The 57,997-nt window shown below is 35.5% G+C and overlaps 1 protein-coding gene across 2 annotated transcripts; it reads left to right on the top strand.

Moving 5' to 3' along the window:
- The first annotated feature begins 5,447 nt into the window (after positions 1–5,447).
- LOC121406840 (putative methyltransferase NSUN7) lies at positions 5,448–44,807 on the top strand. 2 transcript variants are annotated; one of them, XM_041597721.1, is made up of 12 exons: positions 5,448–5,683; positions 10,716–11,464; positions 22,755–22,813; positions 23,509–23,792; positions 25,343–25,529; positions 28,745–28,955; positions 29,318–29,461; positions 31,464–31,565; positions 32,913–33,160; positions 34,665–34,872; positions 37,710–37,877; positions 42,027–44,807. In XM_041597721.1, the coding sequence occupies exons 2-11, from the start codon at positions 11,083–11,085 to the stop codon at positions 37,832–37,834; spliced, it is 1,950 nt and encodes a 649-aa protein (XP_041453655.1). In that variant the 5' UTR covers positions 5,448–5,683; positions 10,716–11,082; the 3' UTR covers positions 37,835–37,877; positions 42,027–44,807. The 2 variants fall into 2 exon arrangements, with proteins under 2 accessions (XP_041453655.1, XP_041453647.1); XM_041597713.1 differs by having other exon boundaries at positions 5,448–5,753.
- Positions 44,808–57,997: the final 13,190 nt, after the last annotated feature.

Raw genomic sequence — 57,997 nt, 5'->3', positions numbered from 1 at the left:
GGGCCCAGATGTGTCATATTTATTTTAGGTTTCTGAATCCATGAGTTTTTTAGGAACTTCACTGGAATATTGATAGGATATTTCTTTTCTACTTCTATGTATGCATTTTTTTTGCTGTGTGCTGGTTGAGGATCCATGATCTAGTTTGGAAATGTACTCGTTTGAAATACAAGTTCATTTTAACATCTTGCCCTTTTATTGTAAATATATTGTTATAGCAATAGATTGAGAGGTCGTATAAGACCCCCTTTACATGCACTCTTCCTAATATTTTCTTTTCCCCCTTTTTGTTATTTTTCTCTTACTTTTTTCATTTTTGCTTGCCTTATAATCTGGGGAGATTCCCCCCCCCCAGTTTACTAAACTTTTCTGTATTATTTCCATTTTACATAATTCAGAGTGTGTGTTTTCCTAACTTAAATTCCTTGATATCAAAAGTTAATTTAACCCAGATTGATGGCATATGACATTTAGTGACAATAGTTCTTTTTTAAAGTAATCATTGGATTTCTCTTTTAGAGTTTTTGCAATCATGATAATGAAAGGCTAATTCCATGAATGGTCCTGCTTTTCCCCTTTTTATGAATGTAAGGGTCTGCAAAATAATATTTAATTAATATTAGTCAGTAAGGCAACAAAAGTTGTGAAATAAGCAAGCAAACATTGCAAATCTTCAAGACGTAAGTCCCAATCTTTGCAGTTAAAATTATGAACATTACTGCCAAACCCAAATCTTGTGATATACCTAGGTATTCTGGAGATGGATCCACTGCACTACAACACATGATTGCATAAATCAGAGATAAACAAGTTTAGTCTAATTTATCCAGACTTATTTATTTTATTTTGCTTGGAGCTGATTGGAGACTGCTTCCCATTCTGTTACATGTGTGTTTATACCTTGAAATATGGTCCAAGTGCTTAATATTTATAACTACAATATTGTGCCTGTTGTGTTGATATGAACTGAAAAATATTAAAGACAGCTCATTGAATCTTTTTAGACACATGTATATGATATTGAAAATTGATATTGTGATTTGTTGAGTGTCCAGTTTCATATATATTAATCTTGGCTATGGAATAGGGACAGAGAGAAGGGGAAGTAGAGATGAGGAAAGAGAGAGAGAGATGGAGAGATTGAGGCAGACAAATAGTAAAAGAGATAGACAGAGAGCAAGGTGGGCAGTAAGAGAGAGAGAGGGGGGGGGGGGGGACACAGAGAGGGAGGGATGGAGAGAGAGAAGGGGGGGAGAGAGAGAGAAAAAAAAGAGAATTGAGTAGTTGAAAAGCAAAGCAACATGTCATTTCAGTACAATCCGACCTGCAATATGCACCATGGAAATAAATAAACCGAATTGAAGAAGAGAAAACAAATCTATATTACTTCTCTCTGTCAGTTTTTATCACATGTTCTACTTGTCCCAATATTTCTCTGTGAATATGCTCTTCTTTTGATTGCCTTCTCCCTGTCTCATTCTGACCTGACAACCGCCTCCTTCATCCTCTTCTCTTTATATTTGATATATATCATCCTTGTAATGCATAATATGTTATTTAGTTATTCATTCTTGAATTTGAAACACGCATATAGTAATCATTTATATATTTATTTATTTATATTATTTCCAGGCAAGATGATAGATTACAAGAGAAATTATAAGAGAAATATAAAATCAAGCACCAGCCAATGCCTGGGGATCTGACCTAAGAGAATTGGAAATATTCTCAAGATGTTCTCCACATAAGTCCTTCGAATAACATAATATAGAAATGAATTTAAACATATCATAATTCTAAATAAATACATTATACCTTAATTGTAATATGAAAAGAGAAATAAAAACATGGCTATCGAATTAAAACAAGAAAGAATACAGATTGGGTCAAATTATAAATCATTTATCAAATTAGAAAACAAAGATGGTAGGTCAATTGGTTGAATTTTTATTATTGATTCCATGTTCACTTTTACTTCAGCAATATCTCAATCATTAAATAGGCATGTTATGAAGAGCGCCACCAGACTCCCCAGCTTTTTAAGATATTTTTGTGCCCTTTCTTAAAATCCTAATACCAACTTCTGGTAAAATGAATAGAAAAGTATTTTACATAGTTATATTGAAAGAAAAATTAAAAGACAACTCTGTAGACGGTGGGGGGGGGGGGGTATGTGTGATTGCATGTGGTTACCAGAAAAAAAAACCCGGGAGGGAACCGTGTACATGGTGCAAAAGGGTGTAGTTATGCTGGTCTACAAAATGCGTGTGATATCGAAAATATCCGACAGAAAATGATATAGGGCCTATTTTAAGTCGGAAGCCCGAAAAAAGTCTTGGGAGGGGGGAACATACCCTAAACACATTGGGCTTGTCTTAAAAAGAAGCTTTGGAAAAAAACATACCCTAAATACGTTTGACCCTGCGATTGACCACTGACCAGTCTTTCAAAACTACCTCGCGATTTTTTTTCTGGTCACGCGTGTGTATATACAGCAATGTATTTGACTGCCCCCCCCCCTTCCCGCGGGGGAACATATAAGGTCAGTATAATCAGACAGGTGAAATGTTCATTAAAATCGGATAAGAACTAATAAAGATATGCCTTTGTTGTCCATTGATTCGGTGAAATAGTTCTATATGTATTTCTTCATGAATATGTAATAAGCAACCTGCTGAAGATACCATATCCCCACTTGTTTTTTTCTTATCACATGAAACCAACCAATAAGCTAATTTTAGATTGGCATCCCATTTGCAATTGCAAAGTGCCATTTCCCACTGGTTGATATCATATTGGCAATCTTCATGAAAGTTAAGTACTTAAAATGGAATATTTAATCATTTGTGTATAGAAGAAAATTGAGGAGTTGTTGTCTAACTTACATCACAATGGCACAGGGCCCTGAGAACGATTTTTTTATTGGGGGTGCTGAAAAGCCCCCCCCCCAAAAAAAAGGGGGGTGTTCACTTCAAACTGGAGATCAAATTCGGGTCCCGAGAAATTCGAAAAGCAAAAGATGGAGGGAGACCAGTGAATAAAATAAGGTCAGGGGAAGTCTTAAAATGATTTTTTTTAATATTTAATGTCACTATATTAAATTTTCGCTCGCGCTTCGCGCTCGCATTGCATGTTCGATGAGATACATACACTTTTTTGCTCAATAGGCTGATATAAAGCTTAAAATATCAAGTTTTGAAGTCAATGCACAAAGCATATTTCAGCTTCGACATCGAACTTTCATTATTTTGTTTGATTTACAAATTGAATTTTTTTTAAGTGCTCTGTAAAATGTCCGTTTTATGTTGTGACTATCATTTGCAGCTTTTTGCGCTGTGCGCTTGCATTATTTCATTTGCCAAGTAGGCCTAAATTATTGTCTTTGTTTAATCATAAGATTCTTTATACATTAATTACAAAACAAACTAGTTAAGATCCCCTTTTATGACAGTTTATCAACAATTTCGTCTATCGATTTGCGCTCGCATTAATTTTTACAAATATATCAACTCATGAATCCTATTCATGATTACAAAAGTGCTTAAAATATCCAGTTTTAAGGCCTCAATGTCAACGAATTTCACTCACTCATTAGGCTTATTACATTTATAAATATGATGATAAATTTTTCATGAATTCCTAATAACTAAATTGTCCCTTTTTCAGAAAGGAATATCGACAAGTTTCATATCGCGCTTAGGAAAAGGAATAGGAAGATAGTCATCATTTTCATATGATTACAAAATGTCCTTAGTCCTATAATGTCCAATTCCTTGGTCAAAATAATAATAAAAATATCAGCTCACGCTTCGCACTCGCATCATTTATTAGGTGCTATCCACGTCCACTTCATAATTCCCCTACACAGTGCTAAGATAGTGCTTAAATTCACCCTTTTCATACCGGATCAAATATTTTCCGCTCGCGTTTCGCGCTTGCATTATTTTCATGATAAAAAATTGAAATGTATTCAAAATGTCCAGATTCTTTCTAATTCTAAAACACACGCACACATGTTTATTGAATACGTAGCATGATCTTTATTCAAAACGTGCTAAAGTTATCCAGTTTCAGATCAGAACATTAACGGAATGTCAAAAATTTTCAGCTTGCGCTTCGCGCTCGCATTATTTAATAGTTAAAATATGCATCGTGTTCAGGTTTATAAACATTGCCCAGAATATTCAATTTTCAGGACAAAAGCAAATGAAACTCAAAAAATGTTTAACTCACATTACGCGCTCGCACTATCTAAATAGGGCTTATGAGATTACCACACTCTCATGTTGCTTTATAAGAATAAAGCTAAGAAACGACTGTTATAGGACATGGGCGTTTTGCCCCCCCCCCCTCGATTTTCCACGGCCAAGAAAATAAAAGGAAAGGCATAACATAGGCCTATTTATTTCCAAGTGTTATGTAAAAATCTATCACAAACTTTGATTTTTGTGATGATGTCAAAATTTTTGCCCGCTCACTTCGCTCGTTAGCAACTTCTAATTATAATTTTGCGCAGTACGCCGTATCGAGCCCTCCCCTCCAAATTGTTTAGTTCCAAGTTTCGCCACTGGGACAACCCCTTCAAAGAAACAAACAAAAATCAAATATGTGCGGCCGATCGGGGAAAGTATGGGTGAAAAAAAAATTCGGGCCCCCTCATTGGCGGGAGCTGGATTCGCCCCTGTGTGTGTGTATATATGAAACTCCAAAAATGTTTAACTCACGTTACGCGCTCGCACTATCTAAATAGGGCTTATGAGATCGTTTTTATTTGAAACATGGCATATAGTAATCATGTTTTATTTATTTATTCATTTGTTTGTTTAAAACTGCTTTCCAAAGGCGACCTGCAGTTTAACAAATAGAGCAATTCAATGTAAGTAAAATGATAATAAAGTAAAAACAGAATAATGTATCATGGAACCATTACATCGTGATTATACATTTGTGCTATGATTATTACCTAAGTCTTTGAACAGCCGCGAGTCCATGATCTACTTGGAAAGGGGTGGTCCAATTTCTCTTCCATGTTTTGTGCAAGCCAATAAAATGATAACAATGATAACAATAAAATGAAATCATAGGGAGACCCACCCCCCTTTCCCCACCGACCCCCTATAGCTGCGTCTGACCAACTTTTGCACAAATATAGGAAGACAAAACACAAGATTGACCTGGAAACTTGTCTGCAGTAGCAACTGTATTTTTTCCACTAGATCCGGTATAAAGGTATTAAAAAAAGGAAGAAAAGGGGAGGATCCCGGCAGGATATAAGAAATGATATCGATATGATGATTATTCCATACATCGATCGTACTCGTTTTAGATGATAGAGTACGAGATATGACGTCATGAAACTTTGTGGAAGGTTGTGTTAGGCCTACTGACTGTTACTTGTTAGAAGTAGAACGTAACTTGAGTTTAGTTTAGCAGATTGTCATAATGTTTGTGAACTAACTAACGTCTTGAACAATGGGACCAACCATGACCTGAAATAATACAGAAGTGATAAACTGATTTGCTGAACGATAGCCCAGGAATTTTAACAACAGCCTTCACTTCAGCAGGCAGCAGCTCGCTTCTTTCAGTTTCACTCCAGCTCCGCCCAGCGCATCTGCCACATCTTCCTCGCGGGAACGCATCGGGGATATGACTGCGTCTACGCCGGGTACCGTACCGTATAGTGAGTGTTCCTTCGTATAAAAAAAACCCCGAGGCATTTTTAGACTGAGACTAAATAAATGTACTATTTGGTGAGTATAATACGACTAATGTTACACTACGGTAAATGATAATTGTTTGCAACTTAACCATGCATTGTTTGTGCTTTTTACTATTTTTAATCTTGATTCTTGTTTTGTGATGAGAAGAGAGTAAAAAAAAAATAACCAGCCATGACAATGAATTGCAGTACCGGTATCAATATCTTGAGAAAAAGATGGGAAATGCCATTCGCCAAATTAACTGCTGATGCCCACAATGAACTCTTCATAATCTTTTACCTTATTATGTAAATAATCTGATGGCAGCATAGACCATAGTTCTCTACATCAAGGAAACTTCGAAGAAAATTCAGCTCTGTGACAGTTCTGGGACTAGGCCCTAGCCTAGGTAAAAAATGAAATAAGAATAAAAAAATGTAAAAAAAATCAATTGATTATACATTTTTTGTTTGTTAGATACCCTCTGCTTGATTTGTTGATTTGACCGAGCTTTAAAGAAACCCGTTTTCTTGTTAATGACTTGATTGAGGATTTCCCTTCAAATCAGAATAAAAAATATTAACTCCAAATTTACCAATCTACTCTCTATTCAATCTTTCACCTGAACTCTTCCCATCACCGAACTCTACTCCACATGGTGGGGATTTTAGACATACAGACACAGTATCATCCTTGTATTTCTTGCCATACGATTTCCTCCCTTGTAACTCAGGCACTCGGCAATATCGATTTTTCACCATATGTCAGTTGAATTTATTACTAGTAACATACTAGGGCTCTTCATAATTTTGAATAATAAATTTTCAATTGTAACTGATCTGCTTTTTATTTCATGTCAGGGATGCTCCTACCATGAAATATAATTTCTTCCTAATGCATTCATGGTATTGAGCTGTTGGTCACTATCTAAAGTAATAAAACTGTCATCACAAACCACACTGACCACAATCAACAGTTTCCCCTGTGGACTTTAAGGGTGAATGACCAATGGCAGTCCCTAGTTGAAGTATTAACCATCTCATCATGTACAGTACCTGTGTAACAATTAAAAAAAAATGAAACTCAGATCTGATTTATAATCAATATTGATTTGCTTCTGGACCATGAAATACATAAGTCACTGCAGATAATTAATATACATGTAGGTATTGTCCCTGACAGGAACAAGGAATGGCTGAATATGGTTTATATGAAATGAGCCCCTAAAAAATAACCCAGTCATGAATACATGGACCCTTGGATAATGATTAATTAACACAAGTCTTAACCAAGTTTTACGTCATCAGAATCATGTCATAAGCTTCATTTTGTTTTTAAGTTGGAATCAATGACTTAGAGAATGCACCTGACCTTCCATGTATCAATTCAACATCCAGACAGGTTTTTGTCCAATTGAGTGTCTGTCAATACCAACTCAGCTGCCACTTCAATAACTGTGAAAGCAACTGCAGCCGATTGTTGCTCCTCAAGAACAAGTATTGATTTTCTTTTGTGGTGTTGTTAACACCCAAAATGGGATGGTACAATGGACGAGTCTGAGAAGTAGGTAAACCAAAAGCCTCAGAGAAGTGTACTCATGTTTATTTGGATTGATTGAGATATTGGCAATTGCAGCATGTTCCTGACAAATTTGTTTGTACATGTATGTGGAATCATAGGGCAAATTTGTATAGCATTTTTTTTTCAGACTACATACTTTGGGCCTATGTTTATTTATACAATCCTGTCTATCTTGATACTTTCTGGTCAGGGTAGGCCTACATTTTGCTATATTGCCACCAAGCAGACTACATGTATATGCTTTGAACAAATTATTGTTTGATGCTACATGTATAGTATTTGTCTCAATTGTGTGTCCTTTGGTGCTTTAACATCAGCCGATCATAATTTCTCCTAATTTTGAAGAATACCTTTTAACTTCCAGGTATGCATTTGGGATAAAATATTCAGCAGTCTGCTCAAAACTCACTTGCCAATTGCCAAATATTGGTACAGGTATACCTGATATTTTCTGTGATCAATGTATATCAGAGCACATTGTAACCTAAAGGTTGTCCCTTTCACCTCTAAATTGTTTTGAGAGTTTGTCCTTTGCATTAACATCCAAATCCTAATTGTGCACAACTAGTCAAAAGATTACATTATGGAAGATACTGTAATCTCTCTCTCTCTCTTGCTTGTATGGTCTTGCCCTGTTTTAATACACTATTGAATAAAATGACACTAAATAGTACATTTGTACAGGTAGTTTGTCAGGGATGAGGGAAAAAGCAAGTCATTTTTTAACTATAATGTAGGCCACATTTCAAAATGGACATTGCAGACCTGAATGATAGTCAGCAGTGAAAGAGTGTTGCATTCTAATTGCATTTTATTGTATGATGTTGTGGAAGAATGACGTTAGTGACATACCACTGCTAATGGGAATTCTTAGAAGCTTAATTGTTAATATCTTGTGAAAGATGTGTAATGTAAACAAATTAACTTTACTGTACCTTTTTTTTTCATTAAAGAACGTTTGGAGTTTTTTATTTTTCAATATCCCGACCCTGCACTTCTCAGTTGTAAGTACATGTACTGCTTTCTCGCTTAAAATCAAGTGATTACAGTCTTTGTTTTTGATGGTCTCTTTTTTATCACGTTCTGTTGAGATACGTGTGTTTTTTGTACTGAGCAGTGAGCACTGTGTATATTTTCATAACCCTTAATTGCTGAGGGAATCATTAGTGTTTGACTAGCCCTAATATTGTCTAGCTAATGAGCTAATCATTAATTGGGTCATTTTGGTGATTATGAATTCTTTTCTTGAACAACTGCATCCATTTTTTTTCATTGCTGCTATAAATGTAGAGAACACAATATATCATTCTATTTACTGCATATACGAAGCTCTTGATTCCAAAAGGGGTTTATAAATGCACCATGTCGAATTTGAAAAAAAAAAAGAAGGTTGGAAGACCTTCATTTTTGAGGAGTGTGATCGCGCCGACGCTCCTACCGAGCTCCAAAAAAAAAAGGAGAGCAAAAAATTGCGCTCCTAAAAAAATTGCTAAAATTATAAAAAAAATGCAAATTTTAAATCTTTAAATCCATGAAATGACCATCTATTTTCTAATTCCTTGAAATTATTTTCATATAGTTGAAAACTGTCAGAAAAATGAAGAATATTCATCTCTTTCCCGACTTTCCCGATTCTGAGGAGCTCAATTGAGCACTCAAAATAGTAAGCAGAGCGATTTATTGAGCTCCACGAAATTGTAAACCTCAAGGACTGGGTTGGCAAATTAGATTTTTATTCCAAAAGTAGGTAAATGATCTAAAACAATCTTATTCCAAGAGGAGTTAAATCCACTTTAAGGTAATTCAAAATTGGTCTATGACTTTACATGAACTTAATATGCATTCAAATGCGTTTTTAATTTTATGGATACAAATTCACACCATCAGTGCAGATTTTGATAAAAATGACAGAAAATGTAGTATTTTTATGAGTAAAGTGTCCTAACTTTTGAGCTAAATTAGTGACCCATTCGCCCATAATCTGAAGTCGGGTTTAATTTAAACTCAGGTTTAAAGTTGTGGTTTAAGTATGGATAGCCAGTTGTTACATAAATCACTAACAATAGAGCTATCATATTTCAGCTCATTTGCCTTTCAAATCATTCACAATTTTCTAGGGAGTATATAGATGATTGTCTTCACCATCAATGAATCAGAAAGGAGCACAGTAAACATTAGAAACATACAACTTAATGAAAAGTTTGACTCTTTTGGCTTCCCATAATTTTAGCACAGAGTTAGACCATGGTCTAAGTTAAACCTAACTTCAGAATACAGACCCCTGAGTCTAATCCTCTTTTGTCACCTTTTCATGATACATGATGGTATTGTGCTTCAATAGACTTGTTAATTTTTATTATGATCCCCGTTTTGTCCAAATTATCATGGTACAGATCTAGGGGGCCCCATTCCATTACCATGGTAATGCTGATCAAAAGCCAATCAGAATCAAGGGGAATTCCCTGCAAGTTACCATTAGATGGCAAAATAAATTACCTTATTTGGTAACTTTTATGCAATGGGGCCCGCCGCCTGGGTATGGTAGTGAACATTCTTCTGTTATAATTAGGGTCTTCCAATCAAATTTATCATTTCAAAGCTGAAAATGTCTGCTTTCAGTGGGGATATTAAACTGAAAATTCATTTCTTCTGACATTTTGTGGGTTTTGCCATGCCTGGTCAAAATTTGTTATATTTTTGTGAGATTTGAAATATAAGGCATGTCGAATAACCAAACTATTAAGATGGACTTTAATAGAATTTTAGCTGCAAAACATCATGATAGAAAAATAAGAAAAGAATAGAAGAAATACATTGACTATGTAGTGAGAATGAGATGATAGATATTGATCTACTTATACTATGAGAGAAAATATTAAGAAAAAAATGAATGAATAGATGCAATCGTATGTGACACTGAGCTGTGGTCTATATACTTTCCAACACAGAAAAAGACTAAGTATGCTAACAATGAAATAATTAACCATCTGTAAAATACTGATAACAATCTGTCAAATAAACCAATCAGAGAGAAATCAAATTTCATTATCTCCCAAAGAAAAACTTTTGGAGATGACAGTTTAATCAATAAGCCATTTTATTCTTCTATTCATCGGGCTGATTGTTTTTGTTTGTATTCTCACAATACCAATAAACCTCCATCAGGTAAAGGCTGATGTGGTGGTGAATTGGACATCAAAAGTGACTAACATTCAGGGCCAATTTCATTGTGGAAAATTGATTTTCCCCCAACTTTTCAAGAAATTTGAACTGTTTGGTTTAAAGTAAAACCATACACTTCACATCAAGATTACCAGCGTTAATAAAGTCATCAGCGTCATACATCTTTGTTAATGATGATCTCACAACTGGTTCCTTTCAATTCTATTTATTTTATGCTTTTCAAACTATTTGTTCTCTTTTCCTTTACAGGTGGAAATCCTAGCCAGACCTGTTATACGAGCATCACGTTGCCCTTGGCAACCAACCAAGCTGTGACTCCTGATATTGTGCGCCCTGGGTTCTGCGTACAGGCTTGAGCACAAACACTGGATAAAATCCACAGTGATATCTCCAATACTGTCAGTGATCAGTGTACTTTGCGATGGCAATACCAACATGTTTGCTCACCCTGCATATCTGATTCTCCCTGATGCAAACTAAGAGTAAATGTCCTTGGCAGGCACACAGAGCCCCAACCACTCAACACTGCAATGCTAATTTTGGCCTTCCGCGCCAGGATCTTAGATAGCGAAATCAAACATTGACTTGGTAAACATTTTCCTGTCCAATAGCAATCATGGCCCTGTGGAGTCCTCGGCTGGGCCAGAAAGGCAGCTCGTTTGGGAATATACCATCCCCTACACACAACCGGCGGCAGTTCTCGCCACAGAAGGTGTCCAGGTCCTGGCACAGCTCTGGTGTCGACATGGAGAGCAACGGGAACCTCCTTGATGGAACAATCTTGGCTAGTCTGGAGTCTTTAGAAAACAATAACATCACAAGTCATCTCATTTACCACTATGCCAGTCAGGTGTTTAATGGATTGTCTCCTGGACCCAAATCAGACAAAATTTCCTACGAGAAGGATGTTGAGGAGACAAAAACTATTCCAGTAATCAGCGTCAAAGACGCTAGAATTAAGAGGAAAATCTATGATCTTGCCTTTGAAACTTTGAAATGTAAGTACATTTGTAAACATTTTTCATCTTACACGTTTTTTTTTTACTCTTTGTTTTTCTTTTAGAGTTCTAGTGCAATTCTGGTTTCTTTCTCTTCCTACAGTTTATAGAGGTACATTCCATTCCATTTCTCTTCCTCCATTTCTCTTCCTACAGTTTATAGAGGTACATTCCTTTTACATGTATAATTTGTTTTGTTGATCAAATCTAGGAGAGATAGAATTGAAGAAAAGTATAATAGGAAGTGTTGGGGAAAAGGATGATGGACGGGGAGGGGTAGAGGAATGGTACAGAGAAATATCCATTTGATTTTTAAATTTTTTTTGGATAGAGGGGGAATACGAAAGGGAACTAGAAGGGAAGCAGAGATCATTATATTAAAGTGGGTCACATGTACTCTGATATTCAACAATAAATGAATTGGCCAATATAAACATGTGTACCTGTAATACTGGAGTTTAATACTTTTATCTATTTTTATTGCACAATGTACCATTTATTATGATAAGCATGGTAATAACAAATTATTTAAAAAATTGAGAAATACAATTTTAAGGAATTTCAGCAATATAAAATAAATTCAGGTGTAGTCTAGGACATGAACTCATCCCAAGCCGGGGGGGGGGGGCAGTCAAATATATTGCTTTACACATGTGTGACCCCAAAAACATGTTTAAAAGGGCTTTTTGCAGTTTTGGATGCGGGCCGCGCATTCACTCGTTAAGGGTATCAAAAACACTGATTTAAAAGGGTGGTTTATGGTCAATCGCTGGCTCAAATGTATAGGATTTTTTTTTCAAAGCTTTTTTTTAAAGACTCTAGCCAACCGTGATTAGGGTACATGTACATGTATGTTTTTCCCCCTAAGCTTTCCACCCTGAGTCATATTCTGGCAACAACTTGTTTAGGGGCCAAAATGTGTAAATAAAGCTCACAAAAAACTTGTTTAGGGGGTTATTTTGCACATGTGCAGAGAAATAACTTGTTTAGGGGGTGTTTGGAAATAATTTGGTAGTTACGCATGTGTTCAGCAATACATTTGACTGCCCCCCCCCCCCCCCCCCCCCCCCCCGGGAACTCATATAATGTGTATCTTGAATGGTACTACATGTATCATGAGAATGATAGCTAATAGTGAACCTATGATCAAGTAGGGATATCTCCCTTTTGTAGACAAATTCAGTGCAAATTTGTTTTTGCTTGATCTTCAGCAGATATTAAAGTGCATTTATGTAGTGCTAATTAGTGCAGATAACTTAACGCATGTGTTTAATGTTCAGATACTGAACAATTAAATTAAGCATGAACTTCTAGATTACGAGCAATCATTTCACAGACAATCAGATATTTTATCTGACAACATCTATCAAAGATTAATGACAAATTGGACCATTTAGTGCTCCAATTATAAAGGTACCCAGGTACAATAAATCCCTATCGAAACCCTCCTACCGTACAGGTAGACAATTGAACCCTCCCCTAAAGTATACTGGGGAGATTAACTACCTGACTCCCTGTGTATTTGGTAACAATGGAAGTTAGAGAACTCAATTGGAAATGTTTACAGTTATATGCTAAACATGCCTTTTAGAGGGCATTGTACTGCATAACTAGTGCCTCAATAGGATATCATCATGGGTCCAATGATTAACTACTCCAGGCACTTTTTCTAAACCCAAATAAAGCATGATAGACACTTGCATATCTCGAAGTAAAATTTTTCGGCTTCCCTGCAAGAAGGGACTTATCGATGTTTTAAATTTTTTTTTTTTATATTTGCTGAAATGGAAAAAGCATATCATGAACTTTCTTCTGGTACTGTTCTCGAATCTAAATGTGATGTCATTATAATGTAATGTAAAAGCAAAAACATTCCAACGTGCTTTACATACAATGTATATACAGTGCGTATCAAAAAAAGTTTACACTTTGAAAAAGCCCTGGGAATTTAAAAATATACAACATGTGGGTAATTTTTGCACGTATAATCTTGGGTTTGGGTCTCATCTATCCAATGAAAGTAAAAGTTTTGTCAGAATGTTACACTTGAGTGAGCACTGTCCATTTCTGTAAAGCTCGCAGAAATCTGTTTGCGCAGAAATGCTCGTTTTCATGCTGTGTCAAGGGGAAACGGCGAAATCAAACTTACCCTACGAAATATTTATCATACATTTCCCTTGCACTTTTAGTCAATTGAAATAAAACGGATACATTCCAGCATTTTGTAACAATTTTGCCACCCATAGTGAAATTTCAACTCTTATTAAGCACAACATTTACCCTACTTGTGCCAGCTGGATCTGAGGACATAACTGAATCTGAAGAAAAGTTTATATCAGACATCTCCAGCATTTTTTCACTAAGTTTTTATCATTGAAAGTGGGTTTACATTTCATTTTTCATTTAATACTTGTTTCTCCAAACTTTTCTCAATTTTAGCAATGATAAACATAATGAAAATCAAGCTTAAACCATTCCATGTAAATCACACCTCAGTGTAAAGCAAATATCGTCACGATGGGCTGGGTGTGTGGGGGATTGGGGTAAGGCGAAATGCACTCTTCGATGTGTTTTGGGCAAGGAAACAAGTCTAACAAAGTAGAAGATATCTTCAAATCAATTTTACTAGCTAAATTCCATGTTTTCTTCATGATTACGGTCTACTTTTATTCGCATAACTATTTCAATGTTCTGCGCAAATAATTTTCCCCTAACTTTTCAAAAGTAAGTGGTGCTCACTCAAGCGGAAATATTTTTTGACAGTTATATCGTTATTTGCTTTAATGGACCTGTACCAATGTTAAAATGTGGAAAAATCTTCAGGATATTACAAATACATAATTTAACAGGATTTTTCCAAAGTGTAAACTTTTTTTTGATACGCACTGTAGTATGCATCTTTTTTCTGGGAAATGGATTGTGCATTTTGTTCCCGGAAAACAGACATTTCTTTGTTCAACGTGCTTTATTGATAAGCGCATAGACCAATACACGCTAGTGGCCTTTTTGCGGGAACTGGATTGCGCATCGCGTGAGAGACTTTTTTTCTGGGAACTTGATCAGTGGACTGCACATTTTTTGTTCCCGGAAAAAGGGCGTACAGTATTAATTTATTAAGATCAGAAACCATTTAGAGTGTTTTCAATAAAATCACAAAATATCATTAAAAAAAATCTTGCTTTGTCAGAAAGTTTGAGAATTATGACAGAAAGTAATGCACTACATGTAGATGCTAAAAGCACAAAAAGTGAGATCAATGTACATGAAGCAGGGTGCTACATACTGTAAGCACTTGCCCGATTGCCCGGGGCAAGTAAAAGTTAGAGTCGGGCAAGTGTTTTGGAGTAAAGACCAAAACTCCTTACCCGAATTGGGTAAGCAAACTTCTCAAAGTAGAATGACCAAAATTAGGGTCGATGATGTGATATTGACCCTAATTGTGGTCATGGCAGGCAAGATAAAATCACTTTTGAAAAAGAAATGCAATAACAAGGTAGATCAGTTCATGTCAAAAGAGAGAAAACAGTCAATGGTTTATAAAACCGCAAAACTTTCTTTTGAAGAGGTAAAAATAAATTTTCAAGGATTTTTCGGGCAAGTGAAATAGATTTTTTGGCAAGTATACCTAACTATTCAAAAATTTACTTGCCCGACTGGGCAAGTGCTCCTAAAAAGTTATGTAGCACCCTGCATGAAGGCTCTTCCATGAAATAGGAATACATCATGCACATGTACTTGAACAAAGAAAGGTTCATTCCTCCCAGTTTATTTTGTTTATGTTTAAGAAATAATCTGTTGCTGAGCATGGAATGTAATAATTCATAAATGGGAGGGAGAGTGGGGGGGGGGGGGGGCAGTCCATGAATACAAAGATACTTGGGTAACAATAAAATTCTTAACATCTTTTCTTTGATGTATTATTGCTCAGGACTTACTTTAAGATAATTCGTTTTGGACATTCTACAAGTTTGGCATTATTGTCATGGCAACACTTGTAAAAATTGGCCATTAGCAAGATGAAAACATACAAGAATGTAGGCTGACAAGTAAAATAGTCCTTGAATTTAGACTAACACTGTACAATTGAAGAAAATATATCATTAGGTTTCTTTTTTCTTAATATTTTATCTTTTCTCAGACCTGTATTCTGGTAGATAAAAAGTATAATGCACAGATTTTGCACTTCATCCTGTAATGCAAAACATTTGAAGAGTTACTACGGGTTCAATATAGTCCATGGAGATGCTATTTTTATCCTGTGAGTGTGATAGATAGGGGTTTTAAAGGGGTTCCCATGGTAATTCTACCCAATGTATATTTTATTCCTCTGGGGTTTTGTGAATGCAGATATCCTGTTTGAAACTTGGCCAAGTGACATGTGGTTCAAAGGTCAACTCAGGTCACCAGAATTGAGGAGTTTTCTTGATGAAACAATACTTACTTGTCTAAGTTTTCAATATCAGTTTTGGGGGTGTTTCTGCCATACTTGGCATATTGTATGAAGAGGATATGGTCTCCATTTTGCCTTTGGGGTTTGAAGATTAAATCCCTTGAGGACTGGCTGTTTATACAGAGTCTGATCTGGTGCTCCCATCTGGTTGAGGTTTCAAGAAAAATAACGAAAACCTTGAGAAATTTGACTATCATCCAAATTACAATTTAAAGCAATCACATACATGTAGCCCACATTCAGACTGTTGCCCGAGAGGAGGGGGGATTTCTTTGCTTCTTGGCAAAATGTCCCTGGCTTTAGGAAACAAACTTTTATAGAGGAGAGTTTATTTGTGTGAATTGATGTTCATTTTAGGTATGAGGCTTCATACAGTGTGTCCAAGCAGCAAAGACAGGTGTGAATGGTCAGAAATTTAAGAAAAAAAAATTGTTTTGGAGGAACTGCCCTGTCTGTCCCCTTATACCCCTTTCATAGTGAGAGCCGAAGTGGAGTTAGTCCGGAGTCCAGGAGGAGTTACTGCACTTTGGAGGGCAATATGAAAATTCTGAGATTAGTTCGATCCGGATTCAAAGCGGAGTACTCAACCCACTTCGAGAAGAGGGTTACAAACGGAGTTACTCCGCACCGGAAATGCGGTATGCGCTTATCGCTGTGATCTCGCCACACGTATGGTGCAAACTCACTTGGAAACCATAGCAACGGCTGCGGATACACCGCTGCGGTGCTTGCCAATATGAAAGGGGGTTTAAAGTCGGTCCGCTGTACAAGCGTATAAACTCAATCCGGAGTTATTCCGGAGTAACTCCACTTCGCCTTCAGTATGAAAACGGTATGAGTCTGCTGTGCAAACCCTTCACTCGAGTAAAGGGTCTGAATTGCTGCCTACCCATGCCCAGTGTACTGAAGGCCAAACAGCAAGTATTGTGCTAGTCTTTACGTGTAGACACACTTGTTGATCAAAGTTTCAATCTGGATCTCTGCCTGCAGACTACTGTCCCCTTAATACACAAGAGTCTGATACCCTTTTCATAAACCTATCCTCCAATTAGCCGCCGAAGAGTAATGCGGATAATTCAATAAAAATTGCGTTCATAAACTCCGAAAATAATCCACATTATTTTTACGAGCACCCTTCCTGAAAAAGGAGGATAATTGTCATGGCAACCGCACACACCCCCTCCGATGCGGTTGCGTTGAAAAAGGGTGACCTTGTGACCGCTCCATGGCAATTATCCACATTACTTTCGAAATGCGTTCATAAAGTCAAAATCTTGTCCCGATGCTGCTATTATGCGGATAATAGCAGCATCAACATAATGCGGATAACTCTGGTCCCTTCCGATTTTACGACCAAATTATGCTGCTATTAGCCGCATAATTGGGTTTATGAAAGGGGTATGAGTGAGTATGCTCTGACTCATCTGCAGACATAGACACTTGCTAAATTTTATTTTTTGAGCATACTGTACATGTATCTCATGAGAAAATATGAGCCATTAAGAAATCAATATGAGGATTTATAAGAACTTTATACATGTAGATATAATCTGTACAGTATTGGATTTATAGGCTGGTGTGTAGAGGTGCATGTGTAGAATATCATTTTCATGATATCTAGAGGGAATTCTCTTGAGAATGATTGAACAAAAAACAAGAAAGAAAGACAATAGATGACTGATTGTTTGGAGCTGATAGCCTGAAATGTCATGAAAATGTAGAAATTGAAAATGATAATCAATATTGAGGCCAGCTAGTATTGGAGTTTTTCTTTTCCTAATTTTGACTCAAAAGCCTGGTTTACATATACAGAGGTTTGCTTTGTCAGATAATCAATATACAAATATTGTTCAATTTATGATATCAACCAATCAGAATGTATATCTTTTGACATTTGATTGGAAGTCTTGTGTAACTGGGCCCCAATCTGAAAAATTCACATTTAGCACAAAAGGGATTTTAATTCATACAGTGCATACAAAGTAATAGAAAATAAAATGCTTGTTAAAAATGAATTAGCACAGTATACACAGGTGATGTTATCAAAATCAGATACTAGTATCTACTTGTATGATTAATCTATTTTATTATAATGGTATATACAGTGTACGCTATAAATAATTGCATTCTATTATTTTCTATTTCCAGAAATCAAAATTTTCTCAGGAATAATGAGAAGAAAAAAAATAGTCCCAAAGGATACAAAAATTGATTATTGGATTTTGACCCCCCAAAAAACTTTGTCGTTCTGGAGTGTAATCGTTGCTAAAATTGAAGAACTATTGTTAAGAATTAGAACAGATGGAAGAGGAAGTAATTTTCTTGAGAAATATCTTTATTAAAAGGCTTTGTACATGTAGGAAAACCATAACAAATTTAAGCAAAACTTTAAAATGTCATAACTTTCTTATTCTACATCTGATTTTGATGAAATTTTCAGTGTTTTGCTTGTTGGATTTTTCTCCTTTTTTCAAATCATCTTTTTGTTGGGGTGGACTTGTCCTTTAACAAACAAAACAGGGTCATGTTGAAATCTCTGTTTCATGTAAATTGATAGTCTAAATTGGACATTAAAGTCCTCACCTAAAATTCACTACTTTGCCTGAGTCTGAACCATCTGGAGGTTTTTAAGATGTTTGTTCGTGAATCTTGAAAAAAAGTTTCCCATTTGAGCATCAATGATAATGAAACAACAATTATGGAAAGATATCCTCAGAAGTCTTTGATGCAATAATTGGGCTCACTTTGTTTGATGAAACATGAAATAGGGATCACTTTGAAATTGAACCAAAACAAATTATGATCAATTTCATTTCATTTTTTTTTTTTTGGGGGGGGGGGTGAGTACATCACAAGAATGAATCTGATGTTATGTTTGCATTGGTATTGTATATTAGTTTCACACAGTAAATTGGAACAAATTACATATTAAAGTTTTTTTCCCCCAGCATTATTGATACAGTGCCGAACCGTTCATTTGCTGAGGTCATGATGAGGACACAGTGAATGAATGAAGAGATATTGATATGCTGGTATGGACTTCTGTGACAAACTGACAATATATTCCAATTAAATTCAATTTTGTTTGCAGTGGTTGCTAGGTGACCACAGTGCTGGAGGCTCTAAATATTTGAATCTCCCACATCTTTTTTTTTATTGCTCAGCTATTGATAAATTCATATCCTTGCTGTTGCAATAAATTTCAATATGTACTAGTTTGCTTTTGTCATGGTGGATATCTACATGTATGGTGATGCTTTTTTTCCCTTTTCATTCATCCCAGGTCTTGTTCATGCATGTAACTTTACTCATAAATAAGTAATGAACATTGGTGAAAGTGATGGGACAATTCAAGGGTGAATTAAGTCTCATCCTGGCCTCTTAATTTTTTTTTTTTGGGGGGAGGGCATCAGTGACTAGTGGGTTGATAATCAACTTTGTGTTTGCAATTGCTTCAGTGGAAGTATCCTTTGAACCATTTTTTCATACTGTTTGCAAGGCTCCTCACTAATTTTTTTCTTGGTGTCCTGAATGGTCCACCAAAATTATCAAAAACACATTCTTGGTGGCCCGTGAGGCAAATTTTGTGTCCCTAAAACAATATCAAACAACATCAAGACTTTGGTGAGTCAAACTGGACAAACAAGTGTGGGCTTTTGTACTATAATTGTGGTGGCCCTACTCTCATTTTTGGTTGCCCCGGGCCACTGTTAATGTCGAGCCCTGCTTTAGCCAATTTTTATTTTGAAAGCCCCCCCCCATGGTCAATCCTAGATCAGACCATTACAATCTTATTTCTGAGGCAAGTTGGATAAATGTATGTGTAAACTGTCTTTCAAAAGTGATAATGGAGAAAAGGAACATAGGTGCATTCATATTGCTGGAAGTATATTCTTTTCTACTGAAACCACAATGTAATCATGGTAATTATTTGCTTTATATTCCATACTAGAAACAAAAGAAAGGGTGTCATACACATGTATGTATTTCTCAAATAATAAATGTCTGAAATCAGTTTAAAAAGATTATAAAATTATTAAAGTAGACAACCGAAGAATCAAAAGTATTTTATAATGACTTTTTTTAGTCATCATTGTAAAGGGGAAGTTTTTAAAATAGTGATGAGAGTTTGCAGAAATCAGCTCTCAAAAATGACTTATTTTCATGGCATATTTCTGCCTTCGTCCGTCCTCTGGCGAGCTCCAGCTGAGTGATGTCACACCACGAGCAGTGAGCAGCTGAGCTGACAGCAGCCCATTGAAGACGATCTTTCCAATCAGCGTTTTTTGCTCTTAGAATAGTTTATTCCTCTCAAGATTGGTCTTATTACATAGATAAAAGTTTGAATTTTCTGAACAGTAAAATGAAATGCACATTTAACATATTTTGGTAACCGATATTTAGCTTAGAAAAAATTATTTGTTTTCAAGAAATATACGTGAATAAACAAAGCATATTTTCACTTAGAAATCATGCTTGCACCACATTGATATTATTATCAATATAAAGCATAGACATTCGTCTTCACAACTGAATAAAAATTATGAAATTTAATTACGTAGCAAGTTCAGGAACCACAAAAAAACACGGCAATATATGATCGCGAAATGATTGGAATTGCAGTTGGATTGCCGAAGCACTGCGAGGCAACAGCAGCGAACGCACTTTGTTCATATATTGTTATGAACACGGACCATATAACGACATGGTCTGTAGACAAATCTGTTCGCACGCAATTATTTTATGAGTGCAGGGATCCAGGTTCGAAACTCTTTGATTTTTTTTGGTTCTGGATTTTTTTTTTTTTAATTATGTTCCTTCCCCATTCCTATCAGCTCTTTTTTCTCTTTTTATTTTCATGTGAGGTTCTTTTCAGTCCTTTATTTATTAAATCTTACTTCTTAATTGCTGCTTTTGATTTTCAAGTTCTTGATTAGATTCTCTACTTATATTATTTGGGCAGCGACTCACTCACTCAGAGTGGAGCAACACAATGACGACTGCAGTGGACAAAATTGGTCTTTACAGTCCACAATTCAATAAAAACGGGCAAAGGAACACAGTTCTGATTCACGTTTGGTCTGAAGTTGTCGAAAACAAAAATTGAATATCACATTACATCAAGAAAACGGTATATTCGGAAGATATTGAACAGGTCAGTAAGGTGATTCAGTGCATGATGCACAGAGAGATGATGAGCACGTCGATTGTGTGACATCATTATTCTCGACCGTTTTCGGCTGCGTGATTGTCGGTCTGGGGGGCTGAGAAGGGTGTCTAATAATTTCATTTCTTGCATTTCCACGACATCTATAAGACTTTTTAGTGACATATTTGTGTATAAAAAGACAATACCTTTCCATCCATATATAATTTGTCTATAATCATCACTTTCGTGAAATTTTCTTCGTGTGTCTACTTTAAGAAATTGATAAGAATTGAATAGAAATTTCATTATTGACGAAAGGTACAGTATGGGCAGTATTCTTCATGTACATGTACAGGTCTGTATGCACATTTACATGTAGAATGTTGTAGAGGGATGAAAAAGCCAGATAGTTCCAATTGAGTGCTCAATAACTTTAATTTTTAAGGCTTAAATTTCATTTCCATTATTGTCATCAAATTATGGTTCATTTATCTTTCACCACTTTACATTCCATGTAGAAAACTAATTTGGTAATTACAAACTTGTACTCCATTCAGTTGGTTGTCGTGCTCAATGCTGTAGACAATATCTTCGGAGTAGATTGATTGCTTCCGTTGTGTGGAAGGTGTTAGTGAATAATTGAAAGGTCTGTCGGCATTCAGCCTTAACGACCATGATAACTACCTTTCGGATGGAGCTATACATCAATGCTTTATTGTCTGGTGCAATGTGGCATTTCAAAAAGAGCTCTGTCATTGCTTTTTTTTTCAAACATGAAACTAGTGACAAACTGAAAATACATTGTATATAATTATGATCATTGATCAAGATTAGAAGGGAAGATATTTTAACAAACAGACACATAAAAAATGATATAAACCATTGATTTGGCATCCCCTATATTCCTATACATTATGGATGTAAATGTCAACAAACAGTCTTGAATGTATGAATAAATGTTTGTCGTGAAACTAATTATGATGATGATCTATTTATTTATTTATTCGTTTCTGCATGTCATGACAATGTACATAGTGTGACCATCATAAAATTGAATACATTAAATTTTACATAATAATGTATGATTATGGTCATTTCCAACCTTGGTATTTACTTATTATACCAAGGTTGCATGCATGCAGTGGTATGACAATTTAAGGAGATGCTTGGGCTGAACGATTACACAAAGAAAAAAAATATCTATGTTCAGGGGAAAGTTATCTGCTTGATCATGATTAAGATGAAGGGGGGCGCTTGTATAATGATCCAACAACGATAACTTGCAAGTGTCAAATAGGGCTTACACTTGCGCTCAGTGCTGACAATTTTCGTAAAATCCTTAGTTTTGATTGGCTGAGAGGTACTAACCTCTGACTGTTACCATGGTAACTGTCAGAGAAAAACAAGTTGTCAGTGCTGACAACTTCATGAAACGGTCCCCAGGTTTCACCAAATTTTCTGTTCATACTCCTAGAATGCATTCTATCATGTTTAAAGATTAAATATTGAATTTCATATCCATGTTGGCACTTTCAAAAAGCCTTACTCTTGCATCCTTTTTTTGTGATACATCCCTGAGGTTAATGATATGGGTATTTAATTTTGTTTTCAAGTACTACATGTATTCATGTACAGTGAGCATTCCATGTTATCCTTGAATAATTCAAATTTTATTTTGTTTTTCCTTTCAGATCAAGCTCTATTAGAAGATGTACTTATGGACAGTGGATTTTACAGTTACGATGCATCAGTAAGTATTACAGTTATTTTATAAATGTTGATAGAAAAATGTGGTGAAAATATGTGCTTGCTATATATTGTGAATTCTAATAGGAGATTCAGATTGCCGAAGAAGAGGCTGCAAAGGACAATAATTGAAGCTGATATGACTGTAATTTTGACAATGAATAATCAATAACGGCTTGGCATATTTACCTACCCACTTGTATAGTCAATTAAATTGGGCATTGTTATGTGTAACTTTGCAGCTAATGTAAACAAAAGCCTTTTAGGTGGATAAATGGGAATATTGTATTTGGTGGGTAAATATTGAATGATTGATGACATTTCTCCCTGTATTTTGTATTTGTATATGTAAGTCTATAATACTAGATATTTTCACATGGCCAATGCATTTTCAGTGCATTATTTTGACACAAGATAAGTACATGTACTTTCAAAATATAGAAATTACAAGAAGTACCATTTTCCTTCCTTTTCCCTCTATCTCTCCCCCTTTCCCCCTCTCGCTCTCATGTTTATAGTTGAATACTTGTCATGAATTTTCCTTTAAAAAGCTAATAATTTTCTATGCAATTATGTTCGATTTTTTTTTACATAAGAGGGTAATACTATCATAATTTTGTCATCCTCTTCATAATTTAAAAAAGATCGGTAATTTTGTTCCAGTATACCAAAAGCATTTCATTTTTATCCAATTTATAGGCTGGTGAGAATCATGGTATGATCATGGTAATTCTATGCGACATGGTGTACCGCAAGTTTGCAAAGCGAGCGCGACGTCAGCCAGAGACGTGTATCCCGTACATTCAGGAGGTGGAAGAGGACATGTTACGGTACACCACAAAACTAAACGCTGCTCTCGCCAGGAACCGCATCAAGTACCAGGCAGCGAGCATAGAGAATCTACTGCCCGCGACGGTCAGGGAGAGGGAGAAATGTGGATCGCAGCTGCCCTGCTATGCCTGGATTAATCAACTTTCGATAAGGTTCGTATAGCGATTGTGGAATTTTTTTAACAAGATGTCGCAAAAGGTGTACCTGGCCATCCCATGAAATGTCGAAGTAAAATTTCTTGTTTTTGATTTTTTAAAAAAATCTCATGGATCTTGAGCACTGGAAAGCACAGATAAATGAAAATTTGAGAATAATATTTACAGCCAGTGGAAAATAATGGTTCACTTTTGGGTACAAGTGAATAGCTGTATTCTGTTTCTTGAAAGAAAATGTCTGTCTCAATTATTATGTTTGTATTTCATGTATTTGTCATATTTGCTACAAGTGCAACAAGAGATTATTTAAACCCATTGGTTACTGGGCGATTATGTTAATGAAGAAGTGTTTCCGTAGACCCAAGCTGGCTAATAAATTGAGGCTATTAAAAAGGTCTCCAGCGGGTTTAATTCAGATGATTTAATTGAAATTGTGATTGATTAGAATCCTGTACCCTTGACCCATCTCAGAGTATTGAACAGAGAGTCAGTACCCCTTTTTGAATTGTAATTTTATTCAATTCTTTTATGAAAAAAAACACTACCATGAAATTATAATGGTTGAATAAAGGGGGTGCTCTGTCAACGTTTTTTTTTATGGATCTGCCCTCGAACCCATTTTTTATTGGACCTTTCTCAGATTTTGTACTTTTAGATTTATCCCAGTTTTATTATTATTCAAATCACCTATCGAGCTATGACCATTATAATATTAAAGATATATATTTTTTCATAACTTCTGCTGAAACCAAGGTTCTAATTCAAATATTTTCAATTCTTACCATTTGACGGTGCATAAAAATCCTGTTAAATCATATAACAACGATGTTATTAAAAAAACAGTTGTTTGTCGTAAGGTTTGATGGATGAAAGTGACAAAAATATTATCAAACCCTCAGCAGCTGATATTGCTTTAAAAGCATTTTAACGCAAAATGTTTTGAGAAAGATTGGCTTGAGGTGTAATCTTTGTTGGCTATAAAATTTTCTTTGCGAAATTCAGAAAAAGCCAGACTGGGTCCACTTTCAAAGAGACTTATTGCTTATAACAAGTTTATTATCAACCAATCAGATTGAACAATTTCAGTAGCTTCAAATTGTTACAGCAATGTGTTAAAACAAGTTTAATGAAACAGGACCCTTGTGGGGAAAAAATGGTACCTGCAAACCATTTCTCTAAAAAAATATTTAAAATGCAGCAAATCACAGTACTTTTCAGAAGTGCATGTAACTTCTGAAAAATTTGAGTCAATTTCTTATAATTTTGGTGATTCCATTTGCTTTTTTGCAAACACCAGGGCACTGTTTCATAAAATTGTAACTATAAAAAAGTGGTATTAATAGTGTAAAGCTACTGATATCATTCAATTTGATTGACTGATAGTAAACTTGTTAATAAAGAAATTGTGCATTTGATTTTAATAGTAGCAAGTCGTTACGAAACATTATAGAAAAGCAGTAAACGCATAGAAAAGCAGTCTTCCAGTATTCTGTATAACCAGAACTATTGAACTTTTATCTTTATATTCTCTGAATCGCTTTCTGCAGCGTTCAAGATGCAGTTGAAGAACTTCAAGAGGAAGGCTTTAGGTTGGTGAGCTCAATAGACAGAATGGTAGATAGTCATTCCTTTGTTACCGATCATCACTGCTCCAATGTTCTCATGTTCCATGCTTCGGCCAGAGAAGAGATTCAAGAATCTGAGCTGGTCAGGTCATCCAAACTTATTCTGCAGGTTAGTATCGTCCAAAGCTTGTAGGAAAACTTCACCCTGAAGAAATATTTCTTGTATAAAAAAAAGAAATAAAAATAATAGAATTGTTGCTGAAGGTCTTTAGGGAAATTTATAAAAGTTATTATAATTGGAAGTTTTTTATTTGTGACGTCAGTTAAGGGCAGCTGCTATTATGTAATATGGAATGCATAGTTTTCAAAGTTGTAATGGTTCCTGATGACTCATATTTGTTTCTTTCTTGAGTGGGTGTGAAATGATACATACGAGTATGTCTGTTGATATACTGACGGTACAATAAGAACCATTTCCATTTTTCAAATCTTCTGTGATGTGGCAGAGGTCCTCTTTGTCATCAAATCTATGAAAATTGAAATGGTTCTTTTTAAAAGCCAATCAGATGAAACAATTTGTTATCTTCGGTAGAAATGAAAAAAACAACATAGGGTTGTTTCATAAACCAACAAGTCTTTGATTTTTTTTATTGAGGAATTGTTCTTAGCCAATAACATGAAAGGATTTGAGTTGTCTTTGGTAGATATCAAAACAGTATCACAGTGTATTATAGTAACAGGAAGTTACTGATTTGATCTTCGCCAAACAGATGAAAAGATTTGTGTTATGTTTTGTATAAAGCTGTGTAATGTTTCATAAACCATCAAGTCATTGATTTTTTTTGACAAGTTTATTATTAGCCAATCAGATGAAAGGATTTGTGTTATCTTCTGAAGATATCAAAACAGTATTAAACTTAATACATTTTCTTGAGAGGGTAATGCTTCATAGACCATCAAGTCACTGTTTTTTTTTTTTTTACAAATTTATGATTAGCCAAACAGATGAAAAGATTTGTGTTATCTTTTGTATAAAGCTGTGTAATGTTTCATAAACATTAAAGTCATTGATTTTTTTGACAAGTTTATTATTAGCCAATCAGATGAAAGGATTTGTGTTATCTTCTGAAGATATCAGAACAGTATTAAACTTAATACATTATCTTGAGATGGTAATGCTTCATAAACCATCAAGTCACTGTTTTTGTTTGTTTTTTGACAAATTTATGATTAGCCAATCAGATGAAAGGATTCGTGTAATCTTTTGTATAAAACTGTATAACAGGGTAATGTTTCATAAACCATCAAGTCATTGTTTTTTTTATAAGTTTATGATTAGCCAATTAGATGAAAGGATTTGTGTTATCTTCTGAAGATATCAAAATAGTATTAAATTGTACATGTACATCTTTAGAGGATAATGTTTCATAAACCACCAAGTCATTGTTTTTTTTTTACAAGTTTACTATAAAAATAGCCAATCAGATGAAAGGATTTGTGTTATCTTCTGAAGATATCAAAACATTAAAGTGTACATCTTAATAGGGGATAATATTTCATAAACCATCAGGTCATTGATTTTTTATTGACAAATTTATTATTAGCCAATCAGAGGAAAGGATTTGTTTTCTTCGGTAGAAATGAAAAAATAACATAGGGTTGTTTCATAAACCAACAAGTCTTTGATTTTTTTTTATTGAGGAATTGTTCTTAGCCAATAACATGAAAGGATTTGAGTTGTCTTTGGTAGATATCAAAACAGTATCACAGTGTATTGTAGTAACAGGAAGTTACTGATTTGATCTTTGCCAAACAGATGAAAAGATTTGTGGTATCTTTTGTATAAAGCTGTATGATGTTTCATAAACCACCAAGTCATTGTTTTTTTTTTACAAGTTTATTATTAGCCAATCAGATGAAAGGATTTGTGTTATCTTCTGAAGATATCAAAATATTATTAAAGTGTACATCTTAATAGGGGATAATATTTCATAAACCATCAGGTCATTGATTTTTTATTGACAAATTTATTATTAGCCAATCAGAAGAAAGGATTTGTGTTATCTTTTGTATAAAACAGTATTGAACTGTATAATAGTGTTATTTTTCATAAACCATCAAGTTGTTTTTTTTTTTTGGGGGGGGGGGGAGGGGGTTGAAAAATTTATTATTAGCCAATAAGATGAAAGGATTTGTGTTGTCATCTATATACAGTGTACATGTAGTATCACAGTGTATTATAGTATTAAAACAGGAAGTTGATTTCCCCTGACAGACATGATCTTTAATAGCCAGATGAAAGGAATTTGTGTCATCATCTGTATGGTCAGAGACTTTATTTTTTGCAAAGATAATGCATCTTTTGAAGGTACCCTTTATTGACCTCAGTACTAAGTCACCCGGTAGGCAAATACAACAGTATCGCCAAAGCGCAGTCGCTTTTATTTGGTTTGTGCACCCATTCTGCAAAAGAAATGTTTTCAGATTGCACCCTATGGATTAAAAGTGTTAATGTAGCCAGCCCACCTGCCTCTCTTTCATATCACATGCTTTCCAATCGATACTTTAAGGAAGGATAGGAAATGAAACGTTTGCTGAATAACTTGCCTCCCTGTGGAAATGGGGAAAGGAAGGATTGAGGGTGTGTGTGAGTTCCGTCAATGAATTGAGATCTGTCGGGTTGCCATGTGGCAAGAAATGTATAATGAAATGAAATCTGCCAGTTACATGTACTGTATTATGCAGATGCCTACACTGGGTGACTTTAAGTTCAGTGTTGATTAGTGCTTGCCAATATTTTGATATCAAAATTATAAAATGTTGAAAAAATATTGAATGATTGATGTTGATATCACGGTGCTAAACATGATTTAACCAAAAATTGTCGAATATAAAAAGTCTCACTGTTTATTAACCAAAAATGGTACTCTGTGAGTCTGTGTTGCTTTTAACCAACTCAGAACTTTACCCAAATGCCTGCTCTTCATGGACATGCACTGAGGATAGCCTTTAATAATCCTCTTATTTCCCCCTTTCCTGCTCTCAAAGAATCGCAGCTCATAATGATTAAATCTATATAAATACAGTTAGTTACGGTAATTTTCAGACAAACATTTGTTTGCTCTACACTGTATATTTTTTTCTCTCATTTGATTTTAAAAATTAATGTGAAAGAAAGGATATTAGAAAGAGATAAATAATGCAAACAGGTTTAAAAAAGTCTGCCATATTTTTTTAAGCAGAATATCTGTTTTATGCCATCTTTAACATCAGAGCAAACAAGCAAAGAGATATTAACATGTAATTTCCACTTTTGATATTAAGAGCCCTATCATAAAAAAATTCAAACTGTTTATGCTACATAATATGTGTTTTGTTTGATAGGATAAGACATGCTGCTTAGGCCCCCATTCAGTGAAAGCCATGCTGAACGAAGGGGATGACATCATTCATACAAACGTTGGGAATGGCTGGACAACTGCTCACCTAGCTACGTTGACCAATCAGGACAACACTACCATCTACGCATTCGGTGTCAAAGACGACGAGCATCTGGAGATGTTAGAGTCACGCATGGGAAGGCTACGAATTCACAGTATCCTTTATTAAATCAATTTCAGTGATAATGATATTTTTATAGTGCTATTTCCATTTTTGTAGACATCCTCAAAGCACTTTCAGGAGACAGAGAGGAAAGGAGGTAAAAAAAGAGGGAGAGATGGAACTGGAATTCATTAATTATAATCCATATGTACATTTAGTTTTATATTTGATTATTTACATGGTAATGTCTACTTCATGCCTCTTCAAAAAAGTTCAAAAAAAAAATCATGGTGTTTTTTTTTCAGTTGCATCCACAAAGGATGTGTTCAGCACCTAACAGGTTGTCGTTTCAGATTAAGCAGTATGAGTGCTTAAGAAGTCATCATCTTGTGACCTTGACCCAATGACCCTCAGATATAAAGTTCATCCGGGATGACTTTCTGACTGTGCAGCCGAACGATACCAAGTATAAAGGCGTCAAGGTTGTGATGGTCACACCTAAGGATTCAAGATCCGGGATTATCAACCCTGTAGAATACATCTTACAAGAAGGAGAAGGTAAGACAGGTTTGCGAGAGGAGAGGGGGGCAAGGGCATTTCTCCCTCAAGCTTAGGAAATTGCCCTGTGAAGCTCCATGCCAAAAGTCAAAGCTACCTCTTCTCACGCAGGTGTCTTGCATGCTTCTTTTCATTGCTTATTTCACGCTAATCTTCATGTTGTGCAATGGTTAAAAAAACAAAAACAATGGAGGTGCAGGAATGCTGCTCTGATAGCGATTCTAAGGTGTCAAGTTTGTGATGGTCACAACAAGAGATTCAAGATCTGGGATCATTAACCCTGTAGAATACATCTTACAAGAAGGAGAGGGTAAGGATCTAGGAAGGGGTGGGGGAGGGGAATGGCTAGGGCAATTTCAACGTCAAACTATTGAAATTGCCCTGTATGGCATTGTAGGTCTTCTCATGCAGGAATCCTTCAAGTTAATCCTCATATGTCTTTTGGATTCATTGCTCAGTTATGATATCTTCTATTTGCAGCTCATGCTCTTCTGTATGTCTCTAACAATGTACATTTACAGATATCTCATAATAATTAATTTTGATGGTGCATGTATTCTGTTGTCTGATTCTGTTTTTTCTTTCTTTCTTTCAAAATTGACTTTTATTTTATTTTTTTGTATGTTCTAAATGAAATTAAAGGAATCGGAGTCACATATCCCATTCTTTTTTATATAAGACGTTTTGAAAAGTAACTATACATATTTACAGTGTACCTTAAAATAATAACACATTTTCCTCATTTAATATTCTCATTCCACCGAGTTTCATCCTTTTGTCATTGAACATCAATATTCTGAAAGGCACAAATTATCATAATACTCAAATGATAGAAATTAGAAGAAAACAACCAAAGTCCAAGGATTTTGCTTGTAGTGTGTCAATGAATAGATAATGATGCGTGGGAGAGGACAGAAATACACACACACAAAAAAAAATCCTTGAATCAATAATTCACTTTGAGAAAGAAGTTGTCTATTGAACATGGAAAAACAGGTGGAGATACCATAGTCAAAGAATGATGGCGAACAATACAATAGATGCCAAGGTGGTGAACAACCTGTTATTCTATTATCTTCTTTATGTTTTACTATCAATCTCACACATCAGAAAGTACGCTACTGTGTGATGAAGAAATTGCAAAACCTTGTATGATTAATAAGTCTCAAAGTACACTTCAGTGTGACTGAGAAATAGAAGCTGAGTTGCAAGCAGTGTTGGAGTAAATTTGTGACATGATCGGAAGTAATTTTGTTCTCAAATTGGAAGAATTTGGTGCCAAGGCGGTGAACAACCTTTCATTTTATAGTCTCTATGTTTTACTTGTATTCTCACACATCAGAAAGAACACAACAGTGTGACAAAGACATGAGATAACCTTGAATGATAAAACAAGTCTCAATCATCCTTAAGTACTCTTTTTGTGTTCATGTGAAGGAGAAGATGAGAGAGTACATGTCTGCGTTACAGAGAAATATAAGAATTTCGGATGCACAGTGCAGCTTTATGATATGATTTGAAAAATATATATATTTTTTTTCAATTAGATGAATTTGGTAGTTTTTGTATATTGATGTACCCCTTTAGGCAGGGAGAAATAACGAGTGGGGGAGGGGAGGCAAGTAGCAAAAAAATTGTGTTTTATTTAACATCTAAAGTAGATGTGAAATGATTTCATAGATTGACTTTTAATAGTGATACATGAAACATGTGGGGTTGTTTTTCCATTGAAACTAAAGAATTGTTTTCAGTTGTAACTTTTCTAGCATTGACAGTTACCATGGCTACAGCACTTAACAGCCAATCAAAATCAAGGTTTCCTTGGTACTTACCATTGATGTTACAGTTACAATCAGTGGTTTGTTTTCAGGACCCATCTTGATAAATTTGGGGTAGCGATATAAAAGAAAGCTCAGCTTGCAGTTAACTAAGTTTCTATATGTTGATTTTTCAAATGCTCATGCAAATTTGCAATGTGTTCTTCCTTTTTTTTTAATTGTAGATCCAAGTATTTTGAGAGAACTTTCCCAAGAAGGACAAGACACAGATAGGATAGATGAACTAGCACAGGAGCACATGGACCTCATGAAACATGCCTTGAAATGTGAGTTCTTTTAAAGGAGACATGCCAGGACCCCGTCTTGATGCAATCAACTACAACTATGGAAAGCCAGCAACAACAACATCTAAAATGCATGTTTATTTCAAAATGTTTTATAGATACGACTTATATCCATACATTCATCGTTTTCTTGACAATTCAGTGTGCTTCTCTTTGTTCACAAAGTACATTGTGCAAATTTTTTGAAGAAAAAATTATGACATTGATGGATTTTTATATAGTTGGCGTTGAATGGATCAATCGTAACTCTTTGTAAGACTAGCTCCAGGTCTCACTCCTTAAGCGCGAGACTCCCACTCTTCCTTACTCACATACTCTTGCTCTTCCCCAAAATCTCATGCCTGTAATACAGCCTATCCTCATGTTCATACGATGCCTGGTAATCTTACACTGAGTCACTGTCCCCTGCCTAAAATCTGACACATCGCTGGTCTTTGAATTTGGCATCTCTGTTTAAGGGAGAGAAAATTGCCCAGTACTATGTGAGGTGTCTTGTAGACTGTGTTTTGAATAGTTACAAAGTAGTTTAAAAATAATAATACATGAGATTTGTATAGCGCATTTTCCATCTTGATTAGATGCTCAAGGTGCTTCAGAGCAGAACAACAACAAAAGCTATTTAAATGTACTGTACATATAATACATGTCTGAACAATATGTCTATCAAAAAGCACTCTTAAGCAGGTATGTTTTCAGGTTGCTCTTGATGGTGGTCAGTGAAATCTGGGTTTTCAAACTCTGTGGAAGAGAATTCCACAGGTTAGGCCCTGCATGAGCAAAGGCCCGTTCCCGTCATGATTTCTTAGCAATTGGAATTTGTAAGAGATTAGATGATGAGGATCGTAAGGTTCTTGAGGGTTGGTAATTATGCATCAAAAAATTATTGGAAGTGGGGGAAGTTCCATTGACTACATGTATATGAAAAATCAAAAGAAGGATTTTAGAGACTATGCATTCCTTCAGGGGCAACCAGTGAAGAGTTTTCGAATATGCCTTTTGAGGCAACTATTACCCACACAGAGTAAATTAGCCTATAATTTTAGTTGTATAGGAAAATTCAAAGTACTCGCTTTGCTACTTGGTAACACAATTATTGTGGTGTGAATGTACATATATAATTGGTAAGAAGTGGATAACTGGGTTATCATTCAAGAGGGTCTAAATGACAAGACTACACTGCTCAGGATGTTGCATTATGGGTTAGAAACCTGGCCAGATTTTGTTAATTGAGGACTTGAGGTGGTACTATATATGATTACTGGTTCTTATTTGCATTAAATCCTTGTGAAACACCCCCCCCCCTTATCTTGATTTTTAATACATACACAGTTTACAGAGTCCAAGCGGTAGTCTACGCCACCACGTCAATCATGAAGGAAGAGAACGAGAACGTCGTCGCCAAATCTGCTGAGTTCACCAACTCAAAGATGAGTACCAAGAATAACCCCTACCGGCCCGTGCCCCCCGTCCTGCCCCTCACCCCGCACGACCTTGAGCTGCAGAGCTCTGGCAAGTTTCTCCGGATGGAACCCTCAAATATCATGGGAGGCTGTTTTGTGGCTATTCTCAGTAGAGAGGTAAGAGAAACTCTGTATAAATTCAGTTCAAGGATGGTTGCTCTGTAATCTCTAGAAAATCTGAACAAAATGACTCAACCATCTTTTCAGTATGGGTATTTCTGTAAGAAATCTTGAAGATTAAAATATGAAAGAAAGGGGTGTCTTAGTTCTGATTATAAATACAATAGATAGTATGAATGTAGTTAATGTTTTGTGTTTAGAGGGAAACTCAAAAGTTAATGTGAACCTGGGATAACTTGGGAATGGGGGATTCGGTCCAGTTTTAGTGTTTTATTGGCCTACATCATTTTTCGTCTTTAATATTTCAAACAGAATTTTCATGAATATTCATCATAAGCAATTACAGTATTACATTTTTACAAAAATATTCACATATATTTGAAATTAAAGTGATATATGATACATGCTTCTATGCAGATTTGCTTTACTTTATAAATAATCTCTACATTCTTTAATGATATTGCTAAAATCTTACATGCATGATTTGCATCAGAGCATAATAGTATACCTGCATGTAGTATATTTTATTTGAATGACTCATTAAGAATTACATGTACACAAAAGAAATCTTATTTTGCGCCTTTCATGGAAGAAATCAAGAGATTGTGCATCTCCGATCAACCTTGATTCTCCGGAGGCTTCCGACGATGTAAGTTACGCCCAGCATAGGCAGACGTATCCAGTACCAAAGCACAAAATATTATATAATCATATATATATCTTGCACTACAACCACAATATTTCCACTTTAGGTCAGTGTAACCACCAAGATATTCTACCACAAGACACTCTATGTAACTATATTGTCTTCCATTGAAATAATTTATTTTTCTTGATATATTGTATTAGAAAAGAATCTCTGCCAAAACACACAATTGCATGAGACATATGTATCACAAACAGCACAAATTAGGGTTTTGGTGTACTGATATTCAATACATTTTCTTTTGAACTGTGACTTGTAGGATATATTAGATGGTTTGAATTAGAATTACTTATTCCAAAATTCTTTTCCACTTTCACACCTTATTAAAAGTCTATAGACCTTTATTTGTATAATTTTGGCAGACTGAAGCAAAATTCAATTTGGTATTCCTGCAGTTGGACTATAAGTACATTTGCACTTTATGTAAATCCCACTGTTACAGAATACATTTTCAGTATTCAAGGTATAGAGAAAATGGAGAAAGAGAAGAGAAAGAAGCACTCTTCAAAATAGGGAAATAAATAGAGTGGAAGAAAGAACAATGAATGAATGAACGAACGAACGAGCGAGCGATTGAGACTCAGTGAGTGAGTGTGAAAAGGGGATCTAGAAAATTTAAAAGATAGAGAGCTAGTATTTACTTCTACAATTCATGATATTACTTTATCTTGCAAGTGATGCAGCCGATTCAGTCTTAAACCAAACATGGTTAAAAGCAAATTTTCAGTCTTTGACACTATTCTTCCTCCAATACATACTTTGACCTTTGACCCGTGTGCCTTAAACCCCCCACAGGATGAAGCTATGAGTGCTGCTGATGTGCTGGCCAGGGCTGCTGCCAAGGGCCTGTGTGACCTACCAGACTCCAAGGAGGAGAAGAAGAAGCGGAAGGGGAAGGGTCAGGCTGCAAACAAGAAGTCCAGGCAGCCCAAGACTCTGGCACAGAAGGTGGAACTGCCAAAGGAAGCCAAGTCGGGCAAGCAGAAGCCAGTCAGGACAGCGAGTAAGTACTCAAAGCTGCTTTCCCCTCTCTCTTGGTTTCCACCTACAGATCAGGGACCAGTTTCACAAAGAACTTACGATTAAAGTAACTTTGCTACATTATGGTTTAGCAACCAATCATAATCAAGGCCCAGTGCTGACGTGCTTGGAATTACATAATCACTGAGTTTACTATATGTTTTTAAAATATATCTGATAACACAGTTCAATCTAGCAGATCTTGAGAGACAGAAATATTTTAGGTTATGAGAGTTATGAACATGTCGTTACATTTTCATGATTTGTCAGGTTTGCAGGTGCTTGGATTTCTATCATATTTATTCAATACTTTGATACTGTATTATCATTATATGCATTTTTAGAGTTGAATATTATAAAGTATGTGAAGATCACCCTTGTTAAAAATATGTTATTATTTGGAATTTTGCATGTCGTTTTTAGCATCACTTAAAAATCATCAATATTATTTTTCCTGTTAGTGTTATATTCACTTTTTCTTTATGAAGATGTATTATGCATTTTTGCAATATCACAGGAGACACAATAGCTTTGTTTTCACTATTTTAATTTGCTTTATTTATGATTTGATTTGATTTTCATTTTGTTTTGAATTATTTTCTATCATTTGAAAATTTGAAGAAAAAAAATTAGATGATCACGTAATATATCCATCACAAAGAAGTATTTATATTCTTTCAGAATTATGTCCTTCATACATATGTTTTACAGCACATTACTATACAGTGTAGGAAATTTATGCCCACTTTGAGGTTATTGCATGTGTGATCCCTGCATAATTTCACTGCATATTTATTTATATTATCAATACTACATGTATTTGAAGAGTTGTTCCTGGAAATAGATAGAGTTAGTAGACAGATATAGTAGATATTTTAGATATATCTACATGTAAGCGTGCATAAGATAGATTGATACCCACTGGCGGATCAAGGGAAGGGGGGGGGCAAAGCCGGCCCTTGGCCCCCCCCCTTCCCCTTTTGAGAAGCAAATTTAAATAAAAATATGTAATGTAAAATGCTGTTGAAACAGAAGTTTATCCCCCCCCCCCCTTGAAAGTGAAGGCTTTTTTTTTGTTTGTTTTTTTGCTTGTCAAATTTTTTTGGGGACAAAATATTTTTAAAAAAATTGTTAAAAGCCTTTTTTTGGTCAAATTTCTTTGGAGACGAAATATCCTTAATTTTTGGTTAAAAGCCTTTTTTTTTTGCTTTTCAAATTTTGATCAAATTTTTCCTCAGAAAAATGTGCCCCCCCCTCCTTTTGGAAAATCCTGGACCCACCCCTTTTGATACCTGTAGTTCATTTTATATGGGAAAAAAAGATGATCATGACCCAGGCATAAAAATCTCAGAGTAAATTGATTTAGCCATGGATACAAATTGAAATAATGAACAATGAAGAGAATTCATTGTTTTTATTTATTAATGAATTTACATTATAACGGAAAAAAAATCAATATATAAGTAAGATCTCTCTCTATTTTTTTTATATAAGGTTCAATTGTAGTCTCTCTGGTCTTAAGAATAGACACAGTAGTAGCATGAGAATGAACATTAACAACCTATTGATAGAGAATGCACTGAAGTATACAAAACATTTATCTAGCAGTTCTCCATTAATTAGTAGAGAATCCCCTGATAAAAAAAATCAAATCTACTTGTATTTCCATATTTGATTATTTTTGTTCACTTCTATATATGCATTGGCTAAAGAAAAAGGTAAATTTAATGGATTTATTATTATTATTTTTTTGTTGCAGTTTATAGTTTAGTCTGACTTAGTTTGTTTCATCTTCAGAATACTTAATGATTGCACAAGACCTTACTTGATGACTAGCATTGTAGGTTTTGTATTTTCGCTAGTTTCTTATCCAAGGTTTAAAGTCTCATAGGAAATATGATCATGTTATTTAGTTTCTGTAGATCTTAATATACAGAGCTTAAACAATAATTTATTGAAAACAAGAAAACGATAATTAAATACAACAAAAGATAATTCCTACACATATGAATATAAGAACAGCCAAGCTTGTAACAGTGCATCTTGAGTAAATCAGGAAAAAGAAAATAGTTTTGTGTACAGTATGAACAATGATGATTTTTTTTGGTAAGTTTTTCATTAAATGTCAATATTTTGGGACAATAAGGCTCCTTTTCTAAAAGGCACATATTCATATACAGAAGAAATGAAAAGGAAAAAAAGTGAAAACATATGCAAGGCCAATAGGTGGAGAATATTAGTTGAGCCCTATCAATTGAGCATCCAAGACCACAGCCATTGGTTGCCATGGAATGAATGAAGTCCTCTTGCTTTTGGGATGGAATACCAGGGTTTGAATTACAATGCAAGATGGGCTCATGTGAGCACATACTTGGCTTAGAGGTGGACTAGGGTTGTTCTTATATTCATCGTTCTGTATTCTGAAGTTGGGTTTCACTTTAATAGACTATGGTCTAACTCTGTGCTAAAATCATGGGAAGCCCAAAATGTCAAATTTTGTTAACAGTATATATTTCTAATATGTTCAATGTGCCCTTTCTGTTTTAAAGTGGTGGAAACTAAATTTCAGTTATCATTCCTAGATAGCTATGGATAAATCGGTCATCATAAACTTCTAGTGTAAGAGATGTATGTCAAAATTGGTTTTCCGAAATTAAACCACAGTTTAAGACCAGAGTTTATATTAAACCCAAGTTCAGAATAGGGATCACGTTACTCAATCGTAAATGCACATGATTCCAGTAATTCTCACCTCAGACCAATGTAAGTATATATGAAGCACTGTCCTTTGCAACCCTTCAATCTTGTGTGACGATTCAGAATCTGCGGATGGTATCAAGCAGCCTACCAAGAGGAGCCCAAAAGCCAAGCCCAGGACCCGCCACGATGCCTGGATGCATATCAGTTCACAGCACCACCGCCTCATGCTCTCGTCACCTCCCTAAAGCCAAACACTCAACCTGAAGCAATATCAACATGCATGCATGGGTACCAATCACAAAAAAAGCATTTTGAAATTCAATTCTAATCAATGTTTGCGGTGTGTGGCAGCTTGTATTAGTCTAATCATGCACACGTAGATAGAATCCAATATGCATAGTTTAGACCCCAAGTTTGTCACAAAAAGCATTTTGAAATTAGAAATTCATTGATGTTTGTGGTGTGCTGCGGCTCATGATAATCTAGTACATCATCATCATCATCATCACCATCATCATCACCATTATCATCATCATCACCATCATCATCATCACCATTATCATCATCATCACCATCATCATCACCATCATCATAATAGTCACCATCATCATAATAGTCACCATCATCATCATAATCGTCACCATCATCATCATCACCATCGCAAACATCATCATCATCACCATCATCATCACCATCATAATCACCATCATCATCATCATCACCATCATAATCACCATCATCATCATCACCATCATCATCATCATCATCATCATCACCATCACCATCATCATCATCATCATCACCATCACCATCATCATCATCAACAACATCATCATAGAGTCACTATAAAGCATAGTTACGACCCCAAGTTTTGATTTTCATTTTTTGCCAGTCACAAAAAGCATTTTGAAATTAAAATCTAATCAATGTTTGTAGTGTTTTGTAGCTTGTAATGATGTAATCTTGCACATTTAGGTAGAATCCACCATGCATAGTTTAGACCTAATGTTTGCATTTTCATGTGGTGCCAGTCACTAACAAAAAGTATTTTATAATTAAAATCTAACCAAAGTTTGCTGTGTGTTGCAGCTTATATTAATTTTGCACATTATTATCATCACATCATTCCTTCACATGATATAAATTTAGAAAGGTCTGTCACTAGGAAAGTGTGGACCCAAAGTTTTCATTTTCATTGGGTAACAGTCACAGAAAGCGTTTTGTAATTGAAATCTATATCAATGTTTGTAGTGTTGGCATTTGCATTTTCATTCCTCATGTTATGCTCATTTATTTAAGCCAAGAGGGCTTTTAATCAGTGAATTATATGAGGAGTGTGCTGCTCTTTTGGCACCCAAGCATACCTCAACACCTTGAATTTGGTGGAAATATAAAAAAAATTTACCATTGTCCTGTTAAAACATGATTTTCCTTTTTCTGCTGCATAATCCTTTATGGGAAATATAGTATTTCTATTTTTGAGCAACATTATCCCTTTTTTCCAGTTTACATGGGAGGTCTGCCAATTTTTTTTTTTTTACACAGAATGTAATCCCTCATTCACAAATCTTAACTGACTCAAACCATGGGCATTTCTACATGTACCCATGTCTGTCAACACAGAAACAGTTCTACACTTTTAATATGCCTTGTATTACATGAAATACATGTAGTCAGTTGTTGAGCATTTTCTCGCACTAAGATTCCAAAGAAAACTCTTCTGCTTCAGAGTCGAATACTTTTTGTTCATACTTGAGAGCATGCATCAGTGCAACTAGAATGTGCCTGAGAATGATCCTCAACCCCTCTTCCATTATCAAAAAGCAATGCACTGTATCTATTGTTCTAGTTGTATTATTAAACTGAATGCAAATATCATTTCAAGTGATACTTGTTGCATGCAATTTATCATTAATTTCAACAATTTAATTCATCATTTCTTTTGCAGAGTTCTTGTCCTTCAGGCCTTCACTTCATGATTTTAATCCATTTCTCTTCTTCCTTTTGGGTTGATGCTTTACTAACAAATCATTAATACTTTCCCTTCAGACTTTAAATCCTTGATCTACATGTATAAATTTTTTTTGTTCCTTTAGATACTATAGTCTTCATGCATATTTCATTCAACTTTGTCCCTATGCGCTTTGTAAGGTCTCGGATATTATTACTCTTGCTTTAGCTACCTAGTAGGATTCCAAAGAATAAACCCTACAAGGTCCCATTTACCTCACCTGGGTTGAGTGCAGTACAGTGTGGATCAATTTCTTGCTAAAGGAAATTATGCTATTGCCAATGTAAACCCATGACCCTCTCTTTCAAAGTCTGGAGATGATAAAAAGTTTGACTCTGTCATGAAATGTTCTCTGAAAAATATATGGGTTTGCTTTTGATTATTTACTTTAAAATTTTCATTTTTTTTAATCATTTCATTCATCTTTTACAGGTTCATGCATTCCTTGTTGCAGAATGTACCTGATAAAATGACATTTGAAACAAAATGCTTGTTTATATATACTGTGACTTTGCACAACTTCCTAGTTCTGAGAGTTAGAAGAAAAACAAATGTTTATCTTTAAGCATTTGATGTGTAACTTGTGTGAATTGTTGTTGCTAATCAACCATAATGAATGTAATATTAATATCTGGTATTTCTTTTGTTTTAGTAATTCTTCTGATTCAGGGGATCATAATCTTTCCAACTTTACATATTTCTTTATAAATGACACTTTTTTTTTGCTGGATGTAATGTAATCTTAGGGCTAGACAAGTACATGTAGCTTGTGTGTTTAAAAAAATCGGGGGGGGGGGGGGGGGGTTCACTCAAATTATATTTTGATTGGGGTGTGCCTCGCGAAATGCTGAAATGGGGGTCTAAGAAACTGACCACACGGTAAAACACGGGGTCTTGGTACACGCTTGCGCAGTATATGTGGATGCTAGCAGTGCATGGAGCTGCTAGCTTAGGGAGTTGTGAAGCCATGCGTGCAGCTCTTGCATGTGGTGCTCTCGCTGGACAAATTTGGCAGGGCCAGCTAGGGAACTGAGATTTTCGTTACGGGGGTCTTGCGAGCGAGGGGGGGGGGGGGGGGTTTCGGAACAGAACTTTTGTCATTCAGAGTATCTAGAGAACTGAAAGATAGGTCTGAAAAGGGGGTCATCAAAGCGGCATGGCCCCGTACCACCAATATATGTGAGTGCCCCCTCCTCTCTCCCCCCCCCCGGGAAAAAATCATTAGAATCAGTGAGTAAATGATCAACTAGATAAACATAAATATTCTTGTGATTTTCATTGTACACGTAGTATGTAATTCACCTTACATGTAAAATTGATGTTATTACCATCTGCACTCCACATTCTCATATAAACTGCACAGCAATTTCATTCATGCTGTTGAATAATTTCTCTTCATTCTTGATTGAAAATAACATGTCTTGTATTCTCAAAGTTTGCTTTGGTTAAACAGAGACTTATTACTTGTTGTGGCCTAGACTTGGCCAAGCTGTCGGCCTGTGCAAAAGTCAGTTTGCTAACTAGTGAGGCCGGGATTGTCTCCCAAAATTCTTTCGTGACTAGGTTATCTAGCAAAATAAATCATAATTAGCATTCAAAATTCTTAAGTCAAAACGAGAAATAAAAGTTAGGCCACAGCATAAAGTTAGATCACTGCATAAAGTTAGGCAGCTTTTTAGAATACTGGCCTTGATGTTTTGGCTTGATGTGCGAGTTTAAAGGAGATTTTTTTTTTAAGAATAAGATATCAATGTTGTTGAGATTTGTTTTAACTTTACTAGTTGAGTTCATGTATGTTTATTGAAAGAAAAAAGAGTAAAATCTGACTTCACACATGTATATCATCATAGATTCGCATTTGATCAATACAAATCTTGCGGTACTGTTCTAGTAACAATGTTCATTTTGATTGATACCCAGAGGAGGTTTGTATTGTGAATAATGGATGGAATATTCCCTTTAAAGTTTGATTTGTGTCTCCTGAGACACCATGATATCATATTTAAATACAGATGCTTATTCATCCATAAGTTACAAATACCATGCATTCAGTGTATCTTTCGTTCAGATATGAATTCCATAATAAGAAGTTTTGCAATCAATCAGGAATATAAAAAAGAGTTCTGGGGAGCGTTTCATGAAAGGACTTGTCGGACGTTTTATCCAACAAGTCCCATTTTATCCGACAGTTACCATAGTAACAGTGCCTCTCAGCCAATCAGAATCAAGGAAAGATGTCAGATCTGACAACTTGTCAGACAAAAATGTTGATGAAACGGTCCCCAGATTGGTTGGTGGCCTTTGAAATGGCTAATGATCTTAATTGAGCATTGTTTTTCTCAATCGATTGTAAATTGTTGTGTAACAGAGCTCTTGACTTGTTTAATCACCTTTGTGATTTTTGTGTTTCATCTCCATCATCTCAGGTGCCATGTTTGCACATCATTTCAATCGCAAGGAATCAAAGATGCAGACCATGGCTAGGTCGCAGTGCAATGTCCCCCAGGCCCTCGATAAACAACCCAGGGGCGTACCCCTTACCCATTCAACCATCATCCGGATCCAGCCGAAGGTGGAAGTCACCCCCATGCACAAGAAGGTCATCAACCATCCGAAACCATTCCTGTAAATGACACCTACTCTTGAACCGGGTCCCAGTGCAGTGTACTTTAGGCCCTCGATAACCAACCCAGGGGCATACCCCTTACCCATTCAACCATCATCCGGATCCAGCCGAAGGTGGAAGTCACCCCCATGCACAAGAAGGTCATCACCCATCCAAAACCATTCCTGTAAATGACACCTACGCACGAACCGGGTCCCAGTGCAGTGTACTTTAGGCCCTCGATAACCAACCCAGGGGCATACCCCTTACCCATTCAACCATCATCAGGATCCAGCCGAAGGTGGAAGTCACCCTGATGCACAAGATGGTCATCAACCATCCGAAACCATTCCTGTAAATGACACCTACGCTTGAACCAGGTCCCAGTATGGTGCATTGTACCTTAGGCCCTTGATAACCAACCCAGGGGCATACCCCTTACCCATTCAACCATCATACGCATCCAGCCCAAGATTGAAGTCACCCCCATGTACAAGAAGGTCATCAACCATCCAAAACTTAATTGCACTTGGATGGTGTTTCATATCGCTGGTTGTTAGTTCCGAGCAATCTTAAGAAAGATTGGTGATCATTTCTTACACCTGTAGAGCAAAATCAACACCATTGAAGCATATATATTTTCACACGAAGGATCGCCAATCTTTTGTAAAGTTGTTCGTACAGTTGCTAGTAATTTACGAACAGCTTTATTAAACACGGACCCACCAACTAACTTTCCTTGTCTGATAAGGAGAGTCGTATGTTTGGTTAAAAATGTTTGGTTGTACATTTCATATGTATTTGTGAAAAAAATCTGTCTTTTCATACTAATGAATAGGAAATATAGCAATGTCCCATTTTCAAGCCTCTTTCTTGGGTTATAGGTTCAGCAGGTGAGAGTATATATTCCAAGCATTCCCATTGGATTTAATCTTTGAGACCATGTCTTTGGGAACTTCCATAACAATGTGGTTTTTTAGGTAAAAATTTGGTGAAAATGGCTATTTGTGTCTACTTTTTCCCCAACTCAGGTCAATTTTTTTCAATCAGAGCCATTAATCATGGGTGCATTATGACATCCAAATTCAATGTGGAATGTGTTTGTTGTTGTGTTTATTTTTTTTTAGATTTCAGTCTAGCTTTTAATTGGTGATTGATGGTAGATACTTTTAGGGGCTTTCACATTTGGGTGCGTGACTCTTTGCGACCATTGGGATCCTGTGCAAAATAGAATGCAAGCAAATGGTGATGTGAACGATTGTTTGAACAATTGTTAAATCCCTGTTCTACATTAATGTTCAATACCCTCATTGAAAGACATAATTTTAACCAGCTGAATGATTAGCTGCTTGTCCAAACTTAACAGGTTAATATTAACTTTGTAGAAGTTTTAATAAATAGATAAATAGTTTAATTCATAAAATTCTCATATTTGTGTACAGATGTTCAGGCCGAGTCCACCCCAAAAAGTAATTGTAAATAGAGACAAATTAAACAAGCATAACACTTAAGATTCCATGAAAATCAGATTTGAAATAAAAATATTTTTCAAACATGTTATTTAATGTTTTGCTAATCTTACGAACCAGTATGAATGAATTCTGGTTGGTGTGCTAATGAGGGAACCCATTTATTTTGTATGTTATTCTATGAAACATGCAATACAGTAGGCCCTTCATAAGTTGACTGAAAATTAGCTGGTAGCCTTCAAGAAGCCAATGAGTCCTTTCTTGCAAGTGATGGCAACCTTGTTCAAAATAGCAGCTGTTCATGTTGCACATGGCACAGCCAACATGGATGAAAGTGTTGTTACATACCACAAATATAGTGACAGTTGATATGTGATCATATGAAATATTTTACTAAAAGGTTATCAGCGGAATAGTACAATTATATTTTCATTGTAATCAAGACAATATAGGATTGTTATAATTAAATTCATGCAAACTGTGCTGTAGCTATCACTACTGAACTTGACCTTGAAACAGTCTTTTTATTCTTGTATTTCCGTGAGGTCTTTTTGTGTTTTGAAACAATTTTTCTGTTATTGATGATTATTGATTGTTTAAATATGATTCGTTCATGATAGATCCTTATTATCACAGGTTCATGGGTAACTCATTGTTCAAGTGCATTTCTATGTAATATCTTCTTGCAACTCATGTGTGCCTTTCCATATATTTTATTTTATATGTTTGTAAAATTGCATTTATATATGTACAGTGTATTCCACACATTTTAAAGTGACTCCTTGGTGTGAGTAAAATATTGGTACATGTACATTTGAGCTTTGGGTTTTTACAAATTTCAGCATTTATGTTTGATATACATGTATTATTGGGTTTGAAATATTACTGTTTTCATATACCATTGAATGTAAACTTATATACCGTAATTTATTTAGAAGTTTTTTAGATAATGGAAATAGGATTTTTTTTGTTTAGGGGGCGGGGGAAAGGTGGTCATCTTGGCATAGAAATTAACCTGGTCGCTTTTCTATTACCCAATATTACCCATTTGTATATACCCTCCCCCCCAAAAAAAAAGGGGAAATGTATTCAAATTGAAATTAATTATAAATTAAGAAATGAATGAATAAGTAGATGAAAGAATATTAATGAATAAATGACTGAATAAATAAGTGAATAAGTTAATAACCAAATATTAAATTAATAACAAAATATACGAAATACAAGATTTGAATTTTCAGAATTACACGCTTAAGGATATTTGTCTAGATATCCAAGTTGTAATGTCAAAGTCATGAGAACATTATATAACTATGAAAAAAGTATATATGTTCCTGTAATTGGAGTTGTTATTTGTGGAGTTTATCTTGCTGCACACTGAACTAATGCTTTGAGGATGAGATCAGAGACGGACAGTTGCCCTTTATAAATATTATTATTATTATTCTGTTAAAATCCCACCTATTTGATGCAGATTTCATAGTTGTGATAAAAATGATTATTTTATGAATGTAAAGCATTACAGGGTAATTAACTTGAAAAATGGTTGTTGACTTCAATAGTACAATGTTGAAGGATAGAAAGGGATTGTAGAATTCTATTGTAAAAATGTGCAAAATTGGGCAAAGTGAATATTGATTTCGTTGGTCAGGATTTGAGAGAAAACAGTTAATACGGGCGTGCTCACTAATTTAATGTTATTTGAAGAATAATGGTGAATGCAATATCAGTTGTTGCTTCAGGGTTGTGGCATGCACTGTTTCCAATTTTAACATGATTGTTGTAGCAATGTATTATCTTCTAGAATTGCAATATGTTTTGCATTTTCATGACCAAAGATAAATATCTTGAATCAGGGCTTGATTCCGTTCACAGTAAATATAGGTATTTTATTTCTCACTTCTGTATTTCTTGGGTATTTTTGAGGACTCATATTTGTTGTGGTCATCAATGTAGCTATTAATTAGATAAGGCAATCTTAATGTAGTACACATCAGACGTTATGCAATAGTTGTAATCATTTGTTTTATTGTCCGTTCATCTTGCCAATGTATTATTTCCAATTTGGTTTCAACAATATCATCTCTCAAAAACAAAGTAAGTACTTAATCCTTAGCAATTTCATGAATATTTTTTGTTAGTAACTGTGTTATCATGTAGAAAGTCTTGTATTGTGTTGTTCTGTGGTTAGATGTGTTGCCTTGAAGGTATTAGGTCTTGGGTTCTAACCAACCCCTTGTTTCATCTATTCTTCACTCTTTAAAAGGAAACTGAACTTTAAAGAGATGTATCCCACAGCTATAGACCCATACGCTTTAGGACAGTGTTTATACTGTACATATAGGCCTTCCCTTCAATAAAAATATATATACAATATATTGTAAATTTTGGTTTAAAAAATAAAATTGACCAACCAACATTTTTCTGATGAAAAACAAAGAATGCCTTAAATCATTTCAGCACAGCATTTTCCTGACAAATATTATAAATTGGAATAAGCCAGTTCATGGTTAGCTCATGATCAACTTTTCTCAAATGACCTTTGTGATTTTTCATTAGGATAAGCACTATCATTTTCAAATGTAGATGTTGCGTAAGCTTTACCGGTAGAGTATTCAAATTCTAAGAACAAAAGGCATTGTATAGACCAGGTGACTAGAATAGTACATCAGGGATAAAGTTTGGAAATCTGTTTTATTGTCTGCCTTTGGCACATTTGACTATTGTTTAGGCTACTGTCAAATACCAGTGATTATGAAGGCTCTATTTATTACTCTTCAGCTTGGATGTGATAAAATGAATATTTTGAAAGGAATACATGAATAATCATCAAATCACAAATGCCTATGTCAGTGAATGTGAAAGCCACCTTCATGGTTTATCTCAAATGACCTTTATCTGCTCGTGCGCAGTTTACAACCGTGAACAGGCTTATTATAAATAGTAGTGAGAATATCATTTGTCATTCCAATTGGCTTGTATCATAAGACTATTTCCCGGGTGGGGGGGCACTTACATTGACGAGTGGATACCATGCGCGACCAAAAAAAACACGTAAAAAGGATGTCCTTTTCACGATAGGGCACGTTACGTACGTAACAAGGGTGTCAAAACACAAAAATAATAAAAAAAAGGTATCTATTTCGCTAGGAAAATTACGTGTTTAGGGTCGAATTTGCGGGAATGATAAAACAAAATTAAAATGTTTTATAAAGTATGTCGTTTTTTACGAAACTGTTCGTGTTTAGAGTACGATTTGCGCGAGGTATAGAAGGTGGGGTCGTACTAAACCCAAATAAGGTAAAGTAACAATAATACATTCCTGTACTTGTTTAGGGGTTCATTTCAGGGAATATTTGCCAGAGTATCGTTTTGTTTCCAATACTTGTTACTGGTAGGGTTTCACATGCCAATACTTGTTAAGGGGTGCATTTTCAGAATATGGAAATTACGTGTTTAGGGTGCTTTTCGAGACCCCATGGTCGCGTATGGTATCCACTCGTGAATGGAAGTGGCCCCCCGGGACTATTTGTATCTTAACTAAGGTTATGTTATCATAATGTTGGATCATTGACCTACTAGGTCCATGGTTGGATCGAGGTACTGAATAGGATGAAGAGTTGGGCCGTTAGTTGGTACTTATCAAATTGTTTGTTGTGTATGGCTTTTAGCATTTTGATAGAACTTTGAAATATACATTCCATTGTTTGTTTCATAATCTACAATTTAATACTTGGGATGTTTCATAAAGCAGTATATAAAGTTATGCATAACTTTACAAATAATAGTGTTTTGAAGTACCAACTTGTGAGTCAACAGTTGTTCATAACAAATTAGGACTAGCACAAATCAATTAAATTATTAATAAACCACAAATCATATGTTACCCTGAAGCAGTTTGATTCATTTTCATATTTCAATCTTCATAAAATCATTTCATCTTCTGTCTGAAACACAAATTTAGCTTTCCATATCCCAGTTGTTTGTAAGTTTATGCATAACTACGTGAAACGCTCCATGAACATGGCATTTTTTTTTCATTTTCTGTGGCCCAATGTAAAATTTGATTTGATTTAATTTTTCAAATCTCCCCATTGGGCAATCTCTTCAGATCATGTAAATCATTTCATTTTGGCATCACTATCGATGCAGATCAGGGGCCCGTCTTACAAAGAGTTACGGCACCTATCTAAAGAAACCTCGCGTGCTCTGCATTTCCACCAATGCACTCGGCTGCATTTGGTGATAGTTTTTAGTAAAAAAAAATGTAAGTTTTCACAATTTCGAGGGGGGGGGGGGGGTAATTGTACATGTACATAAAAGCAAGTAACTGCATATAATGGGTACTATGTAATTTGTAAATCTCTATGTGTTTCCAGGTAGTTATTCAAAGTTGAGGGTGATGTATGCCAAAGAATATGTAAATAACACTATGATGCATGCATGCTTGAATCGTTGATGATTTAAAGCTTTACGATGTGATTACATTTGTACATACCTATGTTATTTTCTGAATTGAATGGAAATAAAAAAAATTATTTGTTAAACAACGATCTGTTTTGGTTTTGAAGTGTAATTTTTTTAGCTTCATTATTTTTGTGTGGAATGTCAAATTTCTTTCTTTCCTTTTAGTATTAAAGTTCCCTAGGAGGTTCTTATCCAACTTTCTTTACGATTAAGAAAAGTTCGAACGGTGTTATCATTTTCTCTGCAAACTTTTGGCAAGGAATTCAAGGCATTTGTGTATTATTTTTGCCCCAAATATTGATTTGTGACTAATTTTCTTTATTTTTATTTGATGCCATTGGCCTCCACTTCTTGCAATTTGGAGGGGGTTTATGAAAGAAAAATTGAATTATAAATTTTGTAATTATAGGGAAATTTGTGAGACATTGTTTCTTAATTTTTCTCCAAAGATTTTGATTTTTTTACATTTAATATTATTTTTTTTGTATTTCGACAATGAATGCTCCTATATCTTAGCTGAAAGACATTTAGACAAGGAGAGCTTTGAAAAAAATTCAACATCATTACCCTTAGCAAGCATTGCAAGAGGTTCAATTGGTGTTCCACCGGGGTTTTCCAAAATTTCGATTTGGTGCTGCTATTGTTCCTAAGCACAGTGGTTTTAAAGAGAAGGGAAAAGAGGGGTAGATGGAATATACAGGGTAATTACCGTGCGTAATTTCGTTAAAAAAAAGTGGAGTAAAAAAGGAGGATAAAGATATAGACAGTTTGAATTGATTTATTTAGTGGATAGCCTACCGTCTAAAAGTGGCAGAGTGGTTTTGAAGAGAAGGGAAAAGAGGGGTTCATGGAATATACAGGTTAATTACCGTGCCTATTTTCGTTAAAAAAGTGCATGAGTCAAAAAGGAGGATAAAGATATAGACAGTTTGAATCGATTTATTTCGTGGATACTTACTGTCTAAAAGTGGTAGAGGGGTTTTAAAAAGAAGGGAAAAGAGGGGTTTATGGAATATACAGTTTTATTACCGTTCTATTAATTTCGTTGGAAAAGCGGAGTAAAATTTTGTAACATTTAAGATAGATTGTTAGTAGGTTAACAAAATTTGTGGCACTGACTAAATGAATAGGCCGATCATTTTATTCAGATTTCGTCAGTTAAGTCAGTCAGTTATGAGAGGCCTGACTTGGCTGACAAAATAAGACAGAACTTTGAATTGGGAATTAAGATCATCAATCTGATTGTCGACCACTGACTGAATAAATTTTGGGCGATTTTGATTCTATCAACTTTCAGAAGAAGTAAATTCTGCTTTCTGTCAATCAACAGGTGTGCATGAGAAATTAACAAGCATGCATGTGGCACGAGCCATGAAATTTAGATGTCTATTGAATTAGGCATTCCTGCACACTTGTAATATACATTACTGGTATCACGTATCATTTGGGGGAAACTAAATTAGTTTATGAAAGCTGTGTATCGAGCTGCAGGCAGTGGCGTAACTAGGGGGGGGGGGGCATGGGGGAAAAGAGGGAGAAAGGAAGAGAAACATAGTGGGGAAAGAAGAAATCATTGTTCATTAAAATGTTATTATATTATGTTATGTTTTATTACATAAGAAGCATTTTTTTTCATAACGTTATGAAACATTATTTGTTCAGGGCCTATGTCTTCATTGTTCCTGGTGCTCGCATATACTGTTTAACGGGATATATGATCCTGTTGTACTAAAACCTCCCGTTTTCAAATCAATATACATTAATACATTTCCTCGCAATTCGAGTTATTATTGTTTTATGTAGTGACATTTGCTTCTTTTTCATGACTACTTATTTGCCCTATTTTATGGTCTTAATATAAAACATTTCCTGTCCGTGCTAACGTTCGCACTAGTTGATTGGTGAGATGTCTGCTCTTCATGAATTCCTAAAATCTGTCCTTAAAATGTCAATTTTTCTGATCTGAATATCAATAATTTCATCTCTCGCTTCGCGCTCGCATCATTTGGTTAGTAAAATACGTAAGGTCTTAGTGGATTCCTACAAACAAGCCTCAGAATGCACCTCTTCAGGTGTGTATTTCAAAAAATTTCAGCTCGCGCTTAGCGCTCGCAGTATCTGATTAGTGAGATGCGTATGATAATCATGATTACAATAACTACAAAAAGTGCGTCATTTGTTTAGATGTAATTCTAACAAAATCAGCAAAGGATGGCACTAGCATTAGATGACTATGCTGAGATATTTATACTCTAAATGGATTCCTAAAATATAGTCCTTAAAATGTCCCTGTTTGGGTCAACATATAAAAAAAATTCAGCTCGCGCTTCGCGCTCGCATTGTTTTTTTAGCGAGACAGAATATGATTACCAAAATTTGCTTATGATGTCCTTTTTAGGTCTGAATATAAAAAATTTTCAGCTCGCGCTTCGCGCTCGCATTATCTAATCAGTGAGATACATATCTGTTTAATGGCACTCCATGTCCTTAAATGTCTCTATCAGGTCAGTATACCCCTAAGTGACTCGATTTTTTTGCTGGTGCCCCCCCCCCCAAATCCGTGACCCACGGTACGCGCCACTGGCTGCAGGAATTATTGATATTCATTTAGTTTGCTGAATGTTGGAGTGCAAGAATGATTTTACAAAGTGTGAGGCATTTTCCTCGATATACACGAATTTAATTTTTGAGTCAATTGTCCCGTCAGTGATAAAAAAAGTTCTAGAAAAAGAAAGAGCAGAATCAAACAAACCAGTTTCCAATATGTTTTTCTTTATTTTAGTCCAAGCCAGCACTCGAAAAGCAAAAAAAAAAAAATTGAGATATTTGAGGGAGAGAGAGGATAAGAAGGTATAGCCTCGATCGTGCGCACGCATTTGAAGATTATGATCGTGAGCCAACTCGAGCGCGGATGGAACTTCAGACCCAGTGTCGAGACTATGCTATTGGCGTTGTAAGAAATTTTGTACCCCAGATATTTTTTGTCTCCGGAGTCAGAAAGATAATGCGGCCATTACATACTCATTTACTCACATCATTGTGTTTGTATGCAAATTTAGACAAAAATCAATGATATCGGAACCCAGCATCAATATTATTCAGACAGCAAGGCAGCTCCATTTATTGATAGGCAAAACGCCCTCAACTTAACTGGTACTGCATGTGCAATGCGATATCAAAGAAATATTGCTTCGAAATTGCCGCTTGTGACGCCCGGGGGCCACTTCCATTGACGAGTGGATACCATGCGCGATCATGGGGTCTCGAAAAGCACCCTAAACACGTAATTTCTATATTCTGAAAATGCACCCCTGAACAAGTATTGGCGTGTAAAACCCTACCCTTAACAAGTATTGGAAACAAAACGATACTCTTGGCAAATATTCCCTGAAATGAACCCCTAAACAAGTACAGGAATGTTTTATTGTTACGGGTCCTTCGGTCGTCAGCTTTACCTTAATTGGTTTAGTACGACCCCACCTTATACACCTCGCGCAAATCGGACTCTAAACACGAAGTGTTGGGGCAAAAAGGACATCCTTCATAAAACATCTTAATTTTGTTTTATCATCCCCGCAAATTTGACCCTAAACACGTAATTTTCCAAGCGAAATAGATACCCTTTTTTCATTATTTTTATGTGCTTGACACCCTTATCACGTTACGTACGTAACGTGCCCTATCGTGAAAAATACATCCTTTTTACGTGTTTTTTTTTGGTCGCGCATGGTATCCACTCGTCAATGTAAGTGGCCCCCCGGGTTGTGACGTCAGCATCAACGTTGACACTGATTTGACTCCAAAAATATCATGCTAAACGAGATTTAGCTTTGTCATTGCCTATTAAACTCCATCTCGTCTTTTGCATCATCTTATTTTTTTATTCACGAGATGCAGGGAGGTGTTATCTTGCTTATTAATTACGGCTTTGAAGTCAGGCTGGAGTGTAGAAAACCACCTGCTAAATAATACATCTAAAAATATTCTTTTCAACAGTTAAAGCATCTCTAATGAAGGGGGACTTTTTTGTTGAGTATATAATCAGCACACATGCCTTCACCCCCACACAAACTGAACTATATGTCTAATTCTCGACTTGAAAACAAGAAACAATATATCATAATCCTTTATGACTCCGGGGTATGACTGGAAAACAGATCTGCTTGATACTGACCTGAAAGGTTTTGGGGGTTTTCCCCTCCTCTCTTTTTTCCTCAGTTCACTTTTCTTCATTCTTCATGTTCTTACATTGTTTCTTCCTTTTCTTTGCTCGATCCTCTTTTTAGTTTCTTTCCATTTGCCCAATTGACATAATAATAATACCAACATGCTTATATAGCGCATATCACTGCCAAATGCGTCCCTATGCGCTTCATTGGATATTATTACCCTGGCTTTAGCCCCGCAGCCTTTTACAGCGCGGTGGCATTTCAAGGAATAAATTCCTGCCAGGTACCCACTTACCTCACCTGGGTCGAGTGCAGCACAACGTGGACGAATTTCTTGCTGAAGGAAATTACGCCATGGCTGGGATTCGAACCCACGACCCTCTGTTTCAAAGTCCGAAGACTAATCCACTGGGCCACAACGCTCCACATGATGGATCTGCCTATCTGTCCATTTTTCTTCCTCATCTATTCATTTGCTACGATAGAAGACAATGGCTCCAAGTTTTATTAAAGAGGGACATAAAGAGCACAAGGTTTTAATGGAGCATATCGATCACCACAATCAGCAAAAAATTATGGCAGAGATAATGAAAAGTTTAAAGGAAGTCCGATCATCATATTTATCATTTTATGCCATTTTGGCGCAAGCATTCTTTTTAACCCCAGACAAAAACATTCCGTGTTCGCTCAAGCATGAACAAAAAACTCATCCTTTTCGTGATTTAAAAAAAAGATGAATAGAGTGTCCTGTTGTAGATTTAAATCTAAAAAAATCCTCTCGATCGCGCTTTTCGCTTGCATCAATTGATAAGTTATATACCTAAAGTATTACGTATCCTGTTCACGATTACAAAAAGTGCATGCTTGGAATTTCCATTCTTTAGGTAAAAAATTCCACAAATTTTCAGCTCACTCTCCGCGCTCGCATTATTTGATTGATGAAATGTGTAACGTCTTCATGGCTAATTGCAAACAATCCTTAACAGGTCCTTTTTTGTACATCCAGGAAACATGTCGTTCAAAATCGTAGTCATTATTTTCTGCATCGGATTTAATGCAATTAGATGTAGTCAACCGATAAAAGAGGAAGAAAAATTTATTATTAATTTTCATTTCGTTATCTGCTCAGAACCATTATAGATTGCCAGGTCATCAAGCCCAAGTGCTCACGATGGCGGTCTCCTGAAATTCTGGATAAAAAGCAGCGAGCGGTCGAAGGGAGCGTTTCGATTTTTTAACTTTCAAAAATCCAATTTTGTGATAGATTTTGACATAATATTCAGAAAATGACATCTTATTTTACCGTTCTCTCTTTCCTTTTTTCTTGGTTGTCAAGTTTTTTATCCTACTTACACAAGTGACCTATATAAGGTTGTAAACATAACATTTAATTGCAGTTGTTTTTCTATCGACCAAAGTTTATAAAGCGTTTTGAACGTCAACAAATACCATTCTCATTGAAGCAAATCCATATTTCTATATGGATTTTATTCAGCTCCATGGATCTCTGACGTGACTATTATCATGATTATGGATGATTGAACCGAAAGTAAAAATAAACACATATACTATTTCATAACTTGGTATTCCGGAAGCCCATATTTTTCTTCCTATACAGAGCGATACAATAAACGTCAACATTGTTTTGTCATCTCATAACGAAATTTAAAATGTCGTCGGGGAAGCGCTCTGATCGAGAACGGGTTGATGATGACGACACACCATCAGATCCATATCGTCATCTCGTGTTACTGGCAGCATTTTTCTTCTTTTTTCTTGAAGCTGGTATTACCAAAGCGTTTGGAGTTCTTCTCACACCAATGGTTTTCCAGCTAGACAGCAATTTTGCAACTGTTGGTGTGATATTTTCTCTGCCATGGACGGTGTCACACATTGGCGGTATAGTTTTACAGTTTACTCAAACGTATATATGCCTACATATTAAACTACCCAATGAAACAGCTCCCAGTAAAGGCAGCAAATAGATTTTTTTTGTTCTAACATAACTTAGTCCAGGCTAGGCCCCATAGACATTGGACTAAACTTTGTTTTTCATAGATGTACAATATTTTTTGTACAATAGTTTCTTGTCAATTCGAGGGTGCTTATTCCGAATCTGAATGATTCCACTCGTGTAACCTTGAGCATTTTCTGCAAATTGGCACAATCCAGTATGGCCGCAAAAATATGCAAATTTCCCATGGAAATCATGAAATTACCCGCACATGGACCATAAAATGTATGTAGTTGTATTGCAGGAGTGATTTTTTTTTTACAAAATATCTATTTCCTTGATATTTAAAATGGCCGCCATATAGGCCCCTGTATTATGTAGAATATAAATGGGAAAATAATTTTAAAACAAGAGCACTAGTAATTCATGTGATTGTGATCTATCAGTGGACTACTGTCTTAAAACACGATTATTAACAAAAATATGTAATTTTTATGCTATATATGTCATAAATACTGTATTATGATATTCAAAGTGGCTGTAATAGACCCTTCATATTGTGTACAATGTATAAAAAAGGAACAAGTAATTTTGAAAACATTTTGGATTTGCTTGACTATGAAATGTCAATAATTGCGAATTGTGGGTGTAACAATGTCTGACAACATGAACTTTGACTTGACATATCATTTCATTTTCCATTTCGGTTATTAATGCTGTGTTTTGAAATTAAAAATGGCCATCATAGACCCCATCTCTCTTATGTACAATGCTAATAGAGAAACAATTTTCACAAGAGCAAGAATCATAAAATGCATGTAATCGTGATTTACGAGTAAAACATTGTCCGAAATCATGTTTTCTAGCGAAACATCATTTCTTTTGTCATACATGAGATAAATGCTGTATTGTGAAATTCAAAATGGCCCCTATGGGCCCGACCAGTATCATCTACAATGTAAATGGATATAAAATTTCGTCAAAGAATTTTGATTTGCTTGAATATGAAATCCATGTGATTCCGTTGTATGAGTAAGGTATTGTTTGAAAACATGATTTTCATTAAATATAGCATTCATTCTACCATGTAGGTGATAAATACTGTAGTTTGATATTCAAAATGGCCGCTATATCAAGCCCTACACTCGACAAAATATTGGGTAAAAATGCTCACTGAGGGTAATTATGTGTCCAACCACCTTTCGGCATTTTTCTTGGGTATTTTTGCCAATTTTAACGTTACTGGACAATATGCTTCCCGCATTGGGTGAATTACTGCCCCAAATTGGTTGTACACATATAATTACCGTCGTGCTGGTTATAATTTTACCCAACATTTTTACAGTGTAACCATGGATCCTACTAGTAAGAAATATTGCCTTAAACATGATTTCTAACAAAAAAATCACATATTGGTCAAGAAGGTGTAGTTTGAAACTCAAAATGGCTAACATAGGCCCTAAAAGTGTTATGTACATTGTAAATGGGGATGTATAACTTTGTACACCAACTTTCTTGGAATAACAGTTGACAGTAAACTTTCTTGGAAAAATCATATTGAAAATATATCCAAAATAATTTCACGAAATATTGGTATTATTAATAGGCTAAAATTTTGCATTCCCTCCACATCATTAATCATGCTCTACTCATCCTTAATCTTGCCTTATTTGAACTATGGGATTCTTATTTGGGGTGATACCCATCAATATTTATTAGATAAATTGTTGCTTTTGCAAAAGAAAGCACTTCGTATTATTCATAGTACATGTTTCCGTTCTCATACGGACCCACTTTTTCTAGAAAGTAAACTGTTGAAAGTCAAAGACCTGTATTTACTACAGTTAGGGCACTTCATGTATAGTTATAATAATAATGCACTTCCCCATATTTTTGATGCCATGTTCCCTAAAAATCAATTTTATCATAACTATCCCACGAGACACTCTGACGAACTTCACATCCCACTTTACAGAACTTTACTGGCCAAAAATACATTCCTATTCAACGGTCCTAAATTCTGGAACTCACTCGCTAATAATGTTAAAGACAGTGTCTCCTTGAATTCATTCAAACGTAAACTCAAACGTATCCTGCTTAATTCCTATAATTCTTCGCAACGGAACTAACACTTCATTATCTTGATTATAATCGTTACATTTTTCACTTTTATTTTATCTTTTTTCATCTATATTGTCCAGTCATATCCTTTGTTATTTCACCAGATCAAGCTGGTTCATGGTCAGCCCTTTCCCATTCTTAGTTTTACTCCTTTTTAAAAACTAGTTGTCTTGTACTGTCCTGTCTCTTGTTTTGTCTTGTCTTCTACGTCTTGTCATCCACTCTCTCTGTTTTTTTTCCTGTCTTGCGCAACATATCCTTTACAACGAAGACCTCTTTGTGTGAAAAGCTTTGCATTTGTTCAGTTTTTATGTTTCCGTCAATATGATTTCTTTTTCTCTTTTTCTTTCCTGTAATACATGCAGGTACGCATATAGTAAGTCGACTATAATTTCTTCTTTTCCAAGAGGGATCCACAATTTTACAAGCTTTGCTTTTTAGTGGATCCAGTGGCGGATCCAGAGGGGGGCGCCCCGGGCGCGCGCCCCCCCCCCCCTATTTTCGCCGGATTTTTTTTTTTTTTTGATGGTTATATTTACTGGATTGGTACAATGTAGTCAATTTCAAGGGCTAGATCTAGTCAAAACTATATTTTAACTTACGCTCATGGCCTTTGTGTTCGCACAAATGCACCTCTGTCATACTGTATTGCAATATGTAAATTCCGGAATTCCAGGGCGCGCAAGTCGATTGGTTGGAAAGTTGCACCACTTGTAATCGGGAGTTGCAGTGACCAGTGTGAAGATGTTGGATTGGATATCATTTTTTCCCGAAATTTTGTGTTTTTTGTAACATGCGTTTGTCCGTCTTTATGGCAAATACATGTAAATTGTAAGTAACAGATCGCGAGAGAAAGTGTCAACGATGCGAATGATAATGCCTATCCCCGAGATTATTCTTCACTCAAAGATGAAGCCCTATATCGGGCGCCACGTGCGCAGCATTATCATTCTGCCTTGGTCATGTACGTTTTCACTGAAATGTATAGGTCAGACATATTTGTATTTAATGTAAACTAACTTTTACACTTTCTGGTAGATTCAGAGGCATATTATCCAGGGCGCCCCAACTAAGTTTCGCCGAAGCAATCATTCCAACGAATTATCAAGGAGCAAAATTGTATATTCTCAATCACCAGTCGACCCCACTCCGCGTTTGCTGTGTATAGGCAGCTATATGTCAGCGTAAGGAGCGAAAAATTGATTATCTTATGTTAAAATAAATATAAATACAATTTCATCCTGGCTGGTCATAAGTTAAGATGGCAACGCGATGAGAGACTTTGAACGTAAACAATAAAAATGATGAGAATCCCCTTAAGAAGCATTATATTACTTTGAGGTTGTGCAGAATGACTGGATTATTGAAGATGATTTGAAAATAATACGAGGGAAAAGGTTGATTACCAGAAGATGATGTCGTTTTTTTCTGTAGTTTGTAACAATTTACTGTGCATTTTGGGGAAAAAAGAACCAAATTTTATGCATGTTGCCATACGACTAAACAATTCTCGTTTGAAACACACGCAAAATGACAATAAACAGAATGGATTATTTGGAACTTATCGATTACAAGTCTCAGTTTCGTATCATTTAAATTTGACGTTTCAATC

This window comes from Lytechinus variegatus, chromosome 1 (genome assembly GCF_018143015.1).
Source record: "Lytechinus variegatus isolate NC3 chromosome 1, Lvar_3.0, whole genome shotgun sequence".
Lineage (NCBI taxonomy): Eukaryota > Metazoa > Echinodermata > Echinoidea > Temnopleuroida > Toxopneustidae > Lytechinus > Lytechinus variegatus.
The sequence above is the reverse complement of the archived record's forward strand: the minus strand, read 5'-3'. Positions and strand labels throughout refer to the sequence as shown.

Excerpts from the sequence above, each read along its gene's own strand:
- LOC121406840 (XM_041597721.1), top strand. The coding sequence starts at position 11,083 with ATGGCCCTGTGGAGTCCTCGGCTGGGCCAGAAAGGCAGCTCGTTTGGG. Across the intron at positions 22,814-23,508 it reads TTTACAGTTACGATGCATCA|GCTGGTGAGAATCATGGTAT; the intron begins GTAAGTATTACA and ends TCCAATTTATAG. Across the intron at positions 25,530-28,744 it reads CATCCAAACTTATTCTGCAG|GATAAGACATGCTGCTTAGG; the intron begins GTTAGTATCGTC and ends TTTGTTTGATAG.